We start from the raw sequence: 60,948 nt of genomic DNA on the forward strand, positions 1-60,948 counted from the left end.
TTCTATTCATGTAACAGAATTATCTAGTATTAGTAGTAGTATAATCTGTTGGATGTCACACTGGTGTATCCAGTTCTTCATCTCGATAATAAATCCAGATGTTTCCTCTGCAATACGGCATAAATCCACCTGCCTATCTAGACACATTCTGAGTAACTGTAAAAGAAAATCTGCTACACACTGTATAAGCTGTATTAGTTTTCTTTGTCAAGAAGGACCTGAAATCTAATGGTCTGAAATCAATTTGCAATATTTGGGACTATAGATATATAGAATTAATACTATTTAATCCGTTAGTAAATGGTACTAAATGTAAACCTCTCACTTTGTGAATGATGTGGCACATTTTTTCAAAAATTACATTATTTAACTCTGATGTGTAGTTTAAAATATGCCTATATGTCAGTGTACAGTACTGTGCAGAAGTTTTAGACACTTTAGATGTTTTAGATTCTCATCACACAGCACCATCAGGTGTCAGATTGATCCCAGGTTCATTGTGCAGGACAACAAGCCCATAAAGAACCCACTAGAGAAGAACTATTTTCAGGGGCAAGAATAACCAGAAGTCCTGCAGCAGATGTTCTGTCCCCCAAAGAGCCCAGATCTGGGCAGTGTGGAGTCAGTCTGGGATCTAATGAAGAGACAAAAACACCGGGACAGCCTGAATCTACAGAAGAACTGCAGCAGCTTCTCCAAGGTGCTGCAAAGTACCAGGAGAAACTGTGTGCAGGTCAAACTAAAGAGAACTGCTGCTGGTTTAAGGGAAAAAGGGAAGTGCTGCAAATACTGATTAGGCTTAGGTTTAGGTTTTTGGTTTAGTAAAGTCATACAGGATGTGTTAGTAAGTAAGCATGTGCTGTTTACTGAATTTATCATGAACATATAGTAAAGGGTCTGTCATTTTAAAATTCAAGTTAAATTTCATGCTGACAGGTCAGTCAAATCTCCTGAGTTGTTAGTATGTTGTACACTGGTGTTACCAACTGACTGCAATGCCAAAAAAAAAAAAAAAAAAAGACTAACAGTGCAGCCTGTGTGCTTGAACAGCAGACGTTGGGAAGAAAGCCAGCTTTTAGCTTGCAGACCACTGACTGCCCTTTCAACCTGAAATTTCAAATATAACCTCCTGGTTGTTTTTCTAAGCCGGAAAAGCAACTATCTCTCTTGTCTCTGAGCTCCAAGAGACCTTAAAGTCTGCACATTTATTACCAACATAACTTTTACTGCAGATTATTGTTTGATTATACTGTTTAAATCATTGTAATTCATTGAAAGCTATCTTGACATGTTAGCATACATAGTACTGTATATAACGTTATACCAAAATACACCACAGAATTAACAATGTGGACCGTGAAATGAAGCAATGTAAGATAACTGTAAAACAGAAATAGCATTATAATAAGAAGGCAGTGTGATCTCTAGCTGGAAGCCAAATTTACTGACCCATTTATTCTCTTTCTATTTAACATGTGGGAGTATAAAATATTTTTTTTATGTTGGTGTTAATTAAACGTGCATTATAATGTAGTTGAAAATGCCTTTTCTCTCTTCCTTCATCTTCCCTCTCTCCTCTGGTCATAATGTACTCCTGGCCCGAGCTCTGGCTGTGGTCCAGAATAGCTGAGATGTGTTCTGAAAAGAAGCACAGCAGCTGCACACATCATGAATTTGACAGCTTTGAAAACAAGTTCAGAACTGACACCTGTCTGATGGGTTGAGTCATGATAGACTACCACCTGCTACCATCTCCACTACCTGCTGATGGGTAGTGGCAGCTTGGAGAGGGCTGAGCGTGAGGTGTCACACAGTACCTCAGCTCTCTGGCAGAGGGCAGCAGTAACACACATTTTTATTGCAGAGTTATTTAAAGCAATCCCAAGAGATCTCCATCCACAATCTACACTGCTTGTCCTGTAGAAGTTTGGGGGGCTGGGGGACTGACAACATTCACAGTCACAATCATTTACACCTAAATGGGCAATTTAATTAAAGTCACAGTCCATCTAAACTGCATGTGTTTAGACTGTGGGAGGAAAACCTGCTGGTGGTGGTTCACATCCAAAATCCCCCAGCCCCTATCTGCCATATTTCTTCCCTCTTGCATAAGTATTGCATATGTATTTTCTCATCAGCACTGAGACTATTTACATACTGAATCTTTTTTATTTCCGTTCAGCTAATGCCTGCATTGGAATTTGCATATGTCTATATGGGGTGCAAAAATGAACAAAATCAAATAAAAATAAATAAATATATGCATAAAAATAGACAAATACATAAAAACACAGTGACAGATGCAGAATGTGCAGGCAGATGCACACTGCACCATTTCAGTGAATTATTTCCACTTGTGTTCTCACTTGCTCAGACACACACTCAAGTCTCTCCAAATCTGTGCGTAGTATCACACTGAGCTGGGTTCTGGAAGACTTACAGTTTATACAGTGAGATATTTTGTAGAACAGCCATAGCCCAGTCAAATTTTATATTATCGAAAAAAAAAATAGCTTGGCTTAATTTAGAAACCCCACCAAATTTGATTTTGGGGACTTTGAGGGGTCCTCGGAATTGATTCTGTTCCCGTTCTGAGACTTTGAGAGCATTAAGGCCAGATTCAGTATATCTGTTAGCCACACAACAATATCAAGCTACTTTTACACACCAAAGACTATTGCTCATAAAATATGCTGCTGAACACTCTATGGTTCAAGGAGACAGAGGTTTCTGTTGAGAGGAACATGGCAAACTCCGCACCTTTAAGTCATCATGACCTTTTAGTTTCAACTTTCTACCACCCAGTGACTGTGGTGACCCTGAGCTCACATTCTTGAACCACAGAACATCTCAGGAGGTGTGTGTGTGTGTGTGTGTGTGTGTGTGTGTGTGTGTGTGTGTGTGTGTGCGTGCGTGCGTGTGCGTATGTGGTCCACTTCGACTGTGTCAACATTAATGTGTCTGTGTGCGGGTCTGCTACCGCTTTTTGGTATGATTTGTGTGGGTGCTTCTGTCTTGTCAGTAGTAGTGTATGTGTTATGACTCCAGGTTAGAGCTCTCAGTGTGGGCTTCCTTCTATCAATAACACTCCCCTGCTAAAAAGAAAAAAAAAAAAAATCATTCTCGTGAATGGAATCCATTGACCTGGGCTGTAAATGAATGACACCCTCTGGTGTAGAGCCAGAACAGAAATGGTTCCTTTGTTTATAAGCTGACAATCACAAGCAGAGTGACCCTGAGAAGCACTGAGGGACATAAACAATACTTTTACTCTAAAACGTCCACTGAACTAAAATTTTGATTTCAAAGATTTCACAGCTGCTTCAATAATTTCAGATGAGCAATTTCTTTAAGATTTAAGAAGAGGGTTTACATCTTTTTCCCTAGAAAATATTTAGATTAGTTTACAACAGATTATTTTCTGCATTAACATTAAAAAGTTCAGGCTGATGCAGATTGAGGTTGTGATTCGGTTACACTGGTTGATGATAATAATAATATGACAAAATATAACAGCTGAAAATAAAACATCACTCTATGGGTGGATCTGGAGTAAGTCTTCTAAAATTCTTCTGATCTTTAAAGTGGGTAGTCATAAATACCGTCCATAACTGATCATCATTCAGAAGAAAAGATTTAGTGGACAACTGTAGGGCACGGAGGAAGCAAGAGAGGAGAAACAGACCTCTGCAATCAGTATAATCAAAGCCGTGAGTATTTCCAATATATGCACCTTCCATTGTCCTTACAAATGCTTTGAAGCAACTGAAACTAATAGGTTCCTTAAGTTTTGAGGAACTCTGTAGGCAATTTCACACAGAGGCAGCAGGCATTATGAAAACTCTTCAATTCACCAAGCCTTTGGGAAACCCAGCAAAAATGCAGGCATCTTGGGACTTCAGTTTTACTACCACACGATGATGTGAGGCTATGTAGTAGCATTTATGTTTAAAGCTAACAAATGGTGTCTAACACTCAGATCCTCAAGGGAGACTGCCCTGCAGGTTTTTGAACCCCTCTAAAAGTAATTTAACACTGAATGTGTCAGTAAAAATGCAGCAATCGAAGGAATTCTTGTTAGGGCTTAAAAATGGAAAAAGCATCTCCTGAATGCATATTAGCCTAAACCTAACCTAAACTATATGCACTTTATTTTGTATTTTTATTATCCTTAGTACATAATACATCATAAAAAGTTATTGAGACAGTAAAATGACTGTTAAAACAATGACCATGTCAAAAGAAAAGGGACAAAATAAAGCATTAGTTAAATAAACATACACCATTTCTTATCTTATTCTTCTCCGTTTTAAAATATTACTGGATAATCTAAGGAAAAAAAGGACCGTTCTCTAAAACAGACCATTCATGCTGTTTACACTCGAAGTTCACACTGGTCAAAGCCCTAACCTGACTGATAACATATTATATATAACCCTAAGGAGATTTACTATGTAAATATACTGAGGAGTCAGTCAACACAGCACTTATTACCATGGGTCTCAGCTAACACACTACTATTAGTTTATGAGACTGATGCATTGACAATAGACACGTAGGCTTATTTGTTCAAGGCTGTGTGTGATTGAACAGACTGACATCAGATAAACAATAACATGCTCAGCTTGTTTTAACAATGAGAAAGTGATTTGACTGGATGATGGACAAAAAGCAAGCAAAAGCATATCTAGGTGTATGTATCTGTGTCCATACTATAAAAAGTGAGAATTACTAGTTAAGCTGGATTTGACCAATAGCAGGAACAAGTCAGAGCTGTTTACTGAGAAAAACAATACACTGTCATTTTTGAAATGGGAACTCATAAAGTGTCTTTCTACAATATGCACTGCTGTCATTGTTTAAATGGAGTCAGGCATAGCAAGGTATGATTTTTCCAAACTTAGCACAAGAGACTTCATATTTATGCAGGCCTGTATCAATAAAAAGAATTATTCACAGAACATATCCTAATGAAAACCACCAAAGATTTTTGATGCCATGTCTTAATTTTTACCTGGTTTTATGCAGCAGAGGAGACAGAGGTCTGCTTGGACATATGCTTTCAATTCCTACAGGTTTACTTTGTCCAACCTGGCAACCCTAAACTCTAGACCATTGTGGACTTTATTAAGTTGAGAGCATATTTTTTCTTGTGATCAGTGTAGAGATACGATCTAGTGTTTACTTATGAATCAGAAAAAAAAATTCTGTCATGAAATGCAAATAATTTGAATGTCTGATGTGAAATGTGCTACATTTAATAGATAGTGATTTAGCTGCAGGTCTGTTAGTCTGTACATTCATGAGCAACACAGAACTGCTGTGTGTTTAAGAGACTGACTGAAACACTATCCTCCAGCCAACTTGATGTCTGTCACGTTTGCAGGCACCGCACTGCAGAGTTACATTACATTTGGGAACGCAGTGAGAAGGACCAAAAAAAGTAAAGAACATATCTCTCAAATTAACGTGAAAATCGTATTGATCTGAGTTTAAACGTGTGTCCTCTCTCGATTCCTGGTTTGTGTCTTGAAACAATTTGAGCAGTACTGAGTTTGGCTTTTGGAATTCACACCATCCTTCATGCAGTGTTTCTGATAGTTAATGAGCTGTAACATCTGTCAGCAAAAGCACTCAACAGGAGGCAATTAGAAGAGTGACCTACACCTTTGTTTGTTTATTCATTTATGGAATGACTGAGTGACTTACAGGGTCTGTTGTTTTTTTGAAGTTTTGTGTTACACCAGGCAGTGGAAAGACCCCGCTTAGTCACATACAGTTTTTAAAGTGATGAGAGTTTGATGTTTTTATGTAGCTTGCATTGGCTGTACTTATAAAGACTAGTTATGAAGTATATTTGTCTTTTCCCCTATAGATAGGCCATACATTCAGTCGTGCAGTTACACATAATGCCAGCAGAAGAAGGTAGGGGTCAATTTGTTAGGGAGACAAATGCTACCTGATTAATCAATGCACCAGAAGCAGGTCTAAATAATTCATAGATGGAAAGTCCAGAAGCTGTGTGTGTTATATATCATTGGTCTGTGATGGTCATTCTATTCTAGCAGTTACTTGGTGATTAAGTGCAGTAATTTACCTTTGCGTGGCATCGAACTCAACACGAGTTCCCAGAAGAGCTTTTCGCCCTGAGGAATTGCCTGGAATCAGCATGCAGTCAAGTGTTCCCTCTCTTTGTAGACTGGGGACAAAGAATAAGAAATGAAAAGATGCAAGAAATCCACCAAAGCAGAAAATCGCTGTTACATCTTAAATTTCAATCACTTCACCTCTCATGCTTCACACCTCACTTCACATTAAACCTATAAATCTGATGTGCTTTCCGTGCTAACGCTGCTCATGCACATCAGTCATACACTGATTTCTGTTCGTTCGTCTGGCACACGGCTGCTCCTAAATCAAAGCACAAACTAACAAGTCAATTAGCTTTCTTTTCCTGTTGATATAACAAATCAATTAACTCTCATTTCCTGTACATCTAAAGACTGCGTTGGTTCCAGTTTCCTGTTTACTTCCTGCAGGATCGACGTACGCCAGCAGAGCAGCTGCATGGTGTGGCGGACCACATGCACACATCAAACACCTTCTAATGGCAGCCTTATCACAGTACATTAACCTCACATAAACATGCCATGAACCCTGGGGTCAAGGCAGGAGGGCAGCGTCTGTGTGTGTGTGTGTTGTGTATACATACCTACACTTTTGTTGAGGACAGCCAGAACACGCAATCAACATAATTCCTTTGTGATACACGATTACAGACATAACACACGAAGTCCAGTTGTAGTGTTTGGACTTAATGCTGCACAATGCTGTCCACTGTGACACAGTATTATGTACATTAAATTCCCCCAGCGTGTTGACTATGAGAATTATGATTATGTTATTTGCAAATACATGTAGTCTAAGCTAAAAAAAAAAAATCATGGATGAACAAAAATGTACACCTTTATGTTTACTTACACATACCTTTGCTTAGGCTAAACTACACTGGATGGACTCACTGACTTGATTGGCATCTTAATAAGTATGGGTATATTAAATTCATGTTAAATTTAAGAGTATCGCCCCACTTAAACACATGGTTTCAAGATAATACAGCCAAACCCAAGCTAGTGGTGCATGCTCCTAATTTCAGTGAAATTATAAACCAGTTCACACACATTAAGACTGAGCTTTAGGGGCCTCTGCAGTTGAGGGGCCTCTGCAGGACAGTTTGCCTGGTTGGTAACTCGACCTTGAAGAGCAAGACTCTGATTTATTTTGCAGCCAAGCATGAGGTTTAAAATCTGATTTCAATCTAGATAAATATTTTATTGTTGTCATGGTAACACTATTACAATAAGTGAAATGTGGCCTAAACCACTACGCTGTACGTGGTCTATTTATTTGTACAGACAGCGTTATGTATTTAAAACTGGCTTACTTACATTTCCATTTAAAATTATACTTAAACTTTGACATAACACACGTGGCCATTGTGGTGACAGAAATATATATATATATATATATATATATATATATATATATATATATATATATATATGTATAAAAAAAACCATGGGAAACATTTGATATGGCCTACAGCAAAATTATAGTAGTGAAATAAATTAAACAAATGGCCTCTATGTAAAATAGCATACACACATAAACATGAATCATTTCTGCAAACGCACAGCAAAGCGAGTGACAACTCACAAAATACACAAAATACATCCATATATCCCTTTCAGTGAAACACATGACATGGGCTATGGTGGTTAGTTTCTGATGTCTTTTCAAAAATATACTGCATATCTATTTATATATTTATATAGACAACGACAAAACTTTAGATAATTCCCATTGTATAATTCTAAAATATCTATAATATTTAGAAACATTATTTACAATTTTCCCCCTTTTTGTGACATTCTTCGAAAATGGAAGAATAAATTAAGTTCCAAAGAGGAACCAGGGGGGTTTAAGAGCTGATAGACTTTTGTTTGTGTCACAAATACACGCACGCACGCACGCACGCACACACACACACACACACACACACACACACACACACACACACACACACACACAAAGACAGAGGACATATGGTTCCAGTTGTACTTATTGAAGGCATTTGAGATTCAGCAATGTCCCACTCACTGAAGAGTCAGAGATCCTATATTCTCAGAGGCACTGAGTGTTATATGATGAGTGTCTTCCGTAACACTGTAATCCGTATAGGAACCGACATGTTGTGTAATGTCTGTGAGATGTCTGATAATACTTCCTGTTTGTGAGCTTTCACTTCTCTCTCATGCTGCATTTTATGTACTGGCTCCTGCTGGGGATGTAAAATAATTGAAACCTCATGAAACTTTCCAAGGTTACGTGAACTTAAAGGCTCATCAAAGCCTTGATTTGTAAGAGACATGTAGGACTGACGTGATCTACCCTTCAGCCCCAACAACATAAGCTTTGTCTAAACCTAACATCCATGGACTGCACCAGTACCTGACAGCTAGAGTTGATTTCACGTCCTTTTCTCCATGCTTTTCTGTGAACAGTCTCTGAGAATCACCACACTTACACATGAGAGTCCGAACAGTGCTCCCCTACAGGACCGCAGTCCACATCTGCAGGATCAGTGTAAGTAATGTGCAGAGGAAGGCGAGTGCAGAAGATGAGGATGTGGGTGATGCTGAAGGTATGTGGCGGTAGTTGTAGTGGCTGTGGAATCTGTCGGGTGGCTGCACTGTGATGTAACCATTGATGATACGAACCGGTGGGGAAGGGGGCGACTGGACCATTGTGCTGTGGAGAGTAGAGAAAAACAGATTCGATTAGATTAAAAGAAAATCATTCACAAGTATTAGCACTTTAATATTAAGGATTGGTTTCATAGTAAAAAACATAATTTTTCTTATTGCAGTGTGTTCCCTAAAGACCTCTGTTCACCTGTGTTTCCACCCCACTATCGATCAAATACGATCAACCAGCACCCACTCTGTCCCGATTAACTTCCTAACTTTAAATTTGACTGCTGAAAGAAAGTTTTCAAGGACTTTAAACAATGTTTTCCAGACTTCACCTAACTTTACTTAACTTCTTTGAACATGGAGCAGGGTCTCTGCACTGTGAAGCCACTATACTGCTCCTTTTGGGTTTAAAGAGAAAATCTTGTTGTTCTCAGCACAGGAACAGGACTACATCCTTATTTTGTCCACAAGTGCCAGAAAAAAATGTAGACTGCAAGACGCAAACAATGGAAATATTGATGATAAACCCTATAAAGAAACATTTCTCAACAAAGGAGTCTACTGCTAAAGCACTCACCAATCAGATGATTTTACTAACAGAAAACTATACCAACTCCCTGCCTATATAGTTTTTTTTTCTCTTTACAATACATTTTCTGTCTGCCCATTTTTAGGTGTCTCCATTTCTCCCTTTATCTTTCTTCTTCTAAACAAATCAGTTGAGTCATTTCAACTTTCCTGATTGATGCCTGTTTTGAGTCTGTGGTGGTTTCGACTGGAAAGAGGCCAGACAACAGCTCCTGGGGTCAGGACTGCCAGATACTATTGGGACTGCATTTAAACAGCTATTTGAGTAGTACTGAATGCAAGATAGTATTTCCATTTTGCAGTATTACAGTAGATTGTGTTTTATTGTGGGATATTTTACCAAATCAAAATGAGACTATATCCAAAAAGGGGAACAAGTTCATGTCCCAGCCCTAAATTTCCATCATTACTCCTCATTATGACTTTGTCTGTCTGCAGACAAATGAGTGTACGCTTGGAGGCATCACTGAGTTTGAATATTCAATTTCTCCTAAGCTAAAGTAGCTGGAAATGTTTGGAGAGTTAAATGCCAGTCAAAACACAATTGCCAAAATGCCCAAGAGTATATAGATGAGAAAACCACTATGTAACACAGACATGCCGGTGACAAAGTTAAAAAAATGACCAAAGTGGGTATTCAGAGAAGTTATTTTGCAGAAGCCGGCTTATTTAGGTCTGGAGAGACGTCCGGAAACCAGGTGTGACACATCGCTCTGCGGCCATGCATCAAACACAATGGAGAACTGTGGCACCATCACGCCTTCTGTTTTATTAGTGCGCCTCTCCTTTTCTAACTTGGCAACCTTTTCAGACATTAAAATATACAAGTATGCGCGCCATGTGACCTTTGTAATTCATATACGCAAACAGTCTGTTTCCTTTCTGTTTAAAATACAGACTTGCTCAGAAAGAGAAAAACATTTCCGCAGACATAATCTACACAAAGGTTCACAACCCACCACTGTTCCTGTGAAGAACAGAACCTACATGGCTGAGTATTTGTTTCTGCCAGTAATTTCAAATATTGCATATTTTACATAAAAAGACACATATTGTTCATTACATGCTTAGGGTTACCCGCAGTTACTTCCAATCACTTTTGTTCCCAGTCTGTTTATATAAGACTGCAGTTGTTTATTAGCATGCAATAACATCTACAATAGCAGATTTTTATTTTTTTCTAATTTCTCTTGTTTATTTCTCGAGTGGTCTGTCCCGTCTGCAGGACTCAGCTCCCACAGCATCAGTGACCACAATCCAACCACTGTGCTCCAATGATTTAACATGGTCTTATGCAACCCTTCCAAGATACTGGACATGATTGGGCTTATATTTGTAAAGTCAGAGTCAACAACCTCTATGTTCCACACAAATTAAGCAAATAGATAGTGTCTGCCAGATTTGACAAACTCATGCAAATGTGCTAATTCAGATCAAAGACAAAAAAAGGGAAGCAAAAATGATGATTTAGTTGATGATGATGATGATGATGATGATGATGATGATGTAGCTAAATATCCTTTTCTGACAGTATGGCTTGTCGGGTATAGAAAAAATGTTAAAATGATTCGAACCCAGGGTAAAGTTATACATTTCTCTACTTCCTTAATGTGAGCTGCTTCAGGTGATTTTGCCCACAGAGTTCTTTAGAGTTAAGATAATTACTATAACTTTGCAGCTGATTAATTTGCCCTTATATTAATTCCCCTCAAGACACAATGAGATAATTAGGTTTGAATTTAATTGGGCCAAATTGTTTTAGCTGTAAAATACACATTTACAGTTATTAGTCAGTGAGGGGTTGGCTGGATGGCTTAGTGGTTTGCTCTGGATCCTCCTTGGGGCCTTTTACTGTGAAGTTTGCATCTCCTCCTCCTGTGGGCCTCCCTCGGGTGCCCTGGTTTCCTCCCACAGACTAAAGATGTATGAGATGGGTAAATTAGAACCTGTAAAAACCACGCGCTTGTGGATATGTGTGTTGGCTCTTTGGTAGATTAACCCTCTCACCAATGCATGACAGTCTCCACCTCTGAATATGATAAGTGGGTGTAGAGAATGACTGAATGGATGGAGGGTCAAATGAGGCATTTTGTTTCCTGCCTACATGCACTATCATATCCATAAAAACATGACATTTTGCTGTTACACCTAACTGAGAGACGTTTCAACACGGCAGACCACACCTTGCGCAGAAGACTCCTTTTGTGTGAAAGGTGAGCTTGTGTTGTTGGCCGGTTAGTCCCTGCCTGGAGCTACTGTGAGACCAAAACCAGATACTTAGTAAAAATTCCCAGGCTGCTATTTTCACATCCAAGACACTTATACCAGCTAAGAACTAGTTTGGACTCATACAACACTGCAGGGTGTGTGTGCATGTGTGCTGAGGTGTGTGCAGTTTGCTTGAGGAGTTTGGTGATGTGATATATTGCGGTGGCTGTTTGAGCCTATGGCACTACACCAGTTTTATTCTATAGATAAGACTGAATGACACATTTTTAATTTTGCATCTCTTTTCTTACATCGTCTGTGTCTTTCTTCTCTAAACTCCTTTCTTTCCTTTTTTCCTCACCTCTGGCCTTTCGTCTCACCTCTTCTACTTCCCTGCTTGCTCCCTCATTGTGGAAAAAGACACAGACAAGTCATTGATGTGAATACCCTAATGTTTCCATCCCTCTTTCTGTCTCCTTACCGCTCCTCAATGCGAACCCAGAGGTCATTAAAATGTCGGTGCCGCTGCTTCTTCTGCTTGTTCCTCCTCTTTTTCTTCAGCATTTTCCTCTCCGCTTTGTCCAGCAACTCCAGGCTATCTGAGGGCAGAAGCATGTGGGGCAGCAGGTCCTCCTCCAGGGGATGCCCCTGATCCTCCTCTTTGTTGGGGAGCTCATGGAGGAAAGGCTCTAGGAGCAGGGATTCATCATGGTGGTCCTCCAACCCTATGGATGATGATGATGATCTCCTGGATGATACACATCACAGGAGACACTTTTCAAAGAAAGAACTAAGAGAAGCTTTTTGTCACGGAAAAATGGCATTTACACTTGACACTTTAATGACTCTTAATATCAGCATATCTGTGATAAAAACCTCTTTTTCCCCCACACAGTCTTATCTGTAATCTTGGAGTAAAATGAGACTGGGGGCTAGATATTCCACAACCAAAATGATGAGTATAAGAGCAAAAAGAAACACATTTTCTTTGAACTAAGTGAAGCACTAGAGGGTTTTATATTAGCCTGTGAATATTAGATCCAGAACAAATGGATTAATAGCAGAGAAATGGATTACACTGTAGGAGCAGTTTCTATGGATGTTTTGAATAAGTTTTTTGTTCTGCTGCGACTCTTTTTTATCCTTTAACCAATCCAAACTGACTGCAGTCCTCCTCAAAGGACAGAGAGACAAATGTTTCAGAAATACTTTTGCAAGTCTACAGTTGGAGAGTATGTGGACTCACTTTTCCATGGATTATTCCTTTAATTTTATTTGGGGAATGTGGATGTGCTACTTAAAAAAAAAAGTGGCAGTTCCACCAAGAAAAGGGCAGGTGCAATCTCAGCTAGATAAAAAAAAATGAGAAAAGGAAATCAAGAGGACAGGACAGGAAAGGGGGATTTTCTATGGAGGAACACAATGCCGTGGATGTTCCAAGGAGTTTAATAGAGAACATATCCAAAATTTTCTGGAAAAATAAATTAAGGGACTGGAGTGGGGACATCTGAGGAGCTGCTGGCCATCTCTAATGATATCACAGTCACCGTATATATGCAAAAACTCACTTATACCCTTTCATACCAAACACATCAACCTAGAATAAAGTCATACTTCTCAGAAACAACAAATACCCTGCACTTACACCTCCACAAAACAGATGTATTAAATGTAATTTATACAAGGTCCAGTATTATACTACCATTTCACACCCAGGTGCAGGGTGAATCCTAAATTCCAGGGATTAACCCAAGGTAGCAGTCAGGTATGATTGGGCCATATACGAGTTCATTTTAGGCTTATAATCCCGCATCAAACACTGGGTAGGTGTGTGCAAGCAGATTCGCTCACACAGAGCACAAGAACAAAGATCTGCACTGAGATAGCCACCCGCACCATGTGCCATGGTAGACTGCACTACATGCTTCACAACAGGAGGTATGAGCCCCGCTTAGGCTGGCTTTTTCAACAACACTTCATTGGTGGTCGGTGGGGATTTTGTCAGATTTATCTCCGACACAATCTATTTAGTGGAAACAACAGAAGAGGTGAAAACCCCAAAGAATGAGAGGCAATGAATGCTTTTTTTTTTTCTTTTCACTTTACAAGCCAAACATGAGATCCATATTGGTAAATGTTGTACCCTCAAGTCATGTACAGTATCAGTGCATTCATTTTACAAGAGGAAAATAATGCTTGCTATCTCAAATAAACAGTTCAAAAAATTAAATTAATAATCTTCCGCACACAAACATACTGGTTTTCCCCTCACCAGGCATGAGCAAACTTCACTATGAGGTGATGAAACCAATACACACATTTAGGGATGTTTGGAGTGAGCGAGCTTTCAAAAAAAGGACAATCACTCAACGGATAACTACTGAGTGCAGTTTCTGATTATCTGCAGACAACACATTTCTCAGAAAGGCTGAAGCAAAACTTAAACATCTGTTTTGGCTCAGCAAGCGAACACAGACCAACTATAGAGCTGCACTTACTTGGAAAATGATTTCCCATTAGAAATCGAGTCAGTGAAAAAGTGGAGATACATGCGGGATATATTCCTGCCTGGGCCGTGAGGCAGTGGTTGCACTGTAAAACGTAGCCAGGAACATTAAACCTTGAACCTATTTATGTGATGAAATATGAGCCTTCAGTTTTCACAGACTCATGTTTTCAGAAGAAATTGCAATGTGCAACAACTTTGGCAAAATATAACTTTTTCCTCATTGTTCTCTATACATCACCTCTTTATTTCTGTTTTTCATTAGTCCCCTCCACCCTCTTGTGACTCTGATATTCCTTCTACTTTTTAAGGAGAATCATTATCTGAAACCTACATAGCCCCAAACCCGTCTCTCGCGCATCAGTTGCTCGCTGGATCAGAAAAGGTCCTGATCAAATAACTGCTTTTTACCTTTCTCTTTGTTTTATGCACTTTGCCTAAGAGCTAAATGTCTGTCATAAGTTGTTTTAAGCTTGACTTAGAGGTTTTGAATAGTTGGGTTTAAAACTTTAGGTTGAAGCAAAGTTTGGGGTTTATACCTAGATCAGCAATTTCCTTCCATTAGTACAACTAAAGTGTTTTGTGGCAGGTTTATCAAACATGACTATGCCATTTGAAGTATTTTAAAGGATTTATGGCAGTTTCATTTTATATTAGTCAACAAAGAATTTTAGCACAGTGCTTTTCTGTAGCTCTGGAGGAAGCTATTGGAAATGTTCATTTAGCATTTGCTAAATGAATTGAATTAAAAAAAACAGAAAATTGAAATAATAATAGTTGACATAATAATACTGGTAATAATAAAACTATACTTTTGATTTCAAGGTACATTGCAATCATTATGTATATTGAAGGAGTAGGTACATTTCACAGTAAATCAATAAACAGATCACACACACACACGCACACACACATGCACACACACAGAAAAATATTCCACTCTATTATGTGTGACATTAGATCATGTGTGTTTAAAGACATTTTAGCCATAAACGTACCTGTTTATGGGCTGCCCAGCAGGGGTGTGCTCCACCTCATATCCCTGGCGACGGAGAACATCAATGACTGTATTGTTGCCAAGAAAGTGACCTGGAACCGAAAAAAGGAGAAATGATGACTTTCACTTCTGAACCCTAATGAAGAGTTATACTGCAAACATATGAAAACGGCACATACACCTCTAGCTGCACTGTTTCATACATTCATAAATAAATACAGTCGTTAGAAAATCCTTTGGAAATGTTCTATAAGACTAAGTATGAATTTAATATTGAAGTAAAAATGAGATGACAGGACCCAAATGCAAAGCTACATCTCCGTCTGTGACAGCTTTTCTAAAAGCCTCTTCATTTCTTCTTCTATTTTCATCTCTCTATTTTCGCTTTTCCTTATCTCTAACCTCCCCTCTTGTGCCTTGTCCTCTCCTTTTCCATCTGACCCTTTCAGCTAGGTGAAGTGGGGGCATTGAGGCTTCAGGTTGCCATGTCAAGAGGTCTCCATTCTTCCCCTCACTTTGACAAAGGGGAGCAGGGGCCCATTGTTTGGGCCTCCTCAGCCATGGCACCACAGAGCTGTGTAAACAATGAGACCTGGCACTTTAATCTGGCCCCGAGCCATGGACAGAAAGAGGCTGGCCTAAATGCATGGTCGCCATGATGAACTCCATCTTCAGAATTAGTGAGTGCTGACTAAAACGATGTCCTAGTATGTAACAGCCATGAAAATGCACTGACATGTTACAACTAAAAAGTGCAGTGTAAATATCTGAAACAGCAAAGAAATGTCTTCTTTGCCCCCAGAAGATTAAAACTTAGGGGACCATTAAAAAAAAAAAACTTCATCTGTGATTGTATCATTTATTTGGGTTATTTGGCTTGTTAAAATAAAAAAGCATCAACTCTTGATTTGATTTGAATGCTTCCCTGTGTTACGGCACGACTGTCTAATTTGGGTTCTGTGACCCCTTTTGAGAGAATGACCAATAGCTACTATGCAAAAGAGACGTGCATTTGATTTTATTTCAAGAAGTAATCACTATAAATACTGGTGGTCAGCTAAATGAATAGCCGGCAGCCCTTAAATTCTCCACGAGAGCTGAAAGCCCGAGTGAGACAGCGAGACAGCGACAGTTTTCCAGCCTGCCCACATTTAGAAACAACTCAGCGTGATTTATGTGAGTTTACGTCAGGGGATTAAGGTGGGACAAATGGAGCTGTTCAGCACAATGTAGGGCCTCTGAAGGGTGGGTGGACTTCAAAGCAACATACACGCATGCACTCTGACATGCACACACACACGCACACACACACACACGCACAGCCATGTTTCCCTTACTTCAGGGGACATTATACTAACTTACACTCATTTCCTAGAGATTTGCCCTAACTTTAACCATAGCCACTACTTACCTAATCCTAAAGCTTACTCTAACATTAACCTGAAAAACAGGTTGTTGCTAAAAAATTTAATAATTTCACTGTATATCCAGATTTATGTCTACACAAAACCAGCCCCCACACACATATACACACAGTATATTTATACAAACTGGACAAAGACATCAATTCAATCATGTTCCAGAAGGTTTTAGTGAGTTTTGAGGGGCCAAAAGATGAAAAAAAGATTTTGAATATCTTGTGGCAAACCACAAAAGACATCACCAAAAAATAGAGTAAAATAAGAAGCGACATTTGGGAGCTGTTTTGTGTACACTGAATAAAGAGTTCCAAGCTCCAAATCTCATTTTCTGACATTAAGCTATAATATAAGTACACAAAGTTTACTTGTGTCTTTGGAAAATGTTCTAGAGAATCATAGATGAAAGATAGCGCTGAAATATGATACATCTGTGCGATTTCACACACTTTTTTGAAGGTATCCATTTCGTGGGAAATTTTTTTGATTAAATTTGCTCCTTTAAAAAAAAAAAAAAAAAAAAAAAGTGTTTAAAGTGTGTACCAGAAGTTTCATTCAAAAACAAAAGAGGTCAATCCTATAGCCCACCACTGAGCCAAAGCGTACAAAGAGACAGAGACAATTACTGTAAGATTTAGAAGGTCAGCATTTCCCTGAAATCAGGCCATGTGTATAAAGTAGCCTTTAGTTTAAGCTTAAGGCTTCAATGTGCTGGGTGATTGGTGACACCTGCCTCTCTCCCTCTGCTAATAAGCAGTAAAAAGAATAAAGACTGACAGACCGCATTACATAAAGGGAGATGAGGTGTCCTGATCATCGCTAACGTAGCTCAAACCCACAATACACCTTGTACTCTAAACACAGTTTGTTCATTTCAAGTGATTCAACATGTGTATAACAATGTCTAACATGTGGTATCAGTGTCATCTCTGGGGTCAAAGAGGACATTATTAGAGCAGTGACTCATTAAAGAGCCAAACTACTTCCACATTTCCTTTCCCGCTTTAATTTTTCCATATTTTCTTCAGAACAAAGCATATCATAATTATAAAACGCTGATGTTGTGGAGCTAACACATGAACATTACAGCATTCTTCCACACTGAAGTCTGGTTCTGCCACACTGGTTGCACAGATGTTTTCATTGCATGGCTTTATTAAACATGTTGACTCACAGAATCACAGTCAGTTTTTCTTGTTAGTGGTTGTCTCACGGCAAATCAAAAGAAAAACATTTCTCTGTAGCCTGTTCTAAACGACTGCAAATGTTTATTCTAAAACTTTTTTTTTTTATTATTATTATTTTTGAACATAGGAGTTCTGAGAATAATTTCACCCATCTCCACTTTATGGCTTCAATAAATGAAATCTATTTTTTTAATCTAGAGGTTAATTCATCTTAAAGGCCTAAAATGTGTCACTTAAGTGTTGCTTTAGTTTCTCTGCATAAGAAAAAGTCACATTCATTTAGGCTCCTAGAGTAACAGTGTGGAGCCCCTGTCAGGAGCCCGATCCACAGTTTAAGAAGCACATTTCTGGATTGACATCTCTGACATATATTTCCACAGATTATTTATTTAGGCCAATTTCATACGTTTTAAAGTAATGAAATAGGCCAAAAATATGTAAACCAAAGCACAGTGTGGTCACTGTATGTATTTAGCAGCACGCAAAGAGGGGAGATGGTAGAGATAAAGACCAGCGACAGACTTGAAAGCTCTCATTCACAATTAATTCCCCAACTCCAGTGACATGAGAGCACTGGGTTAGAGGGCTGCAGATTAGCTAATGTCATGTCTATAAAAAAGTATTTCTATGTCTACTGAACATGTCTGTGGCGTGTCAGCTTTTATAACAGTGTCCAACGGCCAAAAAAAACAACAAAAACTATGGTAGAAAATCTTCTTTTTGTTAAATCTTCATGAAAACATAAATTTATTATTAGTTCTTAAATTACCAAGCACAGACATTGTTATGGCAATGAAATATGACATTTTGCAGGTATTGCACATTCAAGTTTTCCTTGTTATGCTGACAAAACCATAATCTGGTTGAAAATGCATCTGCTAATAGAACACTGTTATAAATAAATAAGATTTATTTTTTATAAATCTTTTTTCATAGTAAAATCACTTCATATACTTTCTGCCACTCATTCTTACTGTGTAAGTGCCTTGCCCAAACTTACAGCAATATGGCAAACATCAGTTTTCATATTATTGTTTAAACTGGACAATTTAAGTATTAACTGGGGAGGGAGGGAAAAGCGTGACTTCCTAAAACAGATTTATGTTGGTTTTACACAAAACCTTTCCGCACACCTGCACTAAGACAAAGGTACACGCTGGTATTCGTCCACAATCAGCAGCTCAAATTAAAACAGAACATATGGTAAGCTTTAAATGGCATTCCTCTTCCATACGCATCAATATTTACATTACAACTTGTAACCAGGGCCCAAGCAGCAGTTCTCATAACATTACAGCATGTTGGATAAACAAATGCTACAGCCAGCACTGAGACCATTCCACCCCATATAGGCCTTTCTAGCTGTTTATGTACACGTTCCCTGCCGTAGTCAGCTGGCCCCAGTGACCAATAATCACCACCGCTGAGCACTGACTGAAGTCTTTTATTTAGGAAGATGGCAAAGAGGTGTCATAGTGTGTCATGTTTTAAACCTTACTTCCTGTAAGTAGATTTTAGTGCCAATGACATAAAGCCCACACTTTTGGCTTGATCATGTCATCCTTTTTTTTCATATTCATGAGTAGATAATTAAATCCAATGGTTTAAATACCATCTATTGCACATAAGAGAGAGTTAAGCTATTAGAGCTATAGTCAAAACTAAATAATAGACTGAACTTTAGGATTTGACATTTCTAGGACATCAGAGGTACTAACCAGCCAAAGATTTTACTGGAAAAATCACTGTTTTGGTTCATTGAGCTGCTAAAAGGCAAAACCTCAGTGTCTTCAACTGTCAAAGGGATGCAGCCATCCATAAAAGTGACATGTCAAAGTCAAATAAGAAGAAAATGATTGGTTATCCTCTAGCATAAAGATCACACAGTCTTCTTCAATGCCAAGTGTCTGGAAATCCAGGCTCTGCTTAGATTGCACTTCTTCAAATCCCTGGTTAAATCACATGGCTTTATGTCTTTGAAGGACAGACAGTTCCTCTGTTTATCAGATTTAAACCTCATCTATTATCAGTCGGGTGCAATTTGTTAGAATACAAATGCAACAGTCTTGAAAAAGAAACAATCTGATTGAATGCTGTCCATCTAGATGAGAACAATTATATATGTGGTGTATCAGTCTTTACTTTTTAAAAAATGTGTGGCAAGATAAATTCATATTTACATAGTGGAAAGATGAACAGACTGTACTTTATTTTATGGTTATTTTCATTAACTTTAAAAGGCTAGACTAGACTATGTCTCTACAGCCATGTGACTTGGTGACGCTTTGAGTCAGCATGCTAACATATTCACAATCATGCTGTTAAGCATGTGTGATATTTATATTTGTTTGCCGTGTTATTTGAGCTTGTTAGACTGATAACACTGGCTATTTAGCAATAAACCTTTCTATGCATTGGACAAATTACAACTTTGACAAGATGATGACGCTAGACAGAGACGTAAAGGATCACCAGTTATGACAATATGAGGGAAACTAATATCTGAGTCAAATTTCATGGAAATTTATCCAGCAGCTGTCGAGACATTTTATTTTAAAACCACAGATGTCAATTTCACGGCCCTAGTGGAAAAGTCAAGGGATCACCAAAGCCATTAGGATTCTAATGGACAGCTATCAGCTGTACCAAAGTTTGTGGTAATCCATATAAAGTGGTGGACCAACCAGCAGACACTGAACTCCTGCTACTGTGGCTAAAAACGTTAGAGCGCTACAAGCTGGGAACAGAGAGACACTGAGTGTAAAAGAACTCTTAACCACAATTCAATTGCGAGAAAGCAGCAGTAAATGTTATTTTCAAGTAAAACATTCATAATTCGTGTGATGTTGCCAACTTTTGGAGTTGGGACCTGAGAGTGTCATGATGTTAATATAATATTTATCCTTGCAGGCACCAAGATTCTTTACCGCTGGACGGAGCGTGGAAAGAAATCTTTCAAAATTTAACGCTGTTGCCTGGAATCAATTTAGTATGATGATACATTCAACTGTATGTTGTCATTTTGTTCCCAAGTCCCTGCAGGATTGGGATACTCTTAAAATAATAGCATAGAGGGAGAAAGTTCACTATCCAACGCCAAGATGTGTTCGGTTAAATTAGTCTGCACATAAACCCACAACTTCAGCTTAGGTTGCAAGTTAAGAAAAAAGATTCTAATACGTACATCATATTCAATTTCAGCTTCAATCTGTTGCATCTCCCAATTCTGCCTCATTCACTTTAAAATTAAAAACTGATTGCGATTGAATATCGTAATCATCATATATGTATAAGGATATAAAACCAAAATAGATTAACGTAGAACCAGAGCGATCCAGATTAAAGGTGGAACATCTGACTGAGCCACATTAAACCTCCTCATTTTGTTTTAGTGTTTCTACTGCTCACTTATTGATAACCTGCTATACCAGCCTGGCTTCTGAAGATGAGGTAATCATTTCCTTCAAAACTATGACAAATTTAGTTAATTTTTTAAAAATCTATATCTGAAGCAACACAATATTCCAGAAAATGCAAAAAGATTCAATAAATACATCTTATATCACGTTTTGTGGCAGTTTTCCATGTTTGCTGAGACTTTTCTATCTATTTGAAATAGATAAGAACTTCATTGCTGCTGTGTTTGAAAATTTGTGATCCAGTATAAATGTATGTGGTTTTTTTTTTGTCCTTTCTATAATGAAACCTTTAAAGAAAAGAAACGTTAAGATATGACCATTAATTGTTTTTTTTTTTAAATCTGTGCTTAATAATAGGGAGTGATGTGATTTCAAATGATCTAAAATGCAATTTCCCACACCCTTTACTGTAAAACCTACCCACTGCACAAAGCTCTAAAATAATGGTTATGGCTATTGGCACTTCTTGAAACACACGGTCAATAGTGGATCTACACTTGACGAGACTTAAATTCCCCCTGGATATGGTTTTGAACGCACGATACCGGTGATAGGAAAAAGCTGTGATGAAAAAAAAAAAAAAAAAAAAAAAAAACAGCTGTGCTATGGTTGTGTGGAATTGAAAGACGCAAAAAAACAAGCCAAAGGCACAAATACACCTCTGAGCCATGAAATAAGCCTTTCTAAAGTCAGGCCAAAGAATGCTAACATCCCAAGCAAAAACCATAACATTTCTTTCTATTTTTCTCTCTCAAAGTTCAAAAACAGGCTGAATTCAAGAGGTTGCTCCTTTACTGTAAAACTGATACCAATCATCATTTCATAAACAGGCGCAGGCTGTTGAGGGAGACAGACAGAGAGTAAAGAAAAGAGAAGAGAGACAAGCAGATGGATGCAAAAACACCAGAGAGAAAACAAGTCAATTCAAAATAGATTGGAGCAGAGACAAAAGAGGAGGTTGAGCGCTTATATCAATTCCTGCATATTAACATAGAAAGAAAAACAGGAATACAGACAAAGGGCAAAGGGATGCACAACAACACAGGGATGTTAAGTTGTCAGATGCCGGACTGATAGCTGAGGATAACATCCTGTGAGGCCTTCAGTTTAGGACTAAAACAGCTCTGTATTGAGACTCCATAAACTGTATCTTGACATAGTGCCCATGTAAAGTCTGCTATACAACACAGATGTGGAGCCAGGGCTGCTTGAAGTGGCATGTCAGTATGGTATTCCAGCCACTTTTATTTCTGAATGTCTTTATTCAAAGTAAGTCCAGGAAAACTGACTCAAGGAAACTCAAATTCTCTGATGATATTTATGTACAAGGTGAGCAAGAGGCGAATGCCGAAATCTCTAGAATAAATAAATAAGTACAAAATTTCACACACAAAAAAAAACTAGTTCTTAGTTTAGAAGAACTGAACAGTAACTTTCCTCCACTTCCACCTTATTTGTGAGTTTCACCTATCAGGACACCTTGCTGTTCATCATAGCTCATTTATTATCTTAATGTATTTCAAAAGGTTTTAGGACCAATGTCACTTCCCAGGTAAGATGTTTATAAATGATGTTCTCTTAAAAAGCATCTTATGGAAATTTATTACAGATAATATTTGGAGGAATGTGGCAGGAATGATTGGAGCGAAGGTCTGCTTAGCTTCCAAAGCAACCGTGATGACTACAATTGCATGTAAAATGCATAATTTGCTGCAGTTTTATGTGCACTTGTGAAAATTAAAAAGATGGATCATTAAACATGCCTACATTTTGATTAGTCTGTCTTGCCCCAAGCCTTTTTTTTAAAAAAAAAAAAATATGAATCATGTTTCACTGTTTATCATTAGTGTTAAAACTGTCTGCAAGAGGTTTCCTGAGATCGTGCTGAGCAGCTCCAGCTTTGAATTTATGCTTAGAATAAATGAGAAACAGAGCACATAAGAGGCCTGTGGTGTGAGGTTGTTTTTTAAATAAACCCTCACTCAGAATTTGTGGTGGCACACAGCACTTTGGAGCTGTGTTAGGGATTACATCTGTCAGGCTGCAATAGTCTCTACACCCTCTCTTAGCGCGCTCCTCACTTTTGCTCTCTCTGCCAAAAAATTATGGCACTTGAACACAAACCAGCTTATTCGCTGTGGCCGTATGAAAGAGCGATCAAAGATAAAAAAACTCTGTAAAAGTGAGCATTTCTGAAAAAGTAAACCAGAGCACTGCCAGCTCTGAATGTCCCCGCCACCGAATGTCTCACGTTACTTACAAATACACTCTCAGGAAATATTCTGACTATAAAAGCAAGTGAAAGGAGAGTTTCTAGGTAGTTTTTTTTAAAGGTATAAAGATACCTGGCTACCTGATCTCCAGTGGGCTGAAAACAGTAAACCAAAACATACCAAACAAAACCTAGTATTTTTTTGATGTGTAATTTTCCTCATCTATATCTGCATTGATACGTTCCTTAATATTTCAGACTCGATGCGTAAAACACACATAGCCCTTCAGGCCTCACACCCTGCTGCGATTGTCTGTTCACCTTTCAAATGTGTCAGTTCAGAAAAAGTATACAGGGCAGTCAGGTGCCTGCTCATTTTTTAAAAATACATTCCACGTCATTTTTCTTAGATGTTTCCTCACAGATCTTCCATCTAAAACATGTGGCTCAGAAATGCAATTTTGTGCCTATTTAGTTTGAGTAATCTGCAAGAGATCTTGTAGATGTCCAATGTGGTCTGGGTATCATCTGTGTTTTAGGTCTAGATTATAACTAGGAGCAGATCCACAGGATAGTGGCCTGTAACTTCTCACAGACTTTGTTTTTGGCTGGTTTATCTCATGTTATCTTTCCCTACATCACCGTCAAAGCCGCCGTCATTTTTCTTGCACTATGTGATGGTATCACACTAGTTCTGTCTCTGTCAATCAGCTCGGACTGTTTCAGCCCAAATCATTCATTCCACGATCCGTTACCAACTACTTAACCAGTCTGTTTCAGAAAGAACCTGGGGCTTAGTTTTCTGGAAAGTCGTGCTTCCCTGCAAATATTTCTGCATCATGTCGAAACACTGCCAACTTTTACATCTGCACCAACTACACCATCTGAAACAGCCTCAACAAAAACAGATCATGTTTTTCTGATTACAATCTCTCATTTGCTCCAGACCTTTAGTGACACAAAACAGAAGTTACAAAACCTACTACAGTCATTTTAGCATGACTTAATTAAAACCGAGCCTCTTTTTGTTAACTCCAAAGGATTTTTCCTGTTATTGCTGCAGCAGCAGGAGGAAAATGGGATTACAGTTTCAGAAAGCTTTCTTTTTCTTTCATTTGCTTATCTACAGAAATAATCAGAAGTGTTTTACACTACAGATAAAGACTGATTGACAGATTGTTACAAATAAGAAATTAATTTCAGGATTTGTATAAGCATAATCATAACTATAAATAAGAACATCATGATAAAGATCATTTTATCATAAAAAAAATCATGTTTTGTCTGCTGGAGCTATTTTTTTTAATGAAATGCAAAATCATTAAACGTTCATGACACACAAAGAATCTCTAAGACAGTTTAGAAAATATTCCTGTGTAAAGGGACATGTTTTAAAACTGAGAAAGGGAGGTGCAGTTCCAAAGCATGTCCATATCTGTTCACACACAAACCCAGAACTACTCCCCAACTCGAAAGAGATAATTCTTCAACTGCTTAACCATAAACCATACCAAATACAGCCTATCACAAGAAATAGTTAAATATAATAAAGCTAATGTGAGTTTAATATCTCAAACTAGTCCTCTGCTATTCTGCTTGACTGCTGGATTCACACAGTGAACCTGAAAAACCCCTGAACAACAAAGAGTTCAATAACAACAAACCAGTGAGTGAGTGAGTGTGTGAGAGAGAGAGAGAGAGAGAGAGAGGAGGAGGAGAGTGGAAGCTGCAAATCATGTTTTCCTCTGTCTCTTCATATCTTAATCCCTCTGGGCAGTGCATTGCTCTCCTTTACGTTTTAGTGCAAAAATGAAAAGGGACAGCTCCTTCATAACAATTCCCACTCAGAATCATCAACTGATGCACTGCTGCTCGCTACCGAAGGTTATAATTTCCCTGTCCCTTTTCCCTTTCATATAAGAATAACGTATTTTTGTTCTAACTGAAGGGTTGGCCTCTGGGCAGACACATAAAGACCCCATTCCAGGTGCATAAGGAAATACTACAGTTTGAATGGGGTCAGGGGTGAGGAGTTCATCTCTTTCAATAAATCACAAGAAGTTGTTGTCACAAGCGTTCAGTGCTATGTTTGAGAAAGGAGTGTGGGCTATATGAAATATGTCTTTCAAGTGCAGAGACCGAGGCCCCTGACCCGATGGGTGCAACAAAACCTAGGTGCTGCTTTTCACTCAGCAGCTTAACAACCAGCTAGCTATCCAGAGTGGCTGACAGGTTTATCCCCTCATTTAAGGTACCAGATGAAACATTACAGATGCTCCACACATCTTAAATAATTTTCATGTTCATCCAGCCTGTGTTTAAGATTCAACTACGATTATAGACACTTCAGATGAGGAAAAAGATCAAGTAGAAGCCGCACACAAACAGATTGGCGGTAGGAAAGTCAGTTTGTCATATTATATAAACAAGTGTTAGACAATGTCCATCTGTGGCAACATATTTTAAATCAGACTAAAAGATGGAGACAGAGAAATGCAATCAACCTCTTCTGCTACTGTCAGCAGGACACAGGCAGTTGTGAAGCAGTGACAGCAAACTTTGGATTTATTGTTATTGTTTATTGTTTGCATATATTTGATGGATTTCGGACTGACTGTTAATCTGAATGACGATTTGATGCCAAACTTATATGGACTCTGTGTGTAGATATGGTGACCTGTCCAGGGTGTACCCCTGCCTTCCACCCGAAAGAGAGCTGGGATAGGCTCCAGCAGATCCCCGAGACCTTGGTTAAAGGAATAAGCGGGTATAGAAGATGGATGGATGGATGGATGGATGGTGTGTATGTGTATACATATGAATATATACATATATATGTATAATGGTGTCTTTCAAACCTAAATCTGGAACTTAATCCAGTGCTGGCAGACAGTTCGGCCCTGCCTGCTGCTTCCTTACCAAGTGTGTGGTAGGTCTGGTCTGGATTTTAATGGTGCTGTATGACATGTGTGTACTCATGTCAGCAACTGCTCCAAACAGTTGTAAACTGGCTGTTTATGAGGGTGAGGTGCTGTGAAAAGGCACCATATTTTTGACTTTCACACCATCTGGGTATGAAAATAAGTGAAAGAGTGCAGAAACCGCAGTGATGTAGTGCACGGTGTGAAAACACAGTTTGGACAGGGTGTGTGTGCGTGTGTATGTGTAATGTCTGGGGATTTAAGACAGAAACTGAATAGGAATATCCAGTCAATAAGCTGTAAAACTGAGCTTAAAATATTACATAGACAGGGGTAGTTAAGGTGGAATTTATCTCCAAAAGGCATTACAAAAACAGCATGTAAATTCTCTTAAGACTAGTTGCCAAATAAGGTTAAAACAATCTTTTTCATGCTGGCTGACTGTATCAAAAACTGTAGGTTTTGCATTACTTAGTTCCAACTCTTTACTGAAGCAATATAATGTTTACACTGAGGGAAATATTCAAGCCAAAGACTCCATGTTTTTCATGGCTGCACCATTCATTGCAATGTAAAGGTTCTAGATGTCCTGAGAAACCATTTTTAGCCACATTTCCAAATGCTTCGGTGTGGGATATTTGGCATCTTGAGACCTAGAGGGCTTGAAAAGAATTCTAAATAAAGCACTGCACGTTTGGAGAAACTTTAATATTAAGGTACAGTATGTTGTGATAAACTACTTAGTAACTTTTGCAGTCTACCCTAATCACAGAAAAAAATCCCCATTATTGTATCTGACTTACTGTTATCTGGTACAGTTTAAAACACACTAGATATAGATGCTTTTGCTTCTTTGTGCATTTGTCTTGTATATTCATACATCATTTGCAAATAAGACAAAAAAACACTTTGTTAGTGACTCTGCAATACAGAGCAGTTAGAAAATAAAACACTATGTAAGATATTTCTGATTTATTACTATAAATCAGACTGATAGTACATGCTGCTGACTAAGTTCAGTGTTTAAGTGACAATATCCCAGCTCCGGTACCACACACTGACAAGTCAAGGTGCTGTGTGAGTTATGAGTTCATGCCAACTTCTGTCAGGAGCCGCAGCTGACAAGGCCAAGCCATCCAACCCACCACACTAAAGAGTTTGGTATTCACTTTACCGTGGCCCTACCAACCTAAATAGCAAAAGATCCAATGGCAAACCTTAATTGTCTGTGAAAAGAGTCAAACATTTCAAAGTACAGTAACCGTTAGAGCCTGTCAACCACACTGGCAATTACACAACCACAAATATTTAAATTTGTGGTTATGGAGCAGACTTTGAGGGGAATCATGATGTACTAAGCAGCTTGGGGCTGAGACTGAAACATGGATGCATTCGAGTTCGGTCTGGGGGAAAAAAAAGAACATGTAAAACCCAGCAGAAACATAGGCCTCAGCCTTAAACAATATGTAAACACGCCATTTTATTAAAGTCAAGAGTGCCAGGATATGGCAGAGATTATGAAGGGAACATGGGCTCAGATTGTATATATGGATTGGGTTACTGTACCTATGGAGTGGAGCAATAAGTGCTTCCATATGCCTGTCTGAGCATGTGGTGCTTTTTCAATATCATCATTTACGTTGAATGATGGCTGTGGTATTTCAGACAAACAGATGGGAGGAAAGGACAAATTTCTAGGAGGTATTTACTTACAGTACAGTAAAGTATAGCAAGGACTGACAATATCCTAATAGCCAAGTGGGGCAAGACAGGGAAGAGATTAGTTAGAGCAAAAAAAAAAAAAAAAAAAAAAAAAGACAATACTTTTGGATTTCTACCTTTGTATTTAAAGCTAGACTTATTTATGTTAGGTCCTATCTAAGTTATCTTTCTAAAAAGATGGCAGGCCTCCTGATATTCAAATGCTTCCTGACAGGGAAGCAAATTATGTCCATCAAAAATCCATCTCCAGCCAGTTTAGTGTTTTCAGGTGCCAAATGCCAATAAAGGTTGAAGCAATTGTTCTGTTACTATAGTGACCCTTTTGTTTTTCATATTTCATAAATCACCTCATAACCTCTTAAAATATCAAACTACTGGGTGGTCATTGTAAGCAGGGCTTATGATCTCTCCTTCTCTTATTTACATCTGGATCCTCTCTGTACAGCAGACACAGCAAAATGAAAGTGTGCATGGTCAGGGAGGGGGTCATAAGAGCGAGCAAAAGTGCGGAGGGAATGGTGTTTGACCATTGCCTTCCCAAACACTACCAGACTGCTGAGAAAGCACTTCGCCAGTAGTGAGAGTAAAATTGGTCACTGGGCCCATTTTGCTGAATCTGGACACAACCAAAGTCTAACATAACATAATTAAAATTAGATTTAAAAAAAAAAATTCTTAAACAGCATTTAAAATACAAACTGGATCTTGTAATGTGCTCTTCCTACCCCAGTGTGTTTACTGATCTGTCATCAGCAGTACGTTTTGTGGTAAACAAAAATGAACCCTGATAGATGCCAATGAAGATTATCAGTTATCCTGGCCAAACAATATCTAGAAAAACTAAATGAAACTGGGTTGGTTGTTTTTAATTTTTTATAACTTTTTATGTACTTCAACAAAAAAAATAAAGGTGTAAAAATAACAATAAGAATCTTCATTACATCTGTTTAAATAAGGATGTTCAAGACTTAGTCCACAGTGCAGACACCATAGAAAACAAGAGAGATGGGGTGCACAGGCTTATTTGCGTGTGTATCTGTGTGTGTGTGTGTGTATGTGTACGTATGCTTAAAGCACATGAGAAATCATTTAGGGTTAGAAAACGCTAACTCTGGTTTGGCAGTGTGTGACTGTCGACCATTAATGCTTTCTCCATAAACAATTTCCAAAACCTCAATTAGAAAAAAAAAAAAAAAGAAATAACAAAATATTTTTTCCCATACACACAAATAGCAATAAAAAAGCATTTATCCAGTTACTGTTTCTCATGACCATGGTCAGCATAAGTGTGGAGTGTGGCTTCTTTCAGTTATGATTTTCTTATCACAGTAATACATTATTAGCCAACAAATACCTACTGCAGCAGCAAAGGAAATCAAAGTACATTTCATTTATAAATGCTTAATCACTTTAAATGAATAAAGATTGGAGTATTTATGATAATAAAAGTTGTAATGTACTTTTTCAGATGATTACAAACAAACATGTCTGAGGCTCCCATAAACACTAAATCACCAGGACATACTTTTATGCTTAACTCTTGACATTTTAAAGTTTCCTTTGGCAAAGCACAATCGGCATCCATCCAGGCAGGACACATGAAAACTGCTTTGTTAACGTATTGCGGCAATAAAGCTTATGGAAAGCAAAAATTGAAAACCTTTAATAATTTTCCTCATAGGTCTGTCAGGAATCTGCAGGCCAACTCCTGCAGCCTAATGGGATCATTACCCGGGAAGAGAAATATGCTAAATATGTGGTCACGCTTTCAAAAAACACAACACAGACAATTATTCCTCTGACCCCCATTCAGTTTGAAGTTGAGTCTGGATGATTTTAAAGAGCTCACTACCTGGAGCTTGGAGCATTACAATTTAAGGGTGTACGAAAAAGTTATTTCCCAGTTTCTACTCACTTCAGTATGTCACATTGACATTTCAGCAAATTAGCTAGAAGACACGCAAACACAAAATGCAGGATAGACAATAACTGCATGGGTAATCCGTCAAGACATCCATTTGTACGGCTCTAAAAAGACATTAGTTGGTCACCGATAAGGCTGGTCTCACAGCTGATTCGACAGGGAAGCTGGGTACACTGACATAATGGGCTCCATTGTTGTGTGTATGTGTGAGTCTGACCCCTCCAGGGATAATTAAGGACACATTTTGCCCAGGTCTGTGCAGAGTATGGCTTGGGGGCTGGGGCATGTGTGCGTATGAATGTGTGTCATCTGTGCGTGTTACTGCACATGCAGCCTAATGTGGCCTATCCCATTCCTTGTACATGCCGACCCAACCTGCCCTCAGCATGTCTGCGACTAGCGCTTCTGGGCTGATTGGCCATATCACTTTCACTCACCAGCTCAAACACACACACAGACACACATAAATACACACAGAGGCACACACCTTTTTATACCAAGCTCTTGTAAAGCCACCTCCTCAGGGACACATCGTGAAATGTAGTCCTTGTTAGGGTTTGAGTGTACGTGTATATGTGTGTATGTGTATATGTGTGTATGTGTGTGTGTGTGTGTGTGTGTGTGTGTGTGTGTGTGTCTGCTTTTCCTCAGCTGTTTCCTGCCAGCTCGGAGACCAACAGACTGTGAAGGCCTCTCTCTCTCTCTCTACTCAGAGCTCACTGCTTCTAGATGTCCAAAGAAAACTTTAGACGAAGTTGTTTCTGACGATGTCATCATAAGGAAAATTCGACTGTGAAACTAAATGCAGTAAATTTTGATCCTCTCTCCTTCATATATATCCCATAATTAACTAAATCAAATCTTGTGGGAACAGATTCTTTCCAGAGTGTTATCTGCCCTTCACTGTGAGAAAACACAAACTTTGTCAAAACTTTTCACGGTTTCAAAGATGAACTGCATATGGTCGCAATAACTAATACTACTTTTTCAATGACATACTTTACCTGCAGTCATTTACTTTTACAGCTCTTCAGTACTGCAGCTTATCTGCAATTTATTGCACTGTGTATTTGAACACACAAGCACGGTGTTAGGTTTTTATATTTGTTTGCAGGTCTGCCTGAGAGATGCCTTGTTATATTTTGTTCTGTCACAGAAATGTAAACTAGCCTAATCTAGAGTTAAACCAAACCTCAGCTAATGATTACAACAGAGCCTCATCTTCTTTATTAGGTGTGAACAATGCTTTGATTGACCAAGCAGAGGTCAAACAAACTAACAGGACTCCTGCAGGACAAAGACCGTCTGCCTTAGATACACAACCCCCCAACCAAGAAGAATACACATACACACACAGTCATCCAGAGCTAAGCAGACGTCTTGGTGGAATCTTCTCCACTGTTATCTGTGCTCTTTATCTTCCCTGCTTTAACACAAGTCTTCTTATCAGGCGGTTGCTACTTATGAGGTTGTTGCATAGTTACAGAGGAATTCACAGTATTAATCTGTCATTTTTAAAACTATGTGAGGACTCAAACAGCCCACGTGTCTGTTTCTGCTCAAACCTGAGCTGATGAAAGAGAGAGACTTAACATGAATGATTCATTTAGGCCCTAAACTAATAAAGACCATCAGTAGTGGATCTGTGGTCCATTCTGCTGGGCCACTGACCAACTGTAGGGCCACATTTTCCCTGGATTTAGGCCGGTCTGCACTGTGTTTTAGGGTAAACAGCAGCTTCCCTCTAGCAAAACAGCAACTTTCTAAATAGTGATGAATTTCTTCATTAAAAGATTATGAACTTTTATCATTCAGTGAAAGTGACAAAGCAAATATTAAAAAAAAGGAAATCCTTAAAAACAGAACATCTGATTTAACTTATCAAACCAATAAAATAACATTATGGTTTATGGGATTTTGGACAATATACATATTTGTGTTTGTGTATATTGATTCTAAATATGTATTTTCTGTTATATTTCTGCATGTGATAGGAGTTGTGCAGCTTCCCATATCATAAAAAAAGGCTTATCGGTAAGTTCCACTCCTCTGATCAGCTGGGATTTCTGTTTTCTTTGTCTTCTCTTTCCCTACTGGAGTTTGCTAAGCTGCTCAGCTTTTTATCTCCTTAGCAGAAGTGCTTCCATAACAGAGAGAGAGGAATTTAAATAATTTCGGAGGGATATACAGTAAGTAATCTTATTCAGTGTTTTGGAGAATGGACATGAGTAGAAACTAATAAAATCCTAAATGTCTTTTGTTTTTCCAACATTTTATCCTGAAACAATTGCATCAACATTACAGAACAGAAACACTGTCCTGTACACTGTCCCATTTGATTCATTTTTATTACTTTTCTTACACTAACCTGCTCCAAATGCAAAGAAGAAGCTCTTGTCCGGGTGTTCCTCTAACAATGCCTTGACCCTCTTGCCCATCCTCTCGTTCCTCTTGTAGATGAGTTCCTGTCGAAAATAGCTGTCTATCTCCTGGGCCGTCACCTGCTCACTGGGTGGCAGTGTCACATTATTGAAGTTAGGGACCTACAGTCGTGCAGAGAAAGTCAGAAGGAAAAGACAGGTGATGTCTTTTACTTTGACATCTGCAAACTTTACAATAACTGACTGAAAAAAAAGAAAAAAAAATTGAAATTCTCAAAACACATTACTTAAAGCTGTTCTGAATTTTTGCCACGCTGTACTACTGAACACAAAACTGACCAAGAGAAAGTCAAAGGTGCAGAGAAATTGCTAGAAGGAAGAATAACAAGTAAATAGAGAGATGTGGAATGGGTGACAGAGCAGAGAGAAGAAGAATTAAATTGGCACTAGTATAGAGAAGCTGCAGGGGTGTCTGAGCAGGTTTGGGGGATGGAAGGGCAGTCAGGGGGTTAGGGCTGAAGGTAAAAGGTCAAGGGTCATGTCACTGGGACATAGGGGTCAAGATGACTCTTACTCTATTAACCAGAGTGAAAATAGCTAGTTAGTTAGTCCACTGCTAGGTAAGATGAATGACATCAAACTGCATCAGAGACTGACCTGTGAGGTGTCATGATTAAATATGATGGAGTTAAGATCTCCACAGTTGTAATGCCTGATGAGGTCTTCAGTGGTGTAAGGAACCTGTAGACTTCCTGCCCTCAAAGACTCCTGCTGTAACAGCGTCTGGTTCAGGGCAAAGATCACCTAGAATGAAACAAAGTGACATTACTTGAACCTTCATGACTGACAGAATCACTTTTGTAATTTATTAAAAAAACCCAAGTTAGTATTTCACTGAAGAAGGACAGTTTGGGGTTTTCCTGCCAAGCCTCTGCTCAGCTGCAGAGATTCAGCTGTTGTGCCAGTGTAAAATTAGCCAGTGTTTGGTGAGAGGGCCCTGGTGAGGCTGGTGCCTATGATCAGCGGTGCAAGGACACACATGCACACATGCACGCGCTAATCCACTTTGAAACACACAGTGGAGCTCCTATAGTCCACACAGGGAGATAGGTGCACCAAAACCACCGCCACTCACCTCAGTGTATGGGCACCCTCTGATCTCACCACTGCGCACACCCACACACACAAATACACACACACACACACACTTTTTAACCTGCAAGCCATTGATCTTGATTTCCATTAAAAAACGGGTGTTTGTACGGTTTATTTGTTTGGAACAAATGGAACAAAGTGTCAGACTGAAGATGTGTTTTGTCAGCTGTGGAAGTATGTAAATGTTTCTACAGCATGTCTGCATATTTTTACAATTCAGCACGTAGCCTTTGCCTACGTATTCATCTGTGAGTGTGTGTGTATTCCAAGATCTTGTGGCAGATGAATTCTGTATTGATATGCATACCCGAGCGGCTTTTTTTTTTCATGTCCTGCTTTCTAAGGTGCTCTGATGATACTTTTCCCTCTCGACTGGCCCATTGTGAAAGCCTCGATGTAGCAGAGCAGAGGAGGAGAGGAGGGCAGCGCGGAGCAGATGCCTTCTTGTCAGGGGACAAAGAACCCCTCCGTCACCCTCTCTTCTCCTCTTCTCTGTGCTCCCTCCAGCTTTCATCGGCCGCGCATCAAAGTGGCGCTCTGCATATGAAAAGGGCCCCGTCTTTATGCCACGCAAATTAGCCTATCGCCACCCCTCCCTGATTCATTTCACAAAAAACACCCTCACATCTGTGCCACGTCCGTGAAGGAAGGCCCTCATCTGCAGGGTCTCCCCTTTTTCTCAGCTCTCTCTTCTCCTCTTTCTCAGCTCGCCGTGCCTTTCAGCCCCTTAAATTATGGCTGTGAAGGGAGGAGGAGGGAAAGGAGGGTGGACAGAGGGGGAGGATCAGTCATAGCCAGATAAAAAGAAAGAGAGATTTAAAAAAAGTGGGGAGCTTTACGGGAAGAAAAGAGATAGACAGGAAGAAAACACAAACAATAAAGTGAGGAAGGATACAGAAAACAGGAGCAGAGAGAAGTTAAAGAAAGAGAACCTTAACGAATGGTTTCTTTCTTTCTGCTGTGATCCTCCTCTTCTGTTAATATACTGTGGGTCAGTGGGTGCATTTTCCCACTCAGCTCCTTTCATCGGGTCCCCCTGTTTCTTCTTCTCCTTCACTGCTGCCCCCTATCCTACCCCCTCCAGCATACACACACACAGACACACCCCTTGCTGATATCAAAGCAAGCGGAGCCAATGAAAGTCAATAATTATCCTTTGTCATGGAAATGTCCCCTCTTGTTGAGATGGAGTGGGGTGGGTGTGTGCATCCAGAGCAAACATCATCACAGTCAGATTCCCACATGTGGAGATTTGGAGTGTTCAGCGACTCGCCTGAAAAAACTCTTGCTGTTCGCGCTCTGGAGCGTGTTGGCTTTGCTTAGGATTTGAAATACAAGTTGCAAGTGTGCTTAGTTCTGTATCTCTAAGGAGACATTATATCAATTGCGTTTATGAAATGATGGATCACCTCCCAGTAGTTGTAAAAATCATAGCCTGTTGAGACTGTAATTACAAAGTAAGATGTTTTGAACTCAGTGGAAAAAAGTAGAGTCAAATGTTGACTTGCCAGAAGTGGCATCATTATACGTAAGAGGTTTCAGCCTGTTTCATAAGGATATTACACACTCTGTAAAACCACTAACACTATACATTAAGTATTGTGTCAGCACCAGTATGGTGTTAAAGCAGTGAAGCAGTTCATGAGTAATAGGGGGGTCACTTGTTATTTGACATATCCAATCTGTAATGATTTGTTCACTGGCAAAATCTACAATTTATAAGCACAACAAACCATCTGAATTAGTTTGTCAGTTGAATTAGTGTTTTACTGTATGCTCTAAAACAAACATCAGCAAACACGACTACTGCTCAAATCCAAAACACAACACTGAAGTGAACTACGCTATAATACATAATAGATAATCACAACACCAAAGCATCTGTGCAACATGTTTAAGTACAATGTGGGAAACCAAAAATGTTGTACTACACAACACTGATTGTGACTGATTCACACTCTTCTTTTAGTAAACTCAGTTAAAATTTGCTGTACATTTGAATGGAAACCTTGTTAAAGTGATGAATCTCAGCCGTTTTTGTGTCTGCACCGCAGGAACTGAGAACTATATTAGGTCTCAGAACATGGTTTTGAGGAACTCTTTAAGCTCCTACTTCAGAGCAGGTACTTTTCCAGTACAATAGGAACCATGAGTGATGTACGTTTCCATTGATTCGTCAAACACCAACGTAAGCCAATGCAGCACTGGCAACAGCCATTTTTAAAAGTTAATTTTAGTATTGTAAACAACAGTTTATGACATGGGGAAAAAAAAAAAAAACACAAATGGGCCGATGCTGAAATCCGGGGTTTTACTGAGCCTACTCAACTAAGAAAATACAGAGAGATAAAGCGAAAATGTGAACATTTTTTGCTACCATTTTTACTGAACGTTTGGCAAAAGTGATATATTTATAATCAACCATCAACCAGCTTATGTTACTTCAACATTAATACTGGCGGTCTGAATACAAATGTCCGTTCCTCAGTGGGGCAGTTCCTAGAACTGAGTAGTCAGAAATGTCTGGTCTAAAAGTGCCTAGAATTCATGTGGGGCTTGCCTGATGTCCCATTTCGATGTGTAACGCACTCATTCAGACAGCTCCCATATATATTTCAAAGAAGGAAAATATAATCAATATTGCAGGAATGACTCATTTAAGTTCCCTCATACCTTTCAAGTCAGACTGTCACTGGACTGACAACGTGATGTCTTTTCCCCCAATAGTGTGAGAAGTCACCTGGTGTGTTGTCAAACAAGAGATGCAGTGAAAGGGCAGAACGATGTCAACTGAAAGTTCAGATGAAAGTTTAGTGTTTTAGTTCTAATTCATTTTAACTCATTTGATTTAAGACTGGCAACCATAGTAGGAGCCATAAGCCCACTTTTACCAGCAGGGCAAGCTGACAGCCAACAGTGCTCACAGACAGTTCAGCATCAGTCTGCTTTCATGCTTATGGTATCTCTGGTATATTTTGACCTCAGCACTGTTGTCATATTCACCATAAACATGAGTAGAGATAAAATGATTTCAGATATTTCAAGCAACAACATGTCAGCAACACATTTTATCTGTATATAAATGTGTACTGTGTGTAAACTGTATGTGAGGTCCTGTCACAGCATGAATCTGGACTGATGTGAACATCTTGTATAAACCAAGAGAAAGTCCTTGTATGGTTAAAAAAAAAAAAACTGGCTAATTGAAGTAATTCAGATATTACAATCGGGCACTGGATTTGGAGAGTGTTTGAGTAACTTCATTTTCAATTCAATTTTAATAAGCTGTGTGTGACTGCATACATCTTATGTGTGTGTTTATTCTTGATTTTTTGACTCATTGTGTGTTTGTGAACAGAAAGCATGTCTCCAGGTTGGAACAAGTGTTCCAAAGGTAGCTTGTCTACACTGTTGATAAACCACATGCTCAGACAGATGCACATAGGTGCACACACTCATCACTTGCAGCCAATTCAATGAGGCCTGGCCGTCTTCCAAGTACAAATGAAGACTTCCAACAGCTCTTCTGTTTCCTCCTTAGTCTGTGATGTTATCAGAGTAATACAAGTCTCTCTCTTTCACCCTCCCTCTTTCTGTCTCACACACACAGTGGCTAACGGACAAAGAGCAGAATGGAGTATGATTTCAACCAGAAAACAGTAGATAAAGAAACAGGAGAGCCAACCAATGAAAGCGAGAGGGAAAGAAAGTATAAGAGCGACAGAGAAAAATGGACTCTCAGTACGGATGTTATCAGTGAAATCTCAGAGGAGGACAGAAGCAGATGAAGGCGGACAGAAATAGACAGAGATTGGGATCATGAGTTACTTATGAGTGATGGTATCAGTGAAATGTTAGTCGCAGCAGTCAGTCCCAAACCAAGAACTATCAGGGGCACAGCAGCACTGCCAGTATTTTACAGAGCTGTGACTCTGAGAAGTACAGTCCTCAGGTGGTCTGACATTTACATGCAGACACTTAGTAATTTGACCACAGTGTTTTCTACTTTCATTTATTTTTATCTTCCAGATAAAGTTAATTTTTTATTAAAGTAGCACATAAACAACTGAGTCCTGCTGTTATAATTATGAATTTATGTTATGAATATATGGATTTTAGAGCAGAGTGCAATAAAGTACGTTACTGATGTGATGAGCTTTAATGAATGCAAAAACTTTCTGCTTAAACTCCCATTGAAATGTCAGATCTCAGAATGTTCCACTTGTTCACTATTGAGCAACACTGGCTGTTTATGTGCAAGAAGAATTAGTCAGAAAAATGCACTGTTAGGTTAAGAAACATAAGCTAAATCAGCTAGTCTAAGTTCATGGTAATTTCTAGCTTGCTGCATAGACACCATTAAACAAACTACAGTCCGTCTATTTCAACCTATTTTAATTTCTCGTGAATGTTGCTATTGTGACTTGACACCACCCACAACCACCATTGTAGAGTTTTGATGAAATAAAAATGGATTTTTATGCAAATCGTATCAAATTCCTCCTAGCTACCACTTAACTGTCATGTCATAGAGGGTCAAGGAAAACAACCAGATGCTGTCATTGACCTGTACTAGATTCCTATGCAACTGTTACATTTATGAGAAATGTGTAAGGTTGATTATAGTCAGCTGTAGTCGGCTTGTATCCGCTGAACTTATTTTTCATTTCAGTGGCAGCCCTTCTCAGAAAGCTCCTGCAGGATGATCCATATGTTCGGTTTGTTCCAAACAACTGTCACTTCACTAATAAATCACTAAATATGCTTTTACCAGCTATGTGCTGGGGAGCTAAGAGAAGCTGAGAGAAAAACATGGAAGCGGTGTTAGCCAACATGTGAACTATAGTTGTTTGCTGAACACACAGATAAATCGAATTCATTATTCCATCATTCTATTGATCTTTCACTGTTTTTTTTTTTAAATCGGAAACATTGTAACATGAATTCACAAGACTATAGCAGCCATCATTTGCAAGAAGCAAGCTCCAAAAACCAAATTCACAAGATGTATTCTGGAGGCAGCATTCAGTGGTTTAGCTTTTTACGTTTTAAAGAGTTTTTTTTTTAAAAAAAAAGCATTTTTTGCGGTGCTTTTTTGGTTTTTGGGGACAGGAAAACAAAAACCAAAGAAATGTGTTTCCAAATGTATTTACATATGGAAACACATTGGTATCACAGTGACAATAGGTGTCAGTTTCATTCAGCAGGTATTCACTGACACCCCCCACTCACACACACATACAGTTCATAAATGTTTCACCACTGCACTAGTGAGCTTTCACTTTCTGGCTAAAAGGGCTGAGACACACACACACACACGCACACGCACACGCACACACACACACACACACACACACACACACACACAACCACCTGTCAGACTGAATTATCCGTATTGTTTCTACTCTCCATTCCCCCTCCTCATCTACCTTTTTTCCTCCCTTCTCCCCTTTTTCTTTCCTTCAATTCCTCCTTCAAACCTCCCCTGAGCACTTTCCTCCTCCTTGCCTACACATCCAGTCTCACTTCTCCATTCATCCTCCCAACATTTCATTACTCCCTTCCTCTCCCCTTTGATCCTGTACATTCCCTCCCTCTCATCCTATCCCTTCGTCCATCCATCTCTCCCTCCCTTTCTCTCTCTTTCCTTTGATCCTATACATCCCCTCTATCAGCCAGGTCTTTTAAGATTTGACCCCTGAATTCCTCAGGTCACTAATGACCTTCTCACTGTGTGCGTGTGTGTTTTTGTGCTCGTCAGTGAGTATACACCTGTGCAAGATTAGGTCTTTCTGTGTATTTGTATGTACATGTATGCATCTGTCCATGCATATGTGAGCATGTGAGTTCTTCATCGTTGTGGATTACTGCGGCCTTCAAAGAGCTTAAAGCAGACCTTTGAAGATAGCATTATTAATTTTCCAGATAGTGAAATAAGGAAAAAAGAGCTTGACATTTTGACCAAGCTACACAAGGAAAAATTTCCCAGGCCTATACAGTATCTTTGAAAATGATGACCAATGATTGTTTTTATGCTTCTGTTTGAAAGGAGAAACCATTCCCCCAATATAAGTGATATATCATATTTCTCATGAGCTAGGACAGTTCAATTAAATATTGTTGTCATGGACAACCCTCTTCCACAGCCAACCAGCCAAGGTCTGTGTGTACACACTGAAAGTTTCGTTCTCTACAAAATTGGGTTTTCACTTGACAGGATATATTTAAAGAGGTTTCATTCTAAAATGGACAGTGTATTTTCCATTCAATTCATCTTTTAATCAAAAACTGCCAGGAACCAGTGCCTGTCATCATGCCCTAGAGCCAACGGCAATGTCTTCATATTGCTTGTTTCAATTGATCAACAGTCCAAACCCCCAAAAATAATGTATTTGCAATGATAAAAAAGCAGGGAAAAAAATGGTGTGAGGAACATTTGTTGTTTTAAATTTTAAAACTCTTCTGTCTGCAGGGAAAATTTCCCTTTAGAAACATTAAAGATTACAGTTGATTGAAATTAAAAGATTATCTGTTTATCAGTCTTGCAAAAGACAATACTTTAAGTCAACCTACTTAACCTATTTATAAGCACCACATAAACTTTTAATAAATGCTTGAAAACACACAAAAAGGTAGTTGTAAGAATTCATGAATGGTATTAACAGAATATTATAACTTCTCTCATTAAATCACATTTCATTTTATTATAGCAGTGTTTTGCTATACTGTAATTGATTATGTTTCCACCACACTGTTGGGCATTAATAAACATATATGCTTATAACTGCATTATAGATGGGGTGGGGGCTCTGTTTCCTCTAAATGAAAGTGAACTTCGAGCCACCTAGATCATACTGACTGCTCCGAGACCACTGCCAACACACAAACCACATTTATATGAAGCGGTCAATAAAGTTCTCCTGCTCTTACTCGCTGTGTGTTCTCTGTTTCCCTCTCTTTATCTCAGCTTCTCTCTCTCTCTCTCTCTCTTTCTCGACCTCTCTCTCCTCTCTCGCTCTGTAAAAACATTCTTAGATTTACCTTGGTGCCCAGACACAGTCAAATATTTAGGCTGTCAGAGGGAATCAGCCTCAAACCAAAAGGCTGGAGGGCTGAGTGTGTGGTGTGTGTGTGTGTGTGTGTGTGTGTGTGTGTGTGTGTGTGTGTGTGTGTGTGTGTGTTCGTGTGTGCGTGTGTGCGTGCACACTTCTACCCATTTTGAGCATATTTCTACTGGAGTGAGGACATTTTAGCAAAGTGAGGACATTTTGGTCGGTCCTCACTTTTTCAGATTCCTGTTTGAGGGTTAAGATTTGGCTTTAGTTTTAAGGGGAGAATGAGGTCAAGGTGAGAGTTAAGGTAGGAGTTCGGAGTAGGCATTTAGTTGTGACGGCTAAGGTTAGTGTAAGGTGACAGGGAAGGCATTATGTCATTGAGTGTCCTCACAAAGATAGAAGTACAAGTATGTGTGTTTGTGTGTGTGTGTGTGTGTGTGTGTGTGTATATTGGGGATTGTGGTGAATGAAACGTTAACTTCTCAAACCCCCCACTCCATCCTGCTTCTGTACACGAGTCCTAACCAACACACCCTTAATAAAGAAAACCACGCACACATGCCACACATACATTTACACACATTATTACATAATAAAACACTGGGTGATGAATGAAAATTTAAAGTAAAGCTCAATTAACTGACTGACAGAATAAGCACTGCCAACAGAGATAAAAGATGAAACTGTCTAAGTCTGAAACCAAAAACATACAAAGTTTGATTCCCTTGTTATCATATAAGTACACAAATACTTGTAAACACACAGTGACAGTGACGAAACAGGAGAAACTCACATCCACTGGTCACTTGCCTGTCACTCTCACTTCGTCTCTCTCTCCTCCACACACACATACACAAACACACACAAATACAAAAACTCACAGAGCATATGGCCGACCACTTGGTCCATCAGTCCACTAAGAAACAACACAAGGGTTTTGAAAACACAGCGAGCCACAAGGAAAACAGCCATCAATCTCTACAACTGTCCGTTGACTGAAGGAACACTGTTAATCTTCAGGACAGCGCGAGTCAAGAACAACACTGCGGAGCTGTTTCATGCTGCGATTCAAAGCAATACAGCTGTGACCACTTAGTATGGAGACACATTGACCATCCAGGTATTTACATTGTGTTATCATGCAAACAGGGGACGAGAAAAGTTTAAATTAAATTAAGATGTTTCACATTCTTGCAGCCAAAAAGTTCCACATGCTACGATCACAGCTCCAGAGATAAATCATCTGCAAACTCTTCTTTGTCTCTAACTATTGTCTCTGTGTCACACAGGCTTCCAAAGACACACAAAAATCTTTATATTTGAGGACCTATTTCAATCCAGCAACTGTCAATCTAAAGTAATAAAGCTGGGTCTTTTATTCATCAACTAAACATGTTTCTGTGTTTCAGAACCGGCCAAAGCAGAAGTACACATAGCTTCTGCGCTGAGGTCAGACAGTTTGACCTCTTCACCTCTTTAAGACTCTAAAGGTCACTAATGGACTTTCTACCCTGATCACTTCATTACTAAGGTCACATAAATAACGTCCTTCTCATGATTCTCTCATCATATTTGAAATTGTTTAGAAATGAGTCAGAACATGTCTTTCTGGCTCAAAAGCGTATTTGTAATGAATTTGCATGACAGAAACTTTATATTTGGATCTTTCTGTTCTGATGTATTAGTTACAGTAGATCTTCAATGTTATGGCATACTGTCGAACTTTACTACCAAACAAATGTATAGAAACATTCTGTAATCTATTCTTATTTCTTTAATTACCACTCAATTGCTTTAATAGCTTTGTTCCAAATGTTTTAATTACAATTTCTAAACTTTTCTTAAACTTTGAAGATCTGTTTTCAATCCATACAGCACCAAATTAAGACGCTGTACCAATATTCAATAACCTGTTGCTACTTGTCATCAGGCATCATTATGTCATTCCCTGGCCCATTTCTATGGTGGCCTCTAGGGACAAAAGCACAAACAAAAGTCAAAGCACAAACATGAAGAAGCTGCGCAGCAAATATGAAAACACATTCAAAAGTCAAAGCATTAGCATGTGCTTTCAGTTTATTTACCTTTAAGCTTATGTGGAATTGTTTTGACATACAACCCTCACAAGATTCCTATTAACTATTAAAAGTCCACTCCAACCTAACACAAGCTGTTCTCTTTTGTTTGTGTCATTTTCATTACAGCCACTAGATGTCCCCTTATTCCAAAACATACTGACAACTGCCTACTAGCAGGGCGGAGAAGGGTCCTACTAACCCATATCTATGGCAAACACTGATAAGGGTTCAATGAATGGTGTGACGATGTCCAGTTCAGCTGCATATAGTTCTGTTAAGAAAGACTGCCTTTGGGCGTAAAGCTGCACAGGATGGTGGTACAGTTTTGTTTAGACCACATGTTCTCAGCAGTAAACCCACCAAAACAGCAGAAAACAGTGCCAGAAATAAATCTCCAACTTTTGACTCTGTAGAAATCAGATAGAGAGAGACACAGAAGACACCAAAACCCACACATTTACGAGTATCTGCAATTCCCTTAAACCACTGGCCCAGAATCAGAACCTAAGCACTGTTGGCAAACCAAACCCAAGAGGCCACGAGTACACCAGCGCACAGCCAAGCATGTTTACATTAATATGCATCAAACACACTTTCCATCAGGTTACATCAATTCTTTAGCTATAAACAAAAACACTGACTGCACTGTAAGCACAATACGACCAACCTCAATCTTTAATGTCAATGTACAAATTCTAAACCTCACGCATACAAAGAATGAGTCATGGAAAATACCACCTGGTGTCCAAACCATCTGAGAAATGTATCTGTTTGTTGAGGGGAAAGCATGATGAATAAAATGAGACAAAAGAATTGAGAGAGATAAACACAAAACGATGAAAACAACATTTAGACATTTAGAGACTGACAGCATGAAGAAAGAGAGGACGATGCCTGTAGGGGTATGAAAAAAGAAAAAGTGATGGATATAGGTGGACAGATTGAAATAGAGAGAGTAAAATAGAGGGGGAAGAGTGATAGTAGTTGTTGTGCAGACATCTGCCACAACCCACAGCCTCACAACCACAGACTTTTAAACAGCCAAAACCATATGAAAACCAACCAAAAATCCTCAATGTGTTGGGAGTTCAGTTTTCAGAAGAATGGCTCATTGCATTCAGCGTGGATGGTACAATCTTGTCAAGAGAAGTTACAGTCAAAATAACTGTCAAAGCTGCAAAAACAATACAAGATACACTCAAAAAAAGATTACCCTAATTTTAGATCTGGAGAACAATTGCTGTTGGTAGAGAGAGAACGGGTGAAAACCGAGATACAGGGACAGACAGTAGTTTGTATCTGGTTTTAAATCATGATTTGAGGATTCAGTTGCAACGTTTTCATACCTGTAGTATATCTGTAAAGTGATATCCTCAGTAACTCTTCATCGCAAATTGGAAAATGTTGACAATGCACATCACAGTTTCATGCAACAATGATGCACCATCATTACTTTGATCACTGTGGCACTAATCCAAGCATCACATATTCCACGGGGATGATATCTAATAATAATCTATAAAAGATTTTAAAAATACCTAGAATATTATTGCCCTCAGAGAGCAGGGTTGTCATTGTTTACTACTCATATATATATATATATATAAGAAGGTAAAAATAAAAAATTTTAAAAGTCAGGATAATTTCCATAAGGAGATGTAGAGTTATCCCAATTTCAGGCCATAAACATTGTTTACTACTTGCTTCAAAACTTCACAGACAAAAAAAAAATATACACATAAACACATAGTGCAAGAAAGATGGACAAATACACAGACAGAAATACACTACACTTAAAAACACAACCACACACCACAGGTTTATACAACATCTCTCCCTCTCTTCCTTTCTCTTATGCAAAATAAGTCAGAGCAGCAGACCATCACATTTCCAGTTGTGTTCAAACCGATATTTGTCAGTCATCCAAAAAGCAACAACTATGAATCAAAATGAAATGTGTTCCACTGAGAAGATCTTATCGAGATGCTACAATAAGAGGCTGTCAGATGGCAATACTGTTTACACCAGTTTTTTTGCATGCTGGTGGGAAACAGTCTGCAGGCCAATGGACTCAAAAATCCAAAATTAAATCAAATGCTGCTTTGCAAGGCGGCAAACAATGTTAAACTCAACCAAGTGAAAGAAAAGTTCAAGCAATCTTCTCTTTTATGTCCATCCACATACACACAACATCAGCCGCATGGTGGCCTGATCCGACAGCCTGGAACAATAATAAGAATTGAGCAGGACAGGGAGGACCTATGTAGTGTGTCATAGTGGACGTAAAACATTTCTAAACCCAGGACATCTTACAAGACCCCCGTGAAAGGACTAGTCTAAAAGTTTTTTTTTTTTTTGCTTTTTCTTCCACAACTTAATGTCTGTGATGTGGCTCCTGATGAGACAATATACAGTAGGTTATAAACTCCATTGGCTTCCTCTATTTTTGACTCCCCTGCTTTTCTAAAGGTCAGCGCTGTCATGGCACTATTCTACTGGTCTAAGGCTAACTAAGTCCATTTGTGTGTCATAGTTCATTGAAGTTGAACCCTTTGCAGAATGTTCACATACATTTATTTTGCCTCTTTGAAGATGTCCCTCAGACCATGTGAATTCCACTAAAACAAACAGATTTTCAAATGTAGTTGTTTTAGATCCTGACCTTTTTTTTAACAATTCTGTAAAAACTGCTATCCACTGAAATATCCACCTACTGATTATTGAACGAACCTCTCGCTATCATTGAGACAGCGGGCACTAACTTGACAAGGTGCAGACCAGCGATGACGGGAATGCAAGAGAGCAACTTTGGAGTGTTGGTTGAAAAACATTACCCAGCTGGAAAAAATTTCTGTTGAGGTAATTTTATATTATACTCCTGCTAAAATACGAACCACCGTCAAGACATTTGGCTGTCTGTGCCTAAGTCAGGTCAAAACATCTGTGGAGAACAGTGAAGTCTCACAAAACCCTCCTGTGTGGTGCTCACCTGTGAAATTCCACTAAAGCCACCAAACTCTGGACTGGACCCAGAAATACACAAGTGGATTTATGGTGAGGTTAGCTCAAATATGACATGGTCCTTCAGACTATTCTTCAACACGTGACAATATCATATCATGTAACATCGGTTTACGTATTTTTAAGAAAGGGAATGCATATTGAAGTAACTTTAAATCAACTTTTTGTACACATAACCAAAGTTTCTACCAAGCAAACAGGAGAAAAATGCTCTCTAATTTTGCAATCACAAATAAGAAATCAATTTAATTACCAACTTAGCCAGTGGCTCCTGCGTAAATCTGCAAGTTCCAGGTTTGGCCTTGTATTGCTCGGCTGAATTCCAAGCAGGTTTGGCTCCTTTTCTGCATGTGGCAGAGAAGCTGGGTTTTCTCCAGACCAGCCACAAACCTGGCCAGTAGAGATGAAGTATAAGCACACCGAGAGTAATTTATAAGACTTCATGACAAAATGTCAGAGGTTAACCCTACCTTAAAAGGCTTTTCTTTCATTTCTCTTTATTTTGAGCATGATGCTTTTTTCCACTTTTACACCATAGGAGTCTGATTCTCTCTTAAACTCAAATGCATCTTCATAACAATACATTACCTTAGAGAGATGACAAGATCAGTCGTCTAATTCATTTAACATCAGACTTGTCAAGCAAAGCATTAGTCTTCACTGCTGATACATATCTGCACTTAACAAAGATCCTTATTACCCTGTATTTTTTTTTTTTTTTTTTTACCTGAGAGCTAACATGTCCACACCCACCTCTTTCCATTGACATGTAGCCACCAAGTTTCTTATCATTGCATAAAATCTTAACGCTGTTTAAATGCAATGTCTCCAGTCCCACAGTACAAACATTACAGTCAAATGCAGTGTTGAAAGACATGATATTAGTCAACTGGCCCCAGTGTTGTGGTATAAAAATATACTGGGACTGCAAGTTTAGCAGTCAAGTGGTATAATATATTAACAATGTAATATCAGTTCAGGTCTCCTTACAGGCAAAAGTAAATAACTGCTAATATTAGTAAATGCAAATATAATTAACTTTCAATGATGATGACAATCCCAAGAAAGACGGTAATACAATGAAAACCCCCCCACACAAGGTGTTTGAGCTGAAATGTGTATGTGTGTTGACACCAAAGCTTACTGAGTTGTATCGCTTCTGCAAATTCCAATTGAATATATTTAATTACGCTTTTCCCTAAATCAAGCATTTATGTCATTCCTTAATTTTTTATCATTCATGTGCTAATTCATTGCTGGTCTATTTTAGCAGTAACAATGACTATGGGGCCTTTGCCACATTCACCCTGCAAAAAACCTTAAGTTCCACAACAATAGAGTGAATGATGGTCACCAAACAAATTGAAATTAGCATCTTAATGACTCTAATTGCTCTTATGTATAAACTTACACTATCTTTAAATATGGTTAGGCTGCTGTTAATTAGTGTTGAGCACATTTGGAGATGCTGAGCTTTTCTTACTTAAATTAAGGTGGAGGCACACTGTGAGATAGCAGAATCACAAACCTGCTTTCAGTGTTTCTGAGCTGTTTGTCCTCTGCTGGGTTTCACAATCAGATGCTGGAACAGTGGATGGAAAACTGCCTGCTAAAATAAGCAGTAGCGGAGATATCTGTTATTTCATCTGTAATTACATTTAGAGTTATTTTTACTTGTCTCATTTAAGTTATTACACATTACTCCTTGGAGCAGATCGAGTCATTGATTAATTGATTGTAATGAACTGCGTTTAACTTGAGTGTTATCTTGGAGCCATTTGGCCAAATAAAGCATTACCGTTACCTGTTTTTTTTATAATTGTATTTAGTCTATTTTAACTCACTAAACATTTACAGCAATATCGATGAAAATTCACAAAGGATAAAAAATATTTTCATGGCAGAAGTGAATCTGGAGAAAATCTGCATGAATCTTTAAACAAAAATGCACAAAGAGTCCTGTGCTTCTGGGATGTAACACAGCTTCGGTGGTTTATTTTCAAATAATGAAAACATAATGAGTTAAATAGGATTGTGTTTATATTAGACTGAACTCTTGGGGGTACTGTATATTGCAAAACTGTGCAGATGCCAAAGCCAGCAAGGCATTTTATTTTTCTGCCAAGTGGCTATGAAGGCCCCCCGTATGCAGGTTTTCTGTCCCTGTGAGATTAAAGATAAATCATAAAATACAGATTATCTTCAGCTTCAACTGTTTTAAGTGTGTAATAACTGAGTAATGTGGGATTTTATGAAAACTATATTTACTATATAATTACAAAATGAATGGTTTTGCATTTGTTTAGAAAGTCTGCTACAAAGGCTACTGTATCTGATAGTATTGTATGTTTTGAATTGAAGTGTTTTGTTCTTTTAAAATTCTTTGGCATGTGTATTAATTTAAAGTACCAATATATACTGTATGTGTGTGTGTGCAGAAGAGTGGCCGTGCTACTGGGCTCCTCAGCCTGCACATGGTTTCATGACCTTGTGCTAAGTCAGAGAGACAAGCTTTTAAGTCACTATTTTAGCTGGAGAAGCCTGCGTTACACAACCAGGAAAAGCCTGCGGCAGTCCCCAAAACTCAGACTCTCCTCTGCTGGAGTATATTATCGTATACACTTGCCAAGATCTAAGCTCTTTTTCTTGGCACACAGTTGGCACCATCCAGCTGCATTCGATCCGCTTGCAATCAAATATACTTGAAAAACAAAATGATGCAAACAGGGAGACTTACACGACAATGGAAAATTTAATTTGTAAAATTACTGTACCATGATATGACAGCAGCAGAAAAGGGGGATTTGTTTCAAGATCATACGGAAAATGTTTAGTGCTTCTAAACAGAAACGTTTGAAGGATCTCTCTAGTCAGTAAGGTTTAATACAAAAATGCTTGTGTTTATGGAAACCAAAAATGTAAAAACGCCAATAGCTAGACTGACAATTTATATTATTATGATTTTTTAACAGTGAGGCAGCAAATTGATTCATTAGAAACACTGAAGGTCATGGTTCTGAATGTCAGACCCCATCTGTCTTCGAAGAGGTCAGAAGAGGTCACTTATTTTTCAAACTGGAAGACACACATTCATCTCATCATCTGCAACTAGAAAAGCAGAATCTCTCCATTCTGTCACTTTCTTCACCTCCTATTTTTTCACCATTACGGCTACACCAACTCGTGATCTACCTCGTTTCATTAGTGGCAAGTTTAAAGGGTTTGTTTCGGACCTCGTTATCAGGATTGATATTTCATTTTAGAAAATGAAAACTAGATACATTTGATAAACTTCATTAAGTGCATGCCGAGTAAAATCATCCCAAATCATGGTGAAAGTAAACACTAATGAAATGAGTGCAGTATGAGTAGACACTCACTGTCATTAATCTTTAGCAGTTCATATGACAAACAAATGAGACTGATGACCTCCAGGGCTCTTTTGTTCAGTAGCTTTTCTTCATGACGACTTGTTGACAGACGTCACGCTTCAATTTCTATTTATAAAGTTTTTTGAACAAAAAAAGGAGGGGGTGAGGGGTTGAAAGTGAGAGGAGCTCTGCGGCTCTGTCTCCGGTGTCGTGTAACAAGAAAGATGGACAGATAATGTCTGAGGAAATGCCAGACATTTAATATGGGACTGTTTGGTCAACAGTGGGGAGGAAATCAAGAACCTCAGTGTGATATGAACCAGGGAGGAAGGTGTGAAGACACGCTGGAATCTCAGCCGTAGGACTGTATACACCCATACACGCTCACATTCACATGCACACTCCCATTCACATATGAACATGAACATACCCAGATATGATCTCCTGCAAACACACAAACATTCATGCACACTCAGACACAAACAATAATAATCAGATAGAAGGAACTGCACCAACAAATACATTCTGCAGCAGCCCAGCTTGGAAAATGTATTCCCTCCAATCAAAGTATAGAGTTGCGTAATATTAGAAACTGCTAACTATTTGCGGATGAAAAGAAAATCAGCAACTTTGAATTAATGATACCACTCACTTTCTACAATGAGAGTGAAAATAAATATGCAGCTGTACTGCAAAAAAACTAAGCCGCTCAACAGGTGTATTTATCTTATGTTGAACCATGCTGTTCTAGCATAACTCAACAGATTTCACTTTAATTTACCTTGCTACGCAAAGCTTTTTTTCTGGTTTAAAGAAACTACACCACATGTTTCCAGCTAATATCTCATATAATGACATTTTCTTGGAACAACCATTTTGTTATGTATTCAAAAGTGTCCGCATGATTCATCATTTTCGTAACAAACGAATATTTTTTAGGACCAGACAATAATCTGGCAGAACATTAAAGTTCCACTTAAAACACCTTAATGAGTTCAATAAATTCAAGCACGGGCTAAAATTGACTGCTGTTCTTGTCATCTTTTTGGCTGTGAGTTTAAATATACATTTCACCTCTGCAGGCCATTCTGCTCTGATGATCACTGAATCAATGGGCCGGATACTTGTTATTCTTTTGAGTGGGAAAAATTAGATTTAATCAGATTTGCTGCCTCTTTACTGCAGTGTAATGCTGTCATCATACCAGCATATGTTCAGTTGCTCTCTCTCTCTCACACACACACACACACACACACACACACACACATATATAAAGCCAAAATTTGACTTTTTGTGAAATGAAGCATATGTGTTTTCTTGCCTTCAATTAAATGACAAGATCAGTAGCACTCTGTATACCTCTACGCTACATATGAAGTATTTTCTACTGCTACCATAGACATTTGAGAGTCATTTCGTGAAGCTATTTCATTCAGGAACTGACCTAACCATCCTAAGACAGAAATCAATTTTTCTCATTCAACACACATGTACATGCACACATGAGCACACTCTCTTATTAGAGGGGATTGAGACAGATTTTCCTGTGTGGGCACGCTCTGGACATCTGGTTCCCCAAAACGCTGCCCATGCAGGGCTGGAAAATAAGGACAGCCATTGTACTCTCTGCTATGTGTAAGTTCACTTTTTGTAGAATTTACATAAGCAACACGCTGTGCAGCCATTACATTCATGACAACACAGGGTGAGGGCAGTTGTGAGATGCTCACACTTCGAGACAGCATCTGTCTTATCCAGTGAGATTTGTAGAGTGAGCTGTCTCTTTTTATTTCAGACTTAAATTGGGGTCATGGGTGTAGATGTTTTTCCCACAAATGTGTTGATTCAAGAACAAACTGTACTTTGATTTATTCAATGTTAAAGTATAAATTCACTGAACAAAGAAAGCTGGGCCTTGTTGCTGTAACTGAGAACAGCTCTCAGTCACTGTGTGCATTCTTGGGTAGAGACAATCTGTTAAAAAAAAAAGTGTAACTAATCCCTGCATTCCCAAATCCTAAAGGTGTTATGCAAGGAGATGTAAGCAGACGAAAAAAATTTGATACAGGCCTGATATGCTTGTTATAGCCACATTTAAGGAAACACATTTTTCTGAAATAGGTTTTGGAAATGTCTAAATTACAGATGGGAAGGAAGATATGATAATTGGGTTAAACTCAGCAGTGCGCTGAAGAAATTGTTTGGTTTTGGTTACAGAAATAACTTTCTGATGTCTTATGCTTCTCATAAGATAAAGACAGGAAGGAGAGATGAGAATTAAAAATGTACAAGAATTTAACTGAGAACTGAAAGTGCAAAAATTTATTTCAAGCTAAAAAAAAAAAAACTTTACATTTCTTTTGAAATTCAGAGCCTTGTAGCCTCACCAGAACTCAAGTTACAAGGTTGTCAAACAGAGGTAATGTCATGATACCTTTAATGGAGACCAAGTCACGCCTTCTTTCCTTAATGGCTCTTTTTCTGATCTCAGTCTGCATCTCAACTCTTCTTGTTCCAGTCTCTCCTGGTCCTGAATGAACCAAATGGGCTTCAAACATTCTTTCCCTGTTCTCATAGACGTACACTGAGACCTGCATTCATCACCTCTACATGCACCATTACTCCCAGTGATGGGAGGAAAGAAACAACACTTTCATTAGCAGGTCTGCTCCACTGAGGTGTGGAATGTCCCGTGGGCTTCCAACAACAGTGACAGAGAAAGCGGGCCTTCATACAGCTATTGTTGTCCTCAACAAGCTCACTTAGTGTAATGCGCAAGGCTGAGCCCACTCTTCAAAAGATGAGGGGCACTGTGCAAGAATAAGAGCAGTCATGCTTAGCCAGATTAGAGATCTTAGAAAGTATAATTCATGGTGGTTTGAAAATAATGAGCTCAACGGGTTTAATTTATAGTGGAAAACAATCTCCAAAATGGATACATTGTGATTTAACAATAGCCTATTATTTTAAGGAATTTTAAATGTATGATTTTAAAATCTCCGCACAGCCGCACAAAGTCAAGCGGGAAAAGTTTAAGGTAGCTGTCCTTAATAAAGACAGTCAACAGTGTGACGTAGAAAGAAAGAAGGCATCAGTACGCTTCGTTCTAAGTGCTCGCCAGATGGTAGCGTCTGAAACACAGTATTCAGACAAACGTTATCCTCCAATTTCTGTGTCATTCTGGACAATATGAAAACATACGCACCCCACACAGGTGTGGAGGTGACATCTAAATCTCTTTCACAACTGCTCTTTTTCCTTTCTCCAATTACTTCTGTCACTTTCCATAGGTGCAAACATGTTAAAAGACTACGGGCGCTTTCGAGGACAGACCAAAAATTCACAAAAATTGTGCACTATTATCTACACATTTAAACAATTATCTCCTGTGCTGTTCTATGACAGCTGGCGTTTCCCACCTGTGAGTGTGGCCCCTCAGAATAATGATAGAAAAGTGCTATGAATTAGTCAGGTTCAAGCGGATGCTGGCCTTTCAATCTCGGATCACTGGTAACACCTCGCCAAACCTTGCCTACATTTCTAGTTGAATGCAACATTATTTTGAGTCAAATTCTCACATCAAACTTTTCCAGAACTATATTTTGGTATAAAACCAGAACAGCCATCATGATTTTCCAAGGTTGAAATCAAAAACTATGACCAGTGACAAGCGGCACATTCACCAACCCTGGCTACAAAATCTACAGAAAATCAATTTGTATTAGACCCACAGAAGCAATGTCTGATCTAATTAAAGTAAGCAAGCATATAGGAAGCCATTCTGTTTCCTTTTAACTAAAATCACAAGGAAATAAGTTTTCACCACTTCAATACATGAAATATTTGATTTCCATTTGCCTTTCCCTCTCCTTTAACGTCTGTTTCACGCCAGATGTAAATGGCCAGTGAAAATATTACAGAGACTTTTACAGACCGTAAATACACGTCTCCAGTTGTCGCCTGATTAAACAGCGTTTGGCGGCAGAGGCGGCAATATTTTTTCACCAGGAGTGTATCTCACTCATCACACTCTATCTGGACATCTTACACTTGAGTTGAACTAAAAGGCTTTAAATGGAATTGCCCTTTTAAACCACATGGCAAGACTGGAAAAAAATGTTTACTGAAATATTAAGCGGGCTGCTTCGAAGCCAGCGGGGCTAAAGGCGTCTATCAAGCTGCTGTTGATTAGATTTAAACTGAGTGTGGAAATTATAGAGTGCCAAGCTGTGCGCTGTGTTGGTACAGTGTCAGGTTAGTGGTTGTGTCTGGGATGAGAGAATTAATTGTTGAGTACTCCGGTGGCTTTGTGGACCAAATTCAATGAAAGCTGTGATGATTTAAGGTTCACTGTTTCTACAGCTTCGCTGACAAACCCAATTTCAGCCACACACTTTGTTTCTCCATAACAAGTGCCCATATATAAGAGAAGCAACGTGTTTGTCTTACCCTTCCAAAAAAAACGACCGATGTAACGGCTACAAAAATGATTCATGATCAGCTGCTATTACCTATGTAACTATAAGACAAGTGTGAGAGGATCTCAGAACAATAACTTCAGTGTATGGTTTTGTAAAAAAAAAAAAAAAAAAAAAAAAAAATACTCCTGGCAGTTGTGAACTCCTATGCTTGTTAAGCTTAATCAAAAAAATAAACATTGCCATGGGAAACTGATCTCCATCGAACTGCCAATTCAAACAAGTGACATAACTTGTGCAATTTTATATTTGACAGAATATACATTATGTTGTATGACAGTTGACGTTGCCCATTCTTCCTCTATGACTCCAAATAAATGTGCTGCTGGGTGGTTTGGGTGGACACTTATATTTGGAGGGGCCAACAAAGCCTGCTTTAAAATAACAACAATTTAAGCTTCTGGGTGTTAGGGTAAATGGTCAAGTGTAATCCCCTTAGCTCCTGACCAGCATTACCAAAAATTCCTACATAATACGCAACATGATTTCATAGAGACTGCTGCCTTTGAGAGATGTTTTTAATGCTGGAAAGGTCACCGAGGGGCACCAACAGACAGACAGGCAGACAAGGGAGATTTAAGTGCGCTGGTCTGAGGAACAAGGCTCCTTTTTTCTGGCGATTTCAGACTCGAGTCATTACGATCGATTTTTTTTTAATAACAAAGGATGTGGTGGAGCACGGCCGAATGTTTGTACAGCTGATTGTTAATACCACACCTTTTCCATTTGACTTTGCTGTAGGGAAAAAAAAAGGAAAAGCAAAAACTACAGGCCTCTGTTCATAAAAATAACAATAATTTCTAATAATCATAACGAATCTGGATAGTACACGTGGTCTTTGTCATTAATATACATCTTAGTATCCAGACCGAACCTATTTTAGGAGATGCTGACAAACTTTAAAAAGGCTGAAGAGTAAACCCACCAGCTGCATCATGTAGCCATGCATCACCTGTGGCAAACACAGGGTGAAGCACTCAGACAAAAGAAGTTTGTATGCTACAGAATCTGGGATGTGCGGCTCTGGGGATGTAATGGTCCAACCTTTTCCGCCTCAAAACAGATTCTGATTATCTGAGCCAACCCATCATTTGTACACTCGCCCTAGAAGGTGACAGCAATAGGGTTATGTAGGTGTGATGCAAGGAGAAAAATAAATAAATAAAAAAAAGCACACTGTGAGAAATGTAAAAATGAGCAACTGTGAGGAGAGGCAGATGTCCAAACAAGATAATGAAAAGAAAGGTCACAGAAAAACTGGCGATTTTGACATGGCTGGCATTTCTAAAGCTGGATAAACCGCAAAATAACATCTCTTGCAAACATGCATTCATCTTGTGCTGACAAGGACAGAAAACACAACAAACCTTCTCCAACACTGCAAAAGGTAACAAAGCCCTCCAATCAAGTTAGCTAGCAGCCTGGGTTTGGAAACTAGCATCTTGTGGTAATGTCAGGACAAACCTCAGACACAGTAGAGTCTTAAATAAGCCTAAATGTTAGACCATGTTTGTTGTTTGAAATTTAAATTAAAAGGTAACCCGGGCAGCTGAATGAAGATTGTTAAGATTGTTTCAGTTGTACTCTCCATAGCACGCTGACTGCAGCACTGAGGTCTAACAAACATGTTGAATGTGTCCTTCCTCATTAATGGTCCTGATGTAGGATTCCTGGAACCACTAGTATAGTTTAAGGTAGTTCAAATTTACTCTTTTATATTGAGTATGAATTTGTCAACTAACATTATATCTACTATCAAAAATTCCTGGATTCACAGAACATTGCTCAGTGCCTTTATATTAAATGCAGAGTATCTTTGAAGTCTCTCTGGGTAGGAAGACCCACAGGGAGAAAGCACCTGGCGGAGTCCAGCCTAGTGCAGCACAATTGTCAGATGTGACTTTCACATCTTCTAGTGGCACCTAACAACCATGTTATATATAAGCCAGACTCTTGTTGAGAATCCAGGCACATTACATGTATGTTGACACTGTGAGTGACTGGACTTACATGAAAAACAATAAAACCTGTAGATCTTATGTCATGTTATTCACTGTTGCTTGCTAAAACACAGGGCACAAAATCCTAGAGCACAACTCAAAGAAATCCAGCCTTTAGTTCTCGAGTGTTGGAAACACTGACAGTCATGACTTTCAGCTATTGCATTTCTCTTTTCCATTACAACACTGATATGTTGAAGGAAGGACCTACAGAAACACGTATTCAACTGCAAACACTGCTGAGAGTGTCCATAACACAAATAAACGTGAGGTCTGAGCAGCAATCGGTACAGTTTCACTCACTTGGGAGAAGTTGAGCCCATTGAGTGGATGGCACTGTTCCTCCACCTTCTCGACAGCCCCTGTCCGCTTCTTCATCCTCTCCGCCTCCTGAGCCAGGTACAGGTCCAGCACCGGCACCCCTCGTGTCTTAATATCTGCCTCAGTTAATGAGTTTACCATTAGCATCACCCAAACCGGCCGCTTCCTCTCCCAGTTCCCAGCAATGGCATTGAAGAGGTAGTCAGCATAGAGTCCCTTCCCTCTCTGATCCGGGGTCATCCACGAAGGCATCATGAGTTTTACATATTCAAGATGCCTTTTAAGTCTGCGATAGATGTCTCTGGGTAGGACATCCTGCAGGTTTTTGCCCTGAGGAAGCAGCTGGCAGCTGGTCAGAGCTGAAATAGTGTACGGATCCGTCAGGTCCAGTTCAAAGTAGACAATGTTGCTCTCCTGGAACGCCTGCTTAGAGTTTTCAGGGATGAAGTCCCAAACACGTGTATAAGGAACGTGGATTGTGCCATAGAAATATGAGGGTGGGTCCCGTTTGATCGTCCAGAGGAAGGAGTTTAGGTCAGTTTGCTGGGAGATAAGAAAACTGGGATTATTTCCATTATTAATAAATGTGCATTTTATTTTTCTCAGTCTTCATTAAACAGAAATTAAAAATCCTCATCACATCTTCACAGGGTCCAATGAGCTTTCTGTAAATTGCTTATTTTGTGTGACCTGCAGTTTTAACACCATTTATTGACAAAGCCTTTATCAATTAGAAGTTTCTTCACTGGGCCTGTCTGACACCAGGCAGAGAGGCTGTTTATTTGACAGGCTGCTAACACGCTGATAATGACTTATTAACAGGCCACTTAGGACCCAAGTGCCAAACAAACAATACGCATGTCAGTGACAGTCAGACTGTGAGCTGTCGTCCACAATGTTACGCCTTCTGGTTTTTGCTGGTCTGCGTTGAGTTTCACCGACATGATTAGCACATTTCTTTAAAAAAACTGATCAAAGAAAGACTGAAATAGCTGTTCACCAAACACACACATCTAAGGACCAACATCTTACACAGTTCCAATACACAACATGACTGTTGACATGATTTGTTAATTAGTTGATCGAGAGAAAATGAAGCATAAGTCATTTCGACAAGTGATTCTTCTTGTGAGATTTTAATTGCATTAATTCCCTAGTGCCATCCCATTATAGCAATTATTAATTCCCATTAAAACATGATAATAAGTGGGACTTTGGACTGTTACACTGAAATAATGAAGCAACTGGAAGATGACATAAATAGTCTTTAATTACACATCTCCACAAAACACAGCAAAGGAAGTTCTCTCCACTGACAAGGCTCCTTTCACCATTAGTCAATGTACTCTGTGGAAACCAGGTTAAAGGATTAGATATGTAGGAAGTGAGGAGATGGAAATTAACATTGAAAAGTTGGTCCAAACATCTTGTCCCTGTTGGGGAAAAGTTAAGCAGTAAGTCAAACAGCAAAAAGGAAAAAAAAAAAGGCACTTTACTGACCCAAACTAGAAAAAAAGGACGGTGTAGGTTGATACTTTAAGGTGTCCACAACGCACACTGGTAGAAGTATTACATCCACCTCTGTAATTAGACTTAAGCAATGTAATCACTCATTCATTCTCGTTTCATACCTTCCTATTTAACTCGCAGCTGGCGGAGTCCTTCAGCCTCCACTGGTCTGCTCGGGCCAGAAGTATCAGACAGGACTGGATGAATGCGCCCAAAGTGCCCCACATCGTAGCTCTCTCCAAATTGTGCACGGTAGTCTCTGTTTGCTTCACAACGTGTTGCAACAACTATTCCCCAGAAAGCATGAATGAAGTCCTATTTGCACAGCCCCGGCTCCATGAAGCCACGGAAACTGAGCTGACAAGTATCCGACAAACCGCCGGACAAAGTCATGCTGGCTCGAGCCTGGACATGGACGCAGTGCTGCTGTTCACGTGTGTTTGAGACAGAGAGAGGTGGTCACTGGAGTTTACGCAGGGTCACACCATCCTCTCACTGCTGGGCAGGCTGCTCTCTCCACACACGCACACCCCCCACCTCCCTCCCCTCCTCCTGTGTTGCCTTCTTCACGAAGTTTTGCAGAGTTTTTGCGTGATTTTATCCAAATGCTTGTGGCTCTGGCGCCAGAAATGAACCAACAGGTCCACGCACCTGAAGCCAAAACCGAATTGAAATCGGGATTGGGATGCGTTCCTAGTTGTTCGGCCGGTGAAGATAAGAGTTGAACTTTCCAGAGAAAAGTCCAAACATCTCTGCACACTGCGCTGTCTGTCTGCCAGGTCCTCACTGTTTGCGTCTGCGGTCCTGTTTCTCTCAGACCGGTGTGTGAGTGTGTGAGCATCTCTGTCAGGCAACCCCACTATACCCCCTTAGGTTGACTCCATAGCCCTCCCTCCTTACATCTCTCTCACACACACCCACACACGAGCACGCGCGCGCGGGCCCACAGCATTAATCTGATTAAACATCACCCGCCCGCGACGCGTAAAGTCTTCATTCATGTCAATAAACTGCCAAGCCTGGAAGATCATTAATGTTTACAATATAAAACACATGCAACGGGTTTAACTCGGCTAATAGCCCGCACATTCTAGTTTGTAGTCCTCATTTCACTTCATTTGGATGTTTAACTTCAAACTGAGGAGGTGTCTTGCTGTCACCCTATAGGAGGCCTACAGGCGACCAAGGGTGCCAGTGGAGATCCCGTGGACAGATTATCACTGCCTGCTAGTTAATGCCTGACAAACTGGCCGCATTAACATAAGAAAACCCGCAATAACAGCGCTTTACTTTGCGCTACAGCTGAGCACAGACATGCAACACATAGAAGTCTTAACTTTTGCGCTACCAATAACAAGCACTGCATTGCATTGGGATCCATGTATAAATACTGAAGTTATTAAAAATGAGCGCCTTTTTTTGCATATTAATAAACATATTTTGATGAAAATGTGGGATGTCCAACATTGGGCCATCGTGACTAAGAATATCTCTCTCATGTTTCATTTTGGTTTATCAGAAATGACGAGGACACAACATTAATGAACTGCAGTCCCTCCTCTGACGAAACAGGCCGTGCATAGAGACAAAATATGTGCGAGAAGAAACAAGTGGGGCCTGTTGGTTCATTTAAAGCTGCACGCAACGAGAGGCCGATCTATGCGCTGTGATTCTGCGCTCCGTCTCGTTAAAGCCCCGGTTCACACTGGGGCAGCACGCACATGGTGTTGTCAGACAGTAAACACAAAACGGTTTGTTGACGAGAACAACGACTTCTGGTCTTAAAGTTTCTTTTGTTTGCAGGTTTTCAGACACATACAACCGGCAGGAAAAATTATGACGAGGTCTTTGCAGGATAAGTGGTGTCAGCCGGGGAAAACTCATTTACTGTGAAAATAGACAGTTTTGGCACGACGCTGCAGGGATGCCACTCTTTTTGCTGACAAACGAGGACATACTTTACCCAACTCAAAATAGAAAAAGAGAAATTAGATACTGGTATATATGCAGATGCATTTAAAATGTATTAAAGCCACATGGGTAGGCTATGCATTGACAACTTCTAGTGTTTCTGTCCGTCTGGGTATAATATGGACCCACTGACTTTCCCAATGCCTGTTACAGCTCCCTCTAGTGGAGAGAATCATTTGTGCCACGTGTGTGACTTTAAATCAACTTTAAACCTGTAAGTACTGTACGTTTTGGCAACATGTGACCAGGTTCATTCAGAGGGGGTAGAAAGATGAAAGTGATGGTGCACTGATGAGAAAAGACAGAAGAAGCAATGATGAGACAGTCAAAGACGCAGGCTTTAAAGACTGAGTGATGTTTCTCCAACATCAACTCATCTAGAGACTTTGGGATCTGACTGATCAGCCTCATTTTTTCTTTCTTTCTTTGTATTTTACTGCCCGAGCCTGGGTGAACAGCTGGTTCATCCACACCGGTGGAAAAAAATTCTTTCCTAAAATATTGCTGTCGTTCAGACATCTCACCCATCCACTCTGATCACACACTCCTGGAAGAAAGACAAAACACACCTAATCACATGGGACCCAACAAAATGATGTGTATGTACAATATGATTCTACATACACATCATCATGTGTTTTTGTTTTCACTATTCTATTTATGAAGTGAGAGGGCAGGAGAACATTTTAAAGAAATACAGCAGATCTGCACAAATTCCTGTTGACAATGCATTGATGCATAGTTTAGTTCTATTCCCAGAAATGTGAAAGCCATTTGCAAACGACGACAGCTCTGGAAACTGTGCATTTATCCAATCATGCTATTGTCCAAGGAATTAAGAAAACATAAGGCTAATTCATCCGAACTGTTGACAGATCGCATTGAAAGGCACAACAAATAAAGCACAGTGAGAATAAGATGAAGGAGGGACAGCTACTATGTGTGAGTTCATCTTTGTGTTGTGTGTCTGTGTAGATGTAAAAAGAACACCTGCAGCTGCTTCCTCTTTAATGTCTGAAAAGGTTGAGAAATGTAATTTATAAAGAGGCATCTGTGTAAAACCACACACACACACACACACACACACACATACACACACACACAAACACCTGTTCTCTATTTCCATTATCGGCCCACCTAGCCCACAGAGGCTGTTCCACATAAATATATCATCCTCTCTAACGCTGTATGGTGTCACATATGTTTGAGGTAAAATCCTCTAACTGCTGCTTTTTTCATCATTTATTGCTCTTGAACGCAGCAAATTGATCCCACAAATAAGCCGCAGGTTCAGGATGGAGTCTACGGGTCACGACTCCTCAGATACGTCTGGAATCCACTGAACCTGCACATCACTGGAGGACCCTATCAGCAAAATGTTTTAAAGTTAAAAAAGTAATTATTTCAATTATATTATTATTATTTACTGCAACATATCCACATAAACTGCAGACATTTATTTTGCATTTCGATGTTTTAATGCTGGTTCTCTTATGTTTTCAGCGTTTTGTAAACACACTGAATTGCTTTTGTGCATGGAAATGTCTTTCAATAGTTTGACTAACACGAGGACATTAGACACTGTATTGGGGTTGCCTCTTCTATGCTGCTTGATGACCCATGAAATGAATTAAAATAATCCCAAAATGTCAAACTACACACTAAAGACTGATTCCTTCCAACATTTTAACACATCTCTACTGTTTCATCAAAGGCAGTCTGTTTGAAGCTTCTAATGGACTCCAGTGAC

General features: G+C 39.2%; 1 protein-coding gene across 1 annotated transcript; it reads right to left on the reverse strand.

Moving 5' to 3' along the window:
* Nucleotides 1-7,992: 7,992 nt before the first annotated feature.
* trabd2a (TraB domain containing 2A) lies at nucleotides 7,993-57,643 on the reverse strand. Its single transcript, XM_026297881.1, has 7 exons — nucleotides 57,350-57,643; nucleotides 55,701-56,261; nucleotides 32,897-33,043; nucleotides 32,227-32,401; nucleotides 15,057-15,147; nucleotides 12,034-12,300; nucleotides 7,993-8,811 (listed from the first exon to the last, which is right to left on the reverse strand). The coding sequence occupies exons 1-7, from the start codon at nucleotides 57,452-57,454 to the stop codon at nucleotides 8,613-8,615; spliced, it is 1,545 nt and encodes a 514-aa protein (XP_026153666.1). The 5' UTR covers nucleotides 57,455-57,643; the 3' UTR covers nucleotides 7,993-8,612.
* Nucleotides 57,644-60,948: the final 3,305 nt, after the last annotated feature.

The sequence above is a fragment of the Mastacembelus armatus genome, chromosome 12 (genome assembly GCF_900324485.2).
Source record: "Mastacembelus armatus chromosome 12, fMasArm1.2, whole genome shotgun sequence".
Classification (NCBI taxonomy): Eukaryota; Metazoa; Chordata; class Actinopteri; order Synbranchiformes; family Mastacembelidae; genus Mastacembelus; species Mastacembelus armatus.

What these genes read in the sequence shown, in the direction of transcription:
- trabd2a (XM_026297881.1), bottom strand. Translation starts at nt 57,454, where the DNA reads ATGTGGGGCACTTTGGGCGCATTCATCCAGTCCTGTCTGATACTTCTG. An exon ending in ATGGGCTCAACTTCTCCCAA is followed by an intron (nt 33,044 to 55,700) that starts GTGAGTGAAACT and finishes GTTTCATTCTAG; the next exon opens with GTGATCTTTGCCCTGAACCA. An exon ending in TGGGTTCGCATTGAGGAGCG is followed by an intron (nt 8,812 to 12,033) that starts GTAAGGAGACAG and finishes TACTCTCCACAG; the next exon opens with CACAATGGTCCAGTCGCCCC.